We start from the raw sequence: 70,620 nt of genomic DNA, 5'->3' as shown, positions 1-70,620 counted from the left end.
GTTTGAGTTGCAATAAAATTGAATGGATTTGCAGGCAAGATTGATACACTTCTTCCAAGCCTTTGTGACTTAGAAAATTCTCCTTAAAGCAACATAAATATCAATCCTCTTGTTTTTGTGGGTCCCTTCCAGGCAAGGACCAGCAAGCTGGAGACCTGTAGGAAATAGGAGAGTGCTCACATGTGGGAGCGTGAACCCCAGCGTGCTTGGTACGCTGCTCAGCTTTGGGCAGATAACAGCCTGTGAGGCTTCGAGTCACTTACAGGCCTGCCTACAATTCATTAAACTGTCTTGCATTAAATCAGCAGTGATTCTGTTCTGTCTTCAGACAGGGGAAGATGTTTCAGACTTTTTCCTTGGGTAGCAAAGTTTGAGATCTACCCTAGAACAAGCAGCTTTTACTTTGGGGAGTCTGCCTGCACCCTGCTTTTCCTCTGAGAAAACGGCATACTCCCCTTCTCAGCTTGCCACCTAGGTAGCAGTAAATAAATACTTGGTTAAAGCTAGCAGTCCCTCTGATTCTGACAATGATCCAGCAGATGAATAAGTACATCCTGAGCTGGATTCAGCATTGGAGTTTGAGGAAGTTACATTTAAAGAGACAGCAATTGAGATGCTTGGAAGAGTGAAACTATTTTCATCTGCTTTTAGAGAGCCGCGGGGCTGGAGTTTTTAGAGAGCTGGGGGAAAGGAGTTTATGAAAGTGCCCTTTGTGCTATCAGGAGTGTGACAAATGGACTCTTGGGATCTGTGGATAGCTTTGGGATGTTTGTTCTTGCTGGAATAGATTCTCTGAGTAAATCAGACTTTTAACTTGAAGCTAGTTTGCGCAGATATCTTCTTTATTCTGCACTGAACATACATTATATTGTAATTTAAGCGTATGTCTGCCAGAACAAACATACATGGCATGTGTTTCACGGTGATGGGAATCATTGTGATGCTTCTAGTTAGAACTCCATTCCCTCACTTTCAGGCTAACGCTTTGTTTTGTGTATTTCTAAAGAGAAATCAGAGGAAAAAATCTTGAAAATTTGCCAGGTGCAGTATCTGTCCAGCTTTGCACTTTTAAGACAGAAACTGAAATTATTTTTCTGATTTTGATAAGAAATGGAAAAGTTTGCCCACTGCAAAACTAAAATCAAATTGCTATGTATTCTAAGACCGCAAGTATAACTGGCAGTTGATAGTCTACTGACAGGGCACAGAAACAGACTCTCGAGTCTGCTCCCTTTGTGCAACCATGTTGATCCTGCTTCCCAGATCTCACTCTGCTTTCCAATAATACAATACATTTTTTGTCTCCTACAGCAGCAATTGCTCTACATAGAATTCTGTAGTGCAAGACGCTAAGCACTCTTATTCTGCTTGCTTGTTTGGGTGCCTGAGTTTAAGTCACGGTGCCTGGCATCTTGATCCTAAGTTCATTATAAAACTAAGTGTATATAAGAATGTACCCATAACTGATCTGTTTAAAAAAAGTCTAAAATACTGTAGACTACTTAGTTAACTATTTGAAGCATCATTACAAGCTTTAAAGAATGATAACGATGCATGTGAAAATTGATGGGTTTATATTTTAGAAGCAACATATAGTAAAAGTGGAATTTCCTAATATAAAATGCATACAAAATTTGGGTTTAAATGCAAAGCATAATGCTGCTGTACCTTGTTGATGATTTTGAATAAAAGGTAGAATTCCTACTGAGCTTTAGAAAAAATGTGCCCTCTATTTTCAGTCACTTCTCTTCTGTTTTATCCTTTTCTCTCCTCCTTCCAGTGAGGGGGGTACGGGTCCCTTACCTCATAGACTGGATTTGTTTGAAAAGATGTCAAGCTAAAAGATTAAATAAAAAAGGTTGCTGATTATTTTTTTTTCTTCCTTGCAGCAAGAGTAGAAAATCTGCATGGCAAGCAGAGGCTGCTTGACTAACAAGGAGTTTTGTGATGGCTCTTAACCCCCAAGCTTCCAGTCTGCCTGCTTTTACACAAATGCTGCTTTAACTGGACTCGTGCTCCCGCAGACTCTTGCAGACCCCTGGAAGTCCTCCTCCCTCCCCCTCCATTGGAGTTTCTGTCCCTCTTTGAGGAGGCCCTGGCTTTCTGGTCTCCTTCAGGTTGACTACAAATGTCTACGGAATTGCGTGAGAATTCATGGCTTTTAGCTCTGTTCAAGCTATTAAATAAGTAGCCAGCCTGCTTTTGGTTCTTGCATGTTCCCTTTGTGTGAAATTAAAACTACAAGTGGATTCCTCAGTGATGTCTTTGACCTTAATAAGAATTTCTCCCTGAAAACAGGATACCGGATGCAATCTAGAATCTTAAATTGTAATTTTCCTTGTGTTCTTCCCTTGCCATTTCATCAGGCAAAGGTGCTGTTCAGCAAGCAATGATTAAAAAAAACCCAGTGCAACTAACTTCTACCAAGCTAATAATATGATAAATCGTCTCCGAGTTGTTTAAACTGATCTCATTTCCATAACCTTATGCACAGATCTACATTGCTGCGTCGGCAGTAATCTGGTGATGAAAAGCCCTCTCCTAGCACGTACCTGCAGAGGACTGCTGGTAGGGTTATTGTGGCAATCCTAGCTAAGCCCGTTGGGGTGGAGTTTGTGCCTAATGTGTGTTATGTGTATTTTCTAAATGCCTGCTGTTTCATAAGAAGTTTTGTGAGCTCCTTCCTGTAGATAGAGGATTGTGACGCTGCAGGCATTTCCATTTTCTCTGAATCTTCCCCAGAGTGAGAATGTCCTTGTGCCCTGAGGGAGTACTAGCTGAGAAAGCTGTCAAGCACAGCCCTGAAGGGTATCTGTGTCAGTCCCTCTTCCTCAGGGAGGAAGAAGAAACCTCACGCTGGTTTCTGTTGGGACGTTGGCCTCTTTAGGGGTGAGTAAGCACTGATGATCCTTTTCAGGAGTTTGTTCTCCCACCGTTGCTGGTGGGATAGTTTATTTGATACCAGTTTGGCGCTCTGTGACATGCGAGATGGGAAGATTTGCTTGGAGCATCTAAACAATGAGTGTCATGTTATTGAAGAGCTTATGACTCTTTGCTGAATGAGAGCAGAGACTTGCTGATACTGAAATTGATTTTATGAGATTCTCCTCTTCTTGTGAAGACACGGTAAGGTAATTTTAAACAGTGTTTATGGTTACTAGGAGTAATTAGCTAATCGATAAATATGAGAAGGCTACCTTAAATGAATAGGTGCTCTATGCATTTGCCATGTCTCTTTTCCTCTGTAACGTCTGTTTCTTCTTTGTGATTTGTTGGTCTAGAGGTATGATTATCGGCACAGACCTGAGAGATCCTGAGTTTAGATCCAGGCAGGCTTCTAGACTGAGTCCTTCTTTTCTGAAGAACAACAAATGTGCAAATAAAATGGTGAATCCCTTAGGCCACCTTAAATAAAATTGAACTGGATAATAGGAAGAAACAGGGAAATTCAGGATCTTGCTATTACAGTTTCATTGCAGTAAGTACAACAGAAATGGTGAGGCTGGTATAGGGGGGGGAAAAAACTCCAGTGCATTTCTACCCAGAAGGGTTTCCATTCAGATCTGTTAATGCTGCTCCATGTCTGTTAGAAGTTGGAATTTACGCTGCTCTGCATCTTTTAGAACAAAGAATGAAATTTAATATTATGTCATGGCTTGTCTTTTCGGCACAGATCTGTGTAACGTGCTTGCTGGTGTTTACAGCCATAGATACAGCCTTGATGTATTTTTGGAATATAGATTCCAGCTCAAAAGTCTGAGCTTCTGGAGGCTTGTCTTTTCCCCATGTGATCTGCCAAATGATCTTGAAAAATTGTGCTGTTTTCTCTCATGGGAAATTAACTATTTCACCTCCCATAAAATCAGAGCAAGTCAGATGTTTCTTGTGAGTTTGCAGCATCTCAGCCAGCCTGTGACTGTCCGGAATAAAGTGAATCCTACCTTTTGTTGTCTTGCATACTATATTTCTTGGTCATATCGGGACCCCTTTAAAAGTGCTCTTCATCAAAATTCAACCTAGTGCTACCTAATAACTTCTCATTATGCTTGGCTTGTCTTTGTTAGCGTCTAAAAAGTGTGTTCTTTCCTTTTTGAAACACAACTCGGATTTTGGTGTTTGAAAATTCAGATGTGAGAAGTAGTAAATGAAGTGAACTCAGTGGAACTCTCCATCGCTAAATGGCTCTGGAACAGTAAGTGGACCACTTTGTTGCTTGTCTGCTGTTGAACTCAAAACAAGACCTCTTTTAAGAAGTGCACCAGCCAGTCTTCAAGAACTTCAGCCTCAGACCCTCTGGAAATGGCAGAGTTTTTCTAGCCCGGTGGTCTGTCTCTTGTTCCAGGATATCTCTGCGAAGACAACGTGTCCGTCCATTTCAACAGTCCTGTGTGACTGCTTCACCTCTCAGCCAGATTTAACCTTTTAAACTACAGTACCCTTTTTGTGACTGTTCTGTCCCATTCGGTTGTTTGTCACCATCTCCATGGTATCCAAGCATCCGCTTCACTAAATGAGAGTATTCAGATATGAACCTCTGTACTTTTGCTTGGAGGGGAAACATGTGCCCTGATCCCCTGTCAGAGGAAGTAAAAAAAAAAAAGTTCTCATTTGCTCTGCTGAATGGTGGATAAGATATGTCCTTAAAAGAAAATGAAGAAGCAGTAATTTGCGACTTCTCTCAAGTTCCTGTTGTAGTGGATGCCCTTTCTTCCCTGAATAAATGGAGAATAATGACAGATTTCTTTGATTGTCTCTCTGTGTGCTGTGGGATTGCTCTTCCCCTCACCTTTGTCATTTTCACTTATTTTCTAGCAGAGAAAAGGGCTGCTCTTTCTTTTCAAGTCTTCCTTCCGAGGTTAATATGGGGCTAAAACTATTTGGCACATGAATAATGAAGTGCATTGGAAGCGAGAGATGCCTTTCCCGAGATGTTACGTGCATGTTCTAAAATTGGATAGAGTAGAGCTTTCCTCGAACTTCAGTGACATGAGAGGAGCGCAGGGCAAAATGCCTTTGCATAATTGTGGTGTTAAAACTTCATTCTGCAGGAAGCCGTAGGCTTCTTTCTCCAGAAGCCCTTTCCCCTCTAAACTTCATGCCTGTTCCTGGTTCAATACTTTGCTTTTGGAAAACAGTCTTTTATCCTCATTGATTTTTTTTTTTAACACAAAAAGGAACACACTTTCTTCCAGAGCTGAGAGCAAACCCTTTTGAATACCTTGGGGGCCATAACTGAATTTAACTCAATAGGAAATGGGGACATCCACAAATGCAGCGTTGTCCTCAGCGCTTCCAAATGTTACTGGCCTGGAAGAGTCTCAGATAAAGATCTTTGCTGGTTGCATGTAACTAGTTAGTTTACCTTGCTTTATAGGACCCCAGCTCTGCTGGTGGGGAAGAGAATTTATCGATTCTCTGAGGCTTTGTCTTTCTCATGGATGAGGGTGGAGGAATTAGTACGGGCGGTTTTGGAGGTGGGAACCACGTAGGATGCTGCAGAAAATGCTCGTTCTTCTGTGAACGGGTGGCTGAGTAAGTGTGGTGCATGCATCTGAAGTGCCTCATGGGAACCTGCCGGTAATATTTACCGAGTTTGTGAATTTGAAGTATGCGGTGTATGGGCTTGCACGCAAGCCCAGGAAGTGTCAAGTATGTTTAATTTGCCCCAGTGAAGTGTGTGTATAAGCTTGTTCAGGGAGGGGTGGGCAGAAAGCCTGAAAATCCACTGTGAGGTGGGTAGCAGGTATCTGGGGAGAAAAGACATTAATATGCATACTTTGGCAGTTTCTCTATAATCTAGTGTGCAAGTTTGCAGGACATGTTGTTTGTGTACATGGAGGCCTACATGCTTGAGTGGTTAGACACACGTTGGGGAGAGGAACAACTCTACCCATGCCCTTCATAGTGTAAGGAACCTATGTTTTTGGTGTCCCTGGTTCTACTGGCTCCTCATCTGTTCATTCCCTGGTGGAGCAGCTTGAAAGCCTCTGGTTAGGAACTCTGAAGTATATTGCATCTAACCTTTATTTTTTGGGACACGCAATGCTTATTTTGTGATGAGTTACCCTGACCGGGTCCCCAAGGGGATGATATCACCGCAGAAATAGTGATTTTTTTTTTTCCTTTCTTCTACTGGGAGTGATAAAGAGCAGAGGAATTCAGCCCGCTGCTGTGTGTTGTTCTTTGTCCGACAGATTGTCACATCCTTGTTCTCCTGCGCTGTTGTGTGCGTCTGGGCCTGCTGATGGAGGAGCTGGGGGTGGCCGGGCGAGGTTAAATGGATGTTTCAAGACAGTAGGCATTAGCAGAGAAATAAATTGATGACGGAAGTGTCCGGTATCGGAGGACAAGAAATGGAAATGAACCTTTGTGGAACTTGAACTTTTTGGCACAATGTGAACTGAAAGCCCGATAAGGACTTGCTGCTGTTCTGCATTTGGAGGTTACGCTGTAGAAGCTGGGGAGGTGAAGTAGCAGATCTGCTCTGAGGCTGCTTTTAACGACTCTGAACTCTCAAAAATATTTCTTGAGTCAAGAGAGTGGAAGGAAATGTACTGTGTTTATTCTCTGAAATGAGTATGCATGCTAATAAGAAGTGTTAGATTACTTTTTTAAGTTACGTGACAGCTGCTACTGGATGTACAGGGTGCTTTTGTTAGCTCCTCTGAGGTAAGTTGCCTGGGTAGGCTGAGGAAGAGGATGGAGTTTCCCAAGGGAACATGGAAGTCTCTCCACCACTGAGTATCCTGGACTGTCCTTCTCTGAGGTACCTGAGATAATTATTCTCTTAAAACATTGACTTGTCCATTGCGCAACATTGCAATGTCCTTTATGTCCCCAGCTGTTGTTGTATTTATCCAATGAAAAAATGGTTTTCCAGCTGCTCTGCTCATCTTTCTTTTCTGGTTAACTCTTTTAACTTGTTATAAACACAAAAAGACTTGAAAGCACTATAATGGATGGGGTTTTAATTGAACAGAGGACAGCAAGAGACAGAAAGCTCTAGTCTTGCTTCCCACTTAAATGCGTTCGTAAGGAATAAAGTATGATTGCAGCACTAGACAAGGAGCCATGCTTTTTGGGAAGTAACAGAGTTAAACTGAAAGGGAAGAAACCGCGTTGGTTCCTGGTGCTGTAGCTGCAGGTCTTCTGCATTTTGTGTCACTGCTCTGTATATTGTGGCTGTGCAATGAAATCCTTTTGAGTGCAAAAGCACGAAAGGGTGCGGTTAAAGCAATCGGGACTCTCTTCACTTTAAATTACCTGATTTATGACATGAAAATCTCAATGTTAACATAGATTTGTTTTGCAAACCATTCGACTGTAAGTTACCTGGTGTTAGGCCAAAACACTCCCTCTTGACTAGCATGTGAAAATACAGCTCTTGAGCCTCTGGTCTAGACCACAAGGGCTAAACGCTCCCGAAGAAAGAGTAAGTTGAAGTTTCGGTTCTTTCAGCAGGCACCATTTCAGTAATTTGCTTCATTTATGTTGATATTTGAGGAAGTCTTTTGGGTGAGGAGTGTGAGTGAACCCCCTTTCCTCTTCCTGTTTTGTTCTGGACTAATTTCATAATTCCAGTATGTCTGGGCTCGCAGCTTTTGTGTTGACAGTATGAACTGCAGATTGGTCTTCTGCCTTCGCATCTGGAGGTGCAAGCCTCTCACTGCGGAGAACGTGCGGTGCCGGAGGGTGGGGTACTGGAACTGCTGGTTCTCCAAGCCTGGAGAAGCAGGAGATCCTGTTTCCAGAAAATGTGTCCACTTGTTTCCTTGTACTTTAGATGAATATGCTGGTGGCTGCTCAACTGCCTTGCACCTGACTGCCTCTGCGCAGGAGTCTTCGAGGAGTTTGCATTTCGTAATGGAGTTTTTGTTTAAACTCTAGATTTTTGAAGAGAAAAAGTGACGAATGCCAGTTAGGAGAGAGGAAGGGGGAGGAAGATATGATTACCCAAGACTCGGTGGCCCTCAGGGCTGTGTGGCTGCTGCTCCCTTTTTGTAGGGAGCAGGAGTAGAAGAGATGAGAAAAGTGTTATCTTTATCTTTTCTTCAAATATGCATAGTGTTCCTGCTGCAGAGGAGCAAGGCTACCAAGACTTCATTAGATATTTCTGCTATTGGGAAAGGAGATGAGGTTGGAAGCAGTTGTGGCTCTTACGTTCCTATGGGAACAGATAGGAGATGCAAGGGCTTGAATTCTCAACTATAAGGGGATTTGTCAAGAAATGTGGGAAAAGGATTTAATTTCTGATTTGAGTGGGAAACTAATATTCATTCTCTGCCTGATTGGCTCCTGACTGCAAGTTTCTCCCTGCTGAAGAGGAGACAGGATTTTGTGCAGTGTCTTCAAGGCTGCTTCACTGCTCCATGGCCACAGAGTTAATTACAAGTTGGACAATGAGATGCCCGAGTCCACCCTGCTGCTCTTTTACCGACTCAGCAGTTTGGTGCTCTTTTTGTATGGAGAGGGGTGGCAAAAAGACAGCATGTCTGCTGGATGAGAATGCAAACACAGCTCTGTTCCACATAGCAGTGGTGCTTGTGGAGCAGGGTTAGTAACCCGGTCTGAATGAATGCTCCAGACTAAACTATTTCTGAATCCACTTTTACCACCCCATTTAAAGTAGATAAGATGTTCAGGGCAGAGACATTTGGGTTTGTTTCCACTGCGCTGAGCTGCAGCCTGTTGTTAAAGCCGTTCCTAGCAAATGCAGGACTTTGCCCAGTCCTGTCTAGTACGTCTCTCTTCCTGGGGAGATCAGCCGACATGCCGTAAGTAGGTCCTCCCTGTTCAGAAAGGTTGGGTGGTGTAAGGTTCATAGTCTGTCAAGGAAAACAGCTGCATTGTGTGACCTAAGAGGAATTGCAGTCCTAAAATTAGGTTGCTCTGTCTGAAAATTGAAAAGGAAACGGCAGAAAAGAAAGGAGCTTGATTAATGAAGAGGTTTAGGTTTCTAACAGTAAGTGTCTTGTTTCCAGCTAAATTCAATGGAAAGCAGGCACCTGCCTAGGGGTGGTGCCTTGCTGGCTCCTGGATGGGAGCACTTCCTGGTCACCAGCAACAGCATTTTTTTTTCAAGAGAAGGAATCTGGTGGCTTTGGCAGTTTGTCAGGGTAGCTAAAGGCTCAGGGAAAGAAGGGGTGTTGGTCTTAAAATGGGCCTTGTCAGGTGAGTAAAACCCATCATTTTGCACTTACCTCTTTGAAGAAGTTCTCTTTGTTCTTATATAAACATAGTTGTTCTAGCTGCACATCCTGGTTCTTTGTGTTGACTTTAACAGTCAAATATGGCCAGTGAGCAAAACTAGGACTGTGGCTCGCACCTGCCGATCATATGAGCAGTCGGTGTGGCGTTTGAGACTGCCCAGGGATGCTTTGTCAGTGCCGTGGTGAGTACTGTTCGCTGGTGCAGTGATAAAAAGAGGTGTTGGGGCCATGACTGAAGCAGTTGTGCTCGGTGGAGCTTTTCCCTTTGGGAGCTTCCAGGGCCCCTTCTGCCACTGAAGCTGCGCTGTGGCTGGGTTGCGATCAGCACATCTGGGGACTCCTGCCTGTAGGTTACTGTCTCTCATTTTATTATAAGGTGTCAAGTCTTCCCTACCCCCAAAACTATGGGTTTTCAATTAGTTGGAGGCTGGCCATTAAATATGATACCTGCTCGGTACTTAAACTTCACTCCACTGTGCTTAGTGCAAATAATACTGTTTCTTCATAGTCCTTACATTTTCTGTGTTAGAAATGTTGTAAAATGCAATTTGAATTAAGATCACTTAGGTGTGCAGACAAGTTTAAGTGCTTCAGTTAAAGAATAGCCCTGCCTTCTTTGTAGCCTTTATACTGAGGGTGCTTACTGAATACTTGGAACTATTTAGGGAACGTGATTTCAGCTTCCTTGTGGAGGGGAGAAAGCCCACCCTATAAATGTGGGGTTTTTGAGCTTCTGTTCTTGACTGTGAAAATCACAAAATTTTTATCTCGGATTTCCCTAAAACTGGTGTGTCAAAGTTGTAGGCACTTGAAGAAAAACTAAATATTAATTGTGTGCTTCTGGTGCGTGGCTCTTGTGTTCTGCAGAGATGGATAGCGCAAAGGTCACCCTGCAGCCCTTGCTGGCAGCCTGGAGCAGGAACGTGATGCCTGGTTGCTGGCAGCTGAGGGAGGGGTGTTAAAGTGGCAGGTTCTTGCTGTACTCACTCCCCCCCCCCCCCCAGTCTCCTATTTGATGTTTTACATCTGGATTCTTTGACTCCCATCCTGATAATGCTTTTGTTTCTAAATCATTTTCCAACTGACTGGGTCAGAAAGTAAGTTGTTACTGTACATTTTGTTAGGGGTTGCCAGTTGTGGTAGCCAAACGGGGGCGAGGCCGCTGCAGAGCTGTGGCCCAGATCCAGCCAAAAGTGAAGCTGAGCGTGTAAGTCCTAGTAGGCCCACACATACATATGTGAATGTACGTATATATACATACACACTGCTGTGACAGCCTGGAGAGGAGCCAGGGCAGGGGCTCTGCTTCTCTGTCTAGGTTAATGGGGTTCCCCTGCCTGCCGTAGTGCCTCTGTGCTCCTCTGCGCTTGTGGTGGGGCCTTTGCTGGGGTGACGGCTCCTGTGATGGGCCTGGGAGGAGCTGGGTGAGGGTGTTATTTGGGTTCCCCCACTTGCCATTGTGCCTCTGTGCTCCTGTGTGTGTAGATGAGCTCTTTATTCCATAACCTAGCACATTTCAGAGACCAGATTGTCTCTCTGCCCCTCCCCTGCTGCTTTCATCTACAGCCTATCACTGGTGGAAATGCATAATTTTTCTATTTTGCTGTGTTTGTCTCCTCCCTGGCTTATTAGGGTAAAGCATAGGGAGAGGAGGAGGGAGAGAGGGAAGAAGGCGTGTGTAGGCTGCACACAATTGGTGTTGCAATTTAAAACCTACTTGTGGAAAGGGAGCGGGGTCATTCTTGTGTCCTTCGTATACTTTTTTCCTTTTCCAGGTTAACTTTAGCCTGGCAGCTGGAACACCTTTAAAGTTTCTGTGGTGCCAGGAGAGATCACTGAACTGGTGGTGAATTATTCATGGTGTCATTCTGCCAGTATTCTTATTTCCTTACTCCAGAGTGATCGCTTTGGCCTATTGGTATCATTAGTTCAATTGAAGTAGGGTACTGTATGCTAGCGCGTGCTCTGCTGCTGGACACTGATCCTAGCTGTGACTGAGGAGTACAGTACAGACAGAGGAGGAAGGAAGAAGCCTGTGGATGTTCTTTTTTTTTTTTTTTTAGTTTAAAGAATGCTTGAATTCATCATGTGTTGGGCAGGTCATTGCTCAAAACTGGATGCTGTAGCAGACTACGCTTTCTGGGTCTTTCTGCTCTGCTGTTTTCCTCTTTGCAATGAAAATAAAATAATTATCTGTGCAGCTTTCTGCCACATGATATATGGGATGCTGTGCATCTTAAGATATACAAAAAGGTTAGTTGTTCAAGTGAACAGTAGCGACACAAATATATATAAATAAGGGTTCTTCATTATCTTGCTTCCAACAGTAACCTAATCGCTAACTGGTTCTGATAATGAATTCCTCACGCTGTGAAAATACTGCAGTATTTTCATCGGGCACCCTTTTGTAATGCACCTCTTGACACGTACCCCCAGTGCTACAAGTTTCAAGGAAGGAATGCAGAAAACTGAACTGATGATGGGCAGCTGCATAGGGGAAAGGCTGGAGAGAGGTGAGTGCTTGACCAAGCATGGATTCTTTTGAGGTTACCAGCATTGGAATGTCAGATGTTAGAGGCGCAGATTTTTTTTTTCACTGGAGAAAGTGTGTTGCCTGTGCAACCTGGGAAAGACTGTCAGCAAGAATGCCATGAAGGTATGTGAGAAGCTACCTGGCATCTAAATGCAATTGTCATGTGATCTGTTACTGAGTACTCCAGAGATCCCCTTCTCAAAGAGATTGTGATTAGAGTCATGTTTTGGAAACAAATTGGAGCCATCTGACAGACTCTTCTGTAGCTTTTGTCCTCGCATGCTGTTGTACACACAGATTATCTCAGATTGTGTTTTGAAGATAACATAGTTTGCTAGCCCTGCGGGCTATGCTTGGTGGTTTGTGAGGTCTGTGCGGAGTTTAAGTCGAACAAAACCTTTCTGCAAGAATGCAGGCATAATTCCTGTCATTCCTTTTCAAAAGGGCTGGGAACGTTTTCCCGCATTGCCCAGAAAAGAACTGTAGGAAATCTCAGCTTGAATGTTTGTGCCTGTGTTCAGAATTTAAGTGACTGAGTGAAGAAATTGAGGAAAAGTAGCAGCACAGGATTACGATGCAGAAGAGCTCAGACCTGGACTAGGTGTGATACTTAGGTGCTTGATTATGCCTTAATCAGCTGGGTTAATTGCAATATAATATTGCTCTGAGGCCTTTGAGCTCTAATCAAGGATGAGGATCTGAATCAAGTACTATAACTGAAAAAGATAAAAAGATTTTTTTTTTTGCAGGCTTTGAACATCCACTGGCAACAATAATAAATGAATTAGTTACCAAACCCCAGATCCTGTGCTTGTGATCTCTTCCAAGATTATTACAGCATTCTCACCAAGGACTGTTTCAGGCATTTACTTCTGAAGCCCAACTGAAAAACTTTAAATGAATGGACACTTCATGGTTAATTGTAATATAATTAAAGGAAGGGGAAAAAAGTCCTAGATAAATCCTGCAGAAGGCATTGCCACAAAGGCACTAAATTTAATTACAGGGATAATGATGCATTGCCTGCAGCATAAGAGGAAAAAGTACTTTCTCTTCTAATAGCCTAAAACTCTGTCGGCTCAGAGCCAGTCACTTGTCCTGGAGTACATCTGAATAAACAGCTTTTTTGTTTGTTTTCTTATAATCCTGTTTGGATTATAAATTCGTGTGAAGACTCATTTAGCATTTGAAATTCTTATCTGCTAGACTAGAGGAAAGGTGCTTTTCCAAACAGCTGTTGGAGTAGTGATCCTTTCCATTTTCTGAGTACGAGCCTGCCTCTGTTAGTAAGTTCTCTGGACGAGGTTTGGGGTCAACTTCTGTTCCTTATCTTTCTCATTGATGGAAAAGTGAAATTGCTTTCCTTTGTTTTACAAATGCTGCTAAGTTATTGATGTCTTAATTTTCCAATAGAAGTTAGTTCAATGGAGAGAGATTTGAACTGGGATCACCTGACTTTTATCCAGGACGTACAGCAGCCAGGTCCCAGAGCTTTCATCCTCACAGCTCTTGTATTTGTACCTGGGAGCAGATAACAAGGCTGCGTACAGCTCTGAGGATGACCCTGCTGATTTTCTTCAGGAGGGATGACATTTTGCTTGTTCAATTCAGACAGGCATGGACTTCAGTGGTAGTTTAAGGAGGTACACATTATGCCAGTCCACCCTTTTTTGAAAAGAGAATAGCACAACTGAGTCAACTTTGAAAATAGGATGCTTTTTTTTTGTCCTAGAGGGTCTGTAGCTGAGTGCCAGGCGAGCTGTGTGGCTGGGTTGTTTTGTCTGGCAGATCTTTGTTACTTGCTCACAGGTAAGATGACTAGTCTTGTTTCTTTCTCCTGGCACTGTCACTGGCACCAAACTGATGTCATTTAGATGGAGCTTGCACGTAAATTTTGTCCACTTCTCTTTGGCACAGAGTAGATACCTAGCTCCTTTCCCAATCCCTCTTTTGTGATCTCTGATCCCTTTCATCTTATTTTCATGATTCTCCTCTCTATATTTTAGTAACCATGGTTTTGATTTATGTTCTGAATAGTCTCCTGCTGCTTTTTTTTGTACCTCCTACCATAGTCCTAGCAGTCCGCAACACTGGAGTTGGTGGACTCCTGTGTGTGGCTAGTTCATGTTTCCTGCACTCCATTAGCTTCAGGAAGAATTGTTCCTGCTTTTCTTTTGGTAGAACCAGTCGTTAGCCACAGAAACGGACAGTTGCAATCTGTGCTTTTCAGTTCACGTCTGTACAGCTGCTTGAAGTCAAGGAGTGCTTTTTCAGGGTATTTCTGCTGCTGCAGCTCTCCTCTTGTCATGCGGGATGTCTGCTTCTGCCTCGCCTCCTTTCACCTCACTTTTGTCCATCTTTGCTAAACTCATCCAGAGCTGGATGGCCAAGAGGGTAGCGATGCTGTCCCTGCAGTGACAGGCTTTTCTAGCTCCTACCAACGTGTGCTTAGTGACTTCTCCAGCAGCTGCTAACGAGACAAAGCGAGGAGTATATGGAAACAAGGAGGATGATGGCAACAAGGAGAAAAATGTCTTCATGAAAATATCAAGGCAATCCTTAGGACAAGCTAGAAACACTTTGCTTACATTGAGATCTTGGACAATTAGCTAGAAGCTGTGCCATGCATGCATTTGTATGAAGGCATATACAGTAACCCCCGCAGTCTGCTTCGTATAGCCCCTTCATGTAACCTTCTTCTGGAGCCAGAGTAATGAAATGAGCAGTAAATAGCTTGTCATGTGATGTTCCTGTTAGAGGCCCAAGGAAAGTCAGCTGGAAAAGTATCCTGCAACTGGGATTTTGGAAGAGCTGTGAGGTAGAGTAGAAAGGTATAGATGGTCAGTATATCAAGGAGACACCTGAAGAAAACGGGGGAGTGCTAATTTGGGAAGTAAGTGTGAAAACTTGGGCATGCTATGAGAAAGATGTGTGGTACCCTGGCTGAAGACAGAAACGTGTGGCTGTGCTACCTGTAGCACTGGGTTTGTCAGACTTTGGGGAGCAGAGGATGAGATGGTAATTAGCTGTTCCGACTCCAGGGTCTATAGTGATGAACCCACAGAGGAAAAATAGGCAGAAGTCGTCTATGTAAGCTCTGTGACAGAACGGGGAAAAAAGTTTGAGTAAATATGTATAAGAGTATTTGCAGGACTTGTAGCTGGAAAACTAGAGGACTAGAGAACTTAAGTAGGAGATCTTCTAAAATTGAGTGGTCTAATTAAATAACTACTGAGCTAGAAACTGAATTCTCTACTTGTCTACTGGCTCTCCCCGGGGAGCAGCGGGAAGGGATACTTGCTAGCGAGGGGTGGGTTGAGGGTGCCTGTGCTGTGCAACTGCCAGGCAAGGCGCAGCCCCCAAGGGCCTGGAGGGTTTGTAGATGAGCTACGCATGCAGATTACATGCTGTATGTGTGTGCAGAAGGTGCTGTGCGTGGGTGTTGCGGAGGAGGGATGTGTGTGCTGGTGTTTAGAAGCGTAGCTGATGGAGGCTCTGTCTGAAGAGAAGGGCTTTTTAGCTCTGGGTTATGGACAGATATATATAAGGCTTAAATATGACACAAGATCAGAGAAACCTGGGCTTGATTCATCCTTGCTTACATAAGCAAAATGAAAATAGGATTCCTGCCTTCTATCACACACATCCAAATCTGAGATTCACGAAGGGTCTAGCTACTTCAGCTTGGCAGGATTCAGCCCAGGATTTCAGATTTATCTTGCTGTGTTATTAGGGAAGCACTGGACGGGCAAGAATTTCTAGGAAGAGGAAGAAGCATTTGATCTGCTTGTCCCAGTGAGTAGTGGTATGTAGAGGTACGGGACCTGTGCTGCTGTTTGCTTTCTTGTACCTCTTGCAGCAGTGCTGCACATGTGTGGTTACAGCATCTTCATCTGAAGCACCAGCTGGAGAAAGTGGCTAGAGGGAAAGCAAACTGCTAAGTCGCAGGGGAACTGCCTGGATTTGATTTCCACTGGGTCTGAATTTGGGACTTAATTTCCTAAACCAGGAGGGAGTTGGAGCTGCATGCACTGAACAGTTGGTGATTTTACTTCTTGCAGGCACGCTGCACTCTTCCTCAGTGATCTCCTCTGGGTTCCTAATGGACGAGCCTTTTGGGCTAGAGAACAGCTGTCAGCAGCTGGAAGGAGGAGCTCTGCTTGTCTCACGATACTCCAGGGCATCTTAGCAGCACAAATGTGGAGAAATAGATGGAGGGCTACAAAGCAATGTAATCAAGGGAAGCCACAGAAAATGTGGAGACCGAAAAAGAAAAGGGAGTGAGGGAATGACAGAATAATGGGGGAGTGGGTTGCCAGAGGAGAGAAAAGTTGCATAAAATCTAAAGGATTGGGTGAAGAGACAAGGGAGGCTTTCAGAAGGTGGTGTGCATATGTGTGTGTGAGAACAGGACTGCTCCGAACACAGGAAGGTGCTGTAACTAGCAGGTCTGGGACTATGGATGAGAAGAGCTGTGTGTGTAGGAGAAGCACGTTGGTGTGTGCATAACTGTGGAAGGAGGCTGCTCTTAAAGCTCATGTGTGTACAGAGCAGTGCAGACTTCAGAGGGTCTCTGTGAGGTGGCTGGGATTTGGGTTCCTGCAGCCCTGAGCCCTGGAGGCTGTTATTTATAGCAGCAACCACTGAGGCAGGAAAAGTTTGCTCAAGCTGTCATTTGTGTGAGCCAGAGAGCTGGAGTAGCTCTCCCTCCCTCCTGCTCTTGCTTTCTTCAGATTTTCACTGTAATTAGCAAGCTTTACATGAGCCGGGTCAGAGCTGCAGCTTTCTTTAGAAGACCGTGTTCTCCAGGCAGGAATAAGGAAAAAAAATTTTTTTTTTCTTCTGGGAGTACTTAGCCTAATCATTTGTTTTATTTCAAGGGCTGTTCTCGTGCACTGAGGTGGAAGCCACGGGATGGGAGGGGCAGAACCACATTTCTTCTGAAGTTGCAGCAGCAGGAGCCAGCATCTGAAAACTCCAGGCTTTAAATGTTCACTTTGAGCTTAGGAACAAGAGAAAAATCTTTTTAAGATTCTAATTTGGGCTGGTCTAGGATGAGAAAAGCATGTTAGTCAATACAAAGCTGTTCTACTGTCATTTACCTTGAAAGCCTGTTTCCTTTAAAATCTGAAAAGCTTCCTTTTGAGTACCCAAAGTGATGGATTGAGAACAGTGGAGGGTCAGTGTACAGATACAGATGGTTAATATCTGTGTCTCTGACAGACGGTGGCAATGCTCTGTTGTCACATGCTGTAAGGCCTCTTACAGTGTATATATGTAAGTGATATTATCCAAGTCAAGGAAAATGCCAAGCTGAAATTCATAATTCTCTGCTATAGGATTTTAGCAAATGTGATGTGGTGTTTACGCTATGTGGGGTGAATGTTCAAGGTAGTTGCTGCTGTGCTGACACTTGTGTTGGTAAAAATACCTACCTGTGCCTGAGCAACATGCATATGCCCTTCACCAGACAGAGCTCATTACTTTGGTGTTTGATCTTTGCTTCATTAATGCCCCAGGGTAAACATTCAAGTGAAAGTAGATATGCTCCGTGACATGGGCATGTGGCCTGGATTCGTGCCGAGAGAAGCCCTCCTCTGGAAAGCAGCAGTCCTCTGGATGTTAGGAGATCATTAGACTTCACAAGATCTCATTGGAAAAAAATGGATTCAGGGTTTTTTTTGAGGTTACTTCTGTGAAGTCAGTTATACTGAGGACGGGGAATGATGGCAACGTAGAGTTAGGTTTTGAAATAGGATGCCATAAATATTGCTTTAGGCTCTGTTTTATTAAATGTGTTTGCAAGAATACTGATACTTCTGCTTGCAGTATATCCTGATGTTAGATTAGTTTTCAGTGAAGGCTCCAAGAAATGCAGAGCTGTGGGCAAGAAATAGAAGAGATTCTGCTTAAGGTGCAAGGCTGATGCTCTCAGGAGAGCATTACATAACTTTCCTTAAGGTGCAAGGCTGATGCTCTCAGGAGGAACAAGCTATTGGAAAGTGGGAACCTGGGAAGGTTTGGGGAGTAACGGGAGAAGGCAGACGTGCATTTGCAGTGAAATACAGACGTGGTATTTTTCAGGGAAATCGCAGCACTTGAGAATACTCCCTCTTTGAAGTACTGCTGCAGAATGAGGTGGGCCCCTTGAATAGTGTGTTTGTCTGTCTACTGGGAGTTTCATTTGAAATTGGAAGAAAACGGGTCAGGGATTGTGGGGGACCGGTAGGAGAGGTGGACTTCTAGGACTTCATGGTTTTGGAGTGACCTTGTTAAAAGATAGTTGTGGAATAGGTTAACTGCATTCGTGGGGCTGTTTGTGGGAGTAGAGATGTAATGGGAGAACATTTAGCAAAGGGCAATTTGTTGTGAGTTATAAGAAGCAATCCTTAGTGGTGAATGACATGGAAAAACAGTGACAGCTTAATTGTTTGAGTCATTTACAATAACCTAGGGAGAGCTCTTAAATTCGGCTCTCATCCTGGGTGATTTAAGGACATGACAGAACATGCATGGCCTTTAGGGTGTATGACCTCGATGACCTGACCTTTTCAGTCTGATTTCTAGGAATGTAAGATGCAGGCGTGTCCTTGCCCAAAGTAAAGAATATGAAGCAGAAGTGACAATCTGAACCCAAGTGGAGGCACAAGCTGTCCGACAAGATCAGCAGATGCATTTTAGTGCAAATGTAAAAGTCAGAGACCAGAGAAACAATGTAGGGGCCAGATGTTTGATTAGAAACAGAGCTGTCAGCCCAGGGTCCCATGATCAGGGACGTGATTGAGGGAAATCGCCAAAATAAACAGGCAGCCCCAGTAGAATGAGAATAGATTGTATCCAAGTAAGGTTTAGACTGTTTGAAGCCCATTTCCAATGTAGTTGAGCCTGGCAGTTTCGCATAGTTAGCGTCCACATTTAACTGATTACAAATTGTATTAAGAAAAGGTGCATTAGGGTTTAGTCTACCAAAGAGCTTGCCACATAGCAGTGATTCTCAGCATTTTTGACTTGCAACTGGGCATATACCTGCCTAACCACTTAGTAATGGGATGTGGGAAAAGGAAAAAATCACGGGCTAAGTTGTAGTGGGTTGTGAAGCAGAAAAAGCAGCGCAGTGTGTGAACCCTGGTGAACAGGGGGGTTGCAATGTGGAGTGAGAAGCTAGAGGCCCTGAAACTTTGCATGTGCCCCTATTATTCCTGCTAATATCCCCTTCAGTGCTAGGGGGGAGGGAGAAGAGGCGCTGTTTTTAATTCCTTAGCATCTTTCCCTTCCAGAGACACCTTCCCTTCCTGTATCAAGCAGTCCTGGGATGTGAGCAGGGCCAGCATTTCCTCCGTCTGTCCTGGCAGTTGCACGTGGAGGAAAACCGCTCCACGGTGATTCTCTTCGCTCGGGAGCCTGGTGCTGCCTCTCTGCTGCTTGAACGGGTGTGCTCCTGCTCGCCGGCACGCTTTTTGGGGAGGGGAGCAGGGAAGGACTGCCAAGGAGTGCTGTTGACCGCACAGTCTTCCCGAGTTTGGCACTGATCTTCTGTTCTCCCACTTCTTTCACTCTTCTCGTATTGGCAGCGGTGGTCCGTTTAGCTCCCGTAGAATGACTGGTGGCTTTCCCTGTATGTGACTCATCCTCTAGGGAATTCCTGAAGCAATGAGTCAAGTTATTGGGAAAACTGTTTGCCCACTAACGTAAACTAGGAAGCCAGGGAGCCTGCCTGTGGTATCGTAGAGAGGTAATTACTTTTTGGTGTGGCTGGGGTTGTCCTCTCTCTTCCTAAAGGCAGGTCACTTCAAGATTAGCTGTAGCAGGGGTACATGGCTGAATATATTTTTTTTAACCTTGAAATATGCTCCTCCTGATTTTTTTCCCTCCTGTTTTTTTTAAGGTGGCTGATTTGATAAGCATTCCAGGGTGGAGTAAAACTGACAGATTTGAATTTGCCAGTATTGTAGTGAAAAATAGCTTGCCTAAAGAAATGAGGCTGTCAGATTGGCACCAGTCAGCTACATCTGAAATACTCCTTTCGTAAGTACCATTTACCACTTCATTTCTGCCCTGGCTGACTTAATCCAGCTCTTGTTATTGTTACTATAGACAAATTAATGGTTGTGTGGTTTACAACCATGAATTAACAAATTTTGAATATAGCCATGGGATATTACAATAAAAACAAAGAACTTTGATCCCAAATAATTGTGTCCGGGAAAAATTAACTATTGTACCACATATGTGAGCGGGGGGTTGACCAGGGTTGTTTGCATTGCCTGCTGATGCCAGTCAGATTTTGGGGTGCCCAGCTGCTCAGCATTTTTGAAAGTGAGGCACTTGCTGTATCTACAGACTTAGGTCAACTCATCCGAATGTTACCTTTCCACATCCTTTTCCTGCCCCATTCATGCCAAGCTTTTCTTGTCGCTGGTTGCTGACTATTAAACATTAGCAGATTTTATTACCCGGTAGAACAGTAAGTTCTATTTAAAATACAAAATCAGTTTCACTTTTTAATACACTTTTTCCCCCTAGCAACTTGGACATTATTTTTGCTCAAGCTTGGAATTGTCAGAAAGCTCAGATTGTGGGCTTCGCTAGCACAAAATGTAGGTGGTTGCAGATATGTCGGCATTGATACAACGATTGGGTGTTGTTTTTAACTAAACTAGTGTCAGCAGACTTGGAATTGTGCTGCTTCTCCACTCCTAGGTTTTCAATGAAGTGGCTCATTTTAAGGTAAGCTTATCTGTCAACTTCTGTTGTTTCTTGACCAGGTATTCATGAAGACTTTCAATTCTCTATAGTCTGACAAGTATGAAGCTTGGGGTTAAATTGTGCTCCTACTGAGGTCAAGGAGAAAAGTACTACAATCTTGGGAGCTGTAGGGTGAGGCTCTTTTCATCTCTCTCAGAACATTATTCTTCCTTTAATTTGGGCAGTTGAAATGTCTCACAGTGATTGCTGTCTTTATGCACTAAAATGAAAGTGCTTTTAAGAGGAGGACTGTGCTTATCCCTACAAAATTCTTCCTTTTTGCCCATGGACAAATCCTGGCCTGTGGGGTATCCCAGCTGGAAAAAGAAAAAAGGGAGGGGAGACTTCAGATCCTGCTAGTTTGGGTTCTTTTTCCTGTTCAGACGCACAACTTACCGCAGCTAAGGTAGGCGGCACCCTTGGCAAATCCCCCTGTTGAGTGCACTTGCTGGAAATGTGTACTCTGCTCATGAGAAGGGTGCTGAGAGTGCTGCCAGGATAGCGGTGTTCAGCTTGTGTATCATGAAACGGAGGGTGGTGCAGAGATGGTGGGGGGGGGGTGTCGGGGGATATCCTCCTGGAGGGAACCGTTGTGATCTGCAGTGTCATAGGTTTGTAGGCTCTGAACCTGATGCCAGTTGATTAGAGGAGGCATATTCTAAAGTAGAGAATGTCTTTGTCTTCTCTTTAATTCACTGGATACCTTATCTTGCTTTTAACTGGTGATTGTAAGGTTGCGAACAAGTTGCTGTGAATAGTAGTGTTTTGGTATCACTTAACTCCACTTAGGACCTTTCCATACTCTTGCACTAAAAACAATGAGATTTGCAAGATAATGCTTTTTTCCTGAAAACAACAACATTGTGGACAAGTACATGCCAAGCAGATACATTGGTCATTCCGGTGTCTCTATAATAAAAAATAATCATTCAGAAAATGTATTCAACTTTGCAAAGAATAGTTTTATTCCTGAAGGCAGCAGTGGTATGGCTAGCCAGCCCTCCACAAGCAAATGAGCCACTGTCACAGGCTAAAGGCGAGAATTTTACCTGGTTTCCCCTTGTGTATTGTATCTTTGTGTGTGACTCTGAATGGAGGCAAATGGATGTTGCCAACTTGCAGTGTATTTGTTTTTTTTCTTAAATGATCACTTTCTCTCATGCTGTTGTTAGGGGGAAAGTACTAATCCTTGCAGTTGCAGAAAAATGCTTGAAAACTTGAACCCTTTGTGTGCAGAGCCCAGAAATCTAACTGAAATATTTTAATGGCAACACCTCTTTTTAAAAATACTGGTGAATTTTGACGTCTCAATTAATGGCTTAGACTACCTGGGATTTATCAATACTACTGCTCAAGAGCAGGTGATGTGTCAGCGTTGGACCTTTGTGGCGTGTTTTGCACACAAAGAACATTGTTCCTGAACAATGGTTCTACAGGAAAATAACCAGTTTGGAGTGAATAGCAAATGTGATACTAAATCTTCTGCGTTAGTAGTAAGGTTTTGAGAGCTGATTTTTTTTTTTTCCTCATGAGAGAAGAGGGACTGTTTAAGAAACTCTGATAAGAGGCTTTTGAAATTCAAGGGTATAGATTATAAGGCTGTGAGGTTCAGGAAGGTAACGGGTAGGAGATGTTGTCTGTGTTTGAAGATAGTGTGGGACTCATGAGAGCTATTTCTACCCAAGGCAAGAGGTGGTTGGAGTAAGGGACAAAGGGGATGGATTTAAGCAAGGGGCACATGCACTTACAAAACATCTTGATGTGTTTATGCTGCCTGAGGCAAAAGGGGCTTTGTGAAGGAATATTAGGGAGAAATAAGCTGAGGTGTAGATGGGCCAGTGTTGGGCCAACTGGCCAGTCTGTTCCTGTTCCTACCAATATATTCTTGTGACCATCACCATTGCACTTCCAAGGGTGTATTCATGCCAGCACTTTTAATTTAAGCTGGTGGGACATACAGGTAAGATCTTGTCCCCTGGGTTTTGAAGGTCAGTTTATACTCCAAGATGTATTTTGGGTATTTGTGTCAGTGGGCAGTATTGTAATTCCAGATCTAACCTAATCATATTAGTTCTGTAATGACGGTATTGTAGTGAGATGATTGTGGTGCGGTGGCGTTATCCTGGGGGAGCTGCATCTGAAATATGCCAAGCCACAAGAGGCTTTTTGAACCTTTCCTTTCTCAAACCCGATGGCTTAGTCCCATGGCTCTGGCACTGACTCATTTTATTTCCTTCTCCTTGGAAAATGGGAGAATCTTAAAAGTAGGTGTGAAATTGATATTCCAAAATTAAAGACCCCATTGATTTTTGCCAGTGTTCCCTGCCCGTGCTGAGCAGTCTGTAGCTTGGTTGTAAGTATGGCTCTTAGATGTTACAGTAATACATACAATATTCTTTTAAAGTACAGATCTGTTCCCTTAATCATACTCAGTCATGCTAGAACTATCCTCACAACCTTCTGGCAGCTGCTGTACCATCTCCCCTCAGGGAAGGAGCTTTCCCTGCAGTTCCTGCAGGCATCGCTCGTGATAGATATCTTCTGCCACTTGTAAAAGGCAGCCCTGGCTTGGAAGGACTTGTCTTCCTTTGGTGCTGCGTAATTTGTTCCTACGTTATATTATGAGCCTCTGTTCCACATTGTGTGTGTCGAGTAGGTATTTCTCCCTCTTATAAAATGCTCTAGATATTCCCACCCTGGAAGAGCACTTTTTGAAGGTTTGGGTATTTTTTTCATCTGTCCTACCACTTATTTCTGCTGTTTCTTGCTAATGGCTGTTATGGGTAAATTGTACAGGGGAGATAGCAACAGACCTTGTCATCTAGTTCGCACTGCGTGCTGGGTCCTGCAAGAGGTGCTGGAGGAGAGGTGGGCTTGTATGTGTGCAGACATAGGCAAGCAAATGCCTCCTGGGGTTGAAAGCTCATGTCCCATGTGGGACGTCCTTTGAGGAAAGGAAGAATGTGGGGTTCAGGTAGGGGTGACTTGATGGGGCTGGAATCCTGTCCGTTAGTGAAGTGCTGTTTCAGGGGAAGGGTTTGTATTTTATGAACCAGCAGATGTTTAAGGGTCAGGAGCTGTATGGTTAAGCATGCTGAATGTAATTTTTGGTCACCTGAATTTGACAGACGTGGTTATTTTATGACACTCTTGCTTTTTTAGTTCACTTCAGTATAAAACCACTTTGGCATCTGCAAGAAGTAGAGAGCTTCAATAGCTCTAATAAATAAATAACTTCAGAAAGAGGAAATGCAGATATACTGGCAAGGGACAGAACATGGTGCTGTTGATAGAAGGAGATAGGGAAGGTTGTGCAGTGCTGTGGAGGAGTACTTGCAGTTGCCATCCTGTGTGGTAGGAGGCAGAAGGCAGTTCTAGAGGACCTAACTGGATGGAGTTAATCTGGGGATGCTCAGACACTGTCCTGTGCCTGCCTGGGCTACTCTCGTGGCTTACCGTGGAGGTGCTCCTATTCTCCTCTCGGGGCTCCTGAGCCAAGGCTGCAGCACCCATGCTGCGCCCTCAGGACAAGCGTCTCTGGATACCTGGGCAAGGCGACCTGGCTGTGCTGTCAGGGGGAAGGGAAGGCACCTCTGCTGTGGTCGCACAGGCAAGTGGAGGAGCAGAAAATAACCCCCAAGGAAATGCTGCTGTTTGAGCTGCCATGACACAAAGCTTGTTTTGTTTCAGTTTTCCAGATGGATTTTCCTAAGCAGCTCTAGCTGATGATCGGTGAGAGCTGGCAGTCCTGGGCTATGACTTCTCAGCGGGACAGCAGGTTGGGACTGGGACATTCCCTGGGAACATGATGGCATTTCATCCAGAACTGCAGGAGCGTGCCGCTGGGAGGATCAGCGTGCCAGTACATGTTGCTGGGTTTTTGCGGAACAGCAAAGGGCTTTATCCTGCAGTGACTCCTGCAACCATCTACAGAACTAAGATCTAGAAATCCCCTTTCTTCTGGGCTTCCTGTAGCCCTAAGCGGTGAAGATGAAGGTCTGGTTGCTGGGCTTTGAACAGTTACTATTTTGAGGGAGTTTGGGTGACTAATACTGTAGGACTCTAGAGTTGAGGCAGAATTTGGGGAGACCACCTGAAGGAAGGTGCTGACAGATATGAAACACAGATGAGATGGGATTGCTTTGTCGTACCTGGGTCACGTCAAGTTGCAAGCAGGTCACTGTCTCGGCCTGAGGGGAAAGGTATGTGATGAATGTATTGGGCTAGCAGGGCTTCCCCCTGGTAATGCCTCTGTGTAGATGTCGCCAACGGTCTGTCAAAGTGAGAAGAAACTATTGGCACCGGAGGATCCGATTTCAGTGTGGTGTTGGCCTCCCATCTTCTGCCTGACAGCAATAGCAAGTGATGGTCTGAACTGCAGGAGGTTGAGTTGGGGACCAGGAGGAGGTTTTTGGGTGATCGAGGTGGGGATGCTGAGTAAGTCTGCAAGCCCTTGTGGATCCAAGGATGAGGAGTTTCTGGGGAGGGTTTGCAGGGGGTTAGCGTGTTGCGCTATGTGGGTGCAAATGTGCCTCGGGTGTCTGCCTGATGCTGTGAGCTTAAAGCAAATCCTGCTTGTGGATTTGGGTAGTGGGGAGTAGCTGATTCTCTCCTGGGGTGTTGGCGTGGTGTGGGTGGTCTCCCGTGGTGCAAGATCTACGCACAGCCCTTTTCCTTCAGCTATGGCTGTGTTCAGCTTGTATTTACTTGTATACCTTCTTCTGAGGCTAATGTCAGATGTGATGGGATGTTGGATTAGACTAAATCTCCTAGGTTTAGCTGGAATGTTGTCTCGCTGTAGCTTTTTTCTCCTTTGCTCTTTTCTCTAAGCCTTCCCCTACAGACAGCTAATTCTCCCCTTCCCCCACATCCTGTCATACCCCAGAGCATGTCACAAGGAATTAACGGCTGAAAAGGCCCGGGAGAGGCTGCTGCTCTGGAACAGTCTCTCCTTTCTGTGACCGGGGTGGCCCCCTCTCAGTGCCCCTTTTGTGTCCCGTCCAATTCCCCTCCCCCTGGCCATTCAGTACATGCCAGAGGAGAGGCCAGCGGCCCTGAGCCTTTCCCGGCCCTGAGCTTTTCCCAGCCCTGCTCCGGCAGCGCTGCCTGATGCCATCCGCTGCGGCCGAGGGGCTTCCCGCGCACAGCCGGAGCTCCGGGATGAGCCCCAACCACTGCCGCAAGCGCTCCCGGTCCTGCCGGCATCTCGGCGGTCGGAGGGAGGTGGTTTGTGCTGCTGCGCTTGCTGCTGGAGGGCTTTGCTTCGCTCCCGTCGCTGTGCATCTCTGACAGCATCGCCCGCTCTCGCTCCCAGTCCTCCTTCCCACAATTCACATACAGTCTCCTCAGAACAGGGATGATGTCACTTCCTTCCAGAGGGTGCCGGGGGTGTGGAAGGGGGGAGTCACGACCCCTGGCTCGGTGGCTCTCAGCAGCCCCGATGAATAAATGAGGTTGCCGTCTTGGAGGGGAGGGAGTTGCTCTGAAGATGATGCCCGGCTCTGTCGGCAGGCAGTCACCACACCGTCCTTCCCTGTGCCGAGTGGGATTTTCAATGGCTGCAAGAAGAGTTTGCTGTTCCCTCCTTCACTTGTGATGCCTGTCTCCGTGGATATGCACTCTTCCTGAAATACCCTTATGGGAGAGAACAATGTGCAGCGGCTGGACCACATGCCATGTAAGATTTCTGCTTCCATAGATCTTTCTCTGATCTGAGGGTCAAGGGCTCTGGACTCCTTGCACACAAAGCTTGTGCCTGCATGTGCTTCCCCCTAATTTCAGTGTTGGGAGCTTGGGGCTTCTCGTACTGGGGTTCAGGTTTCAAGGTCCTGGGAATTTTTCACTCTTTGCAGCAATTTTAGGGGCAGTGCAAGGGGTTCTTGCTGTTGCAAAACTAGGGTCGGTGGTCTCAGGGCTGTTTGCACTCTGACCTTCCACTTTCCTCCCAATTCCTCCGCTAGATTGTATCTTCATCTTAAAATGTAACTCCTGGGATCTGCTACCCTGGGATGAAGCCAAAGGGTCCTCACACTGAGAGCTTTACTCTTGGGTTTTTTTTTTTGGGTCCTCACACCGAGAGCTTTACTTTTTTTTTTTTTTTTTTTTGGTGGGCTTTATGGTCTCAGGCCTTCTGTCATCTCCCTTCTTCCCAAACCAGGGGCGACGCCCCAGACCTCATGGGTTAGATTTTAAATAGACAGTCTTTGAAAATTAATTGGGACTCTTTCTGCGGTGCACCGGGAGGCTGGTAAGCATGCAGCTAGGAGTGACAGTCCCACAGTGAGTATTCTCGTGTATGACAGTGAGTGACAGGCTGCTCTGCTCCGTCCCCATCTGTTGCTGTGGATAAGGAATTCACATTAGATGTTTGCTGCTCTTGCCGATACCCTGCTTCTTAAACTGGCAGAGGGTGGTGAAAGCAGGCAGAGCACAGCTGCTTGCGTCTGGAGAGGTGGAAGAGTTGTGGAAAGTGCGTTGGCGGGGATGCAGCCGTAAGCCGAGGGATGACGGGAACTGAGGTCGGAGCTTGGCCGGGAGGTGCTGCGGTGGCCAGAGGCAGAGTGAACGAGCATGCTGGAAAGTGTGTCCGCATATAGTGAGCAGGGTTAGCAATAGTCAAGAGACAAGTGCTTCGTATGGGCGGCGCATGACAGGCAGGCGGGTTATTCACAGCGAGGCTAGAAGGAGTTGCCAGATGGCCAGAGGAGTGAGCAGTTTGAAGGTAGAGCTGCGATGTACTGAGTGCTCTGATTATTATGTGTTAAGGAAGTGTGAATCCAAACGGTGGTGTAATTTCACATTTGCTTTGTTTGTGGAATAGAGCGTTTCCTTCACCCAAGTGAGTAACTGGAAGTGTGTCAGCCCGTTAACGATGGAATCTCCTGGAAAGCGTGAAAGATTTGTGTTGGTTTTCAATACCTGGTAGGAAGGTGTAGTCCACCGGCCGTGGGTGTCCGTACAGGAGGGGAGACTCCTCTGTTTTGGGATGGTCTGCACAGTAGGTAAGTGATGGGGTAACCACACCTGACTGGTGAATAGGTTTTGGTAGGACGAGGCAGCTTCTGTTACTGCAGCAATCGGTGCTGTGATACAGTCTGTGGTCTGTCACAAAACCAACACTTGTGTTACTTTGAAGGTTCAAATTAGTTTAAATGTGATCATGTCACTCCTTCTTTTTTTTACCCAGAGCGCTAAACTAGAGACATCATATAAGTGTGGTTTTTCGCTAAACTAGAGACATCATATAAGTGTGGGGGGTTTTTTTGCCTGGTGCATGTGGTGTGGCAGAAGATATTCCCTCTGAAATGCTGTTGGAAATCTTGATTACGCCATAAGTAACAAATGTGGACACATACATTTTTGCCTCTGTGAGCCTAACAGCAAATTGCCAGATCAGTACAAAGAGCAGTTATTTCTTCGGCAATGCAGCTTTGGAGCGGCGTGGTCGCTGCAGGTCACGGGTAGAATGCTCTGGCAGCAGTGCGTGAACATGAAGACTGGGAGGTTAGTGGGGTTAGAATAGGAGAAGTGCTAGGACTTGAGACTGAGATGCATCAGTTGGGAGAACTTGGCACTCCTGAGATGGTGGCTCGGAGCGGAGAGGCACAGGCCACTGTGTGGTGTCCCCTGGTCTGTGGTAGTGCAGGAGGGTACAGGTAAGAAGTGTGACAGGGTTTAGGGCACGGAAGAGAGGAACAGGAATGACTGCTGCAGTCAGGAGATCACTGGTGGCTGTGGGCACACCGCATAGACGCGATCTCAGAAACCAAAGGTTGGCAAAACCAAACAGAAGTCATGGTTGTGGGTTGCGGTTGAAGTGTGTTGTACAAGAAATGCAGAAGGGAGATAGGGTGTGCTGCAGGAAAGGACTGAGCTGCTCTGATGTGGTGGACTTGGACTGGAGCAGGCTGGAGTATGTACAGCAGAACTGAAATGGTGTGGGAGAGCTGTGTTGGGAGGAGGTGTCTGGATAGCCCTGTGGAGTCTCGTGACTTATACCACTGCTGTTTCTTTTTTTAAAGGGCTTGTGAAGCTTTAAAAATAGGAGAACAAACAAAATGTGGGGAGGAACAGCCAGCTCCTCAATCTTCGACCTTTTAATTGTTAGTGCCTGTCAGGGCCAGTGTGAACACAAAGGAGATGTGGAGCTGGCAGGGTGCTTCTGTGCAACTGATGGTTGAGTGAGAGATCTCCTAAGAGCTTGCTCCCTCAGCTGTAAGTGCTTGCTGTTGGGAGCCAGTCAATAGCTTTCCCAGATGCTACCACTAACTGCTAATGGGTATTTTGGCTTGTGGAGCCAAGTGAGGGAGGGAACTGTTGGACAACAAGAGGCAGGCAGCAGGTGAGCCTGTGGAAGAACATGGTAATAGGGCCTTCTCTAGAGTTGAGGCCAGTATAACCTGTCCAGAGCACCCCACAGTGGCTCCTTGCCAACATGCAGCCCTAACAGGATTCCAAGTAATCTTGTGAAGTGGAGCTGGGTGAGTGGTGATTATGTTCAGTGAGTTACACACCTGCTTCACATAATACTTCCTACTCTTTAAACTGTACATTCCTCCCTTGTGCTCTCCTTCTCGAGCATGCCATGCCCCCTGGTGCTGGAAGGAAGAAGCTCTGCCATCTTTGGTGTAACAGGATAGCTCTCAGGTGCAGTCCCTCTGCTAGTGTGGGGTTGTGGGGCTCTCCTTGAGGGGGTTGAAGAGGGTCAGCACCATCTTTGATTCTGTTCTTTTCCAGGAGGTGAGTGTTGTGCCTGCTGAACTTCCTCAGACCCGCTAGCCATGCCAGGGATTGTCGTGTTCCGCCGTCGCTGGTCTGTAGGCAGCGATGACCTGGTTTTGCCAGCCGTCTTCCTCTTCCTCCTGCATACCACCTGGTAAGTGAGAAAGGCAGAATGATGGTTTGAATTCTCCCATGAGTTCTTTTTGCTGTTCCTGTTTCTTGCAGCTGTAATTCTTCCTGCGCTTATACATGCGGCTGGAAGGCTTGTTTGGGGCATTTCTGACACACCAACATATTTCCAGCTTCTGGTTCTTTGGATAAGTCCTATTCTAAGTTCTAGTTCCAAAGAGGGAGCCTGACCAGAGCTACCTGCATCCTCCAGTGCTACCCAAGGTTGTCCACTGGAGTTTGGGGCTGTGTTTCTGTACAGGGGCTCAGGAAAAACAATTGGAGTGGCAGATCCCATGGGATAATGTGACTTGACATGGATCATCACATTCTTCTGACTGGGGTAGCAGGGCCTCTGGATGGCTTGTGGGGAGGAGATTTCCAGAACAAATTAATATTAATTGTAAATAGCTATGGGACACTGAGGATCCTCAGTAGTTTTGTGAGGAGAGCAGGTGTGGGATATTACATGCAGCTTTCTTTGGCTTACTGCTGGTAACAAGCTGGTTTGTGACTGGCAGGTTTGTGATCCTCTCTGTGGTGCTCTTTGGGCTGGTGTACAACCCCAACGAGACCTGCTCGCTTAACCTGGTGGACCACGGCAGAGGCTACCTGGGCATCCTGCTCAGTTGTATGATCGCAGAGGTGGCAATCATCTGGCTCAGCATGCGAGGCAGTATCCTGTACACAGAGCCCCGGGACTCGATGCAGTATGTGCTCTATGTCAGACTGGGTAAGAGGCAGCGGCCTGAGGCCTCCCAATGACTCAGCCTCCACACTGCCATCTGCTATCGCAGAAGACTTCTCCCCACACCCTGACAAACACACAGCTTCTGAAAGACATCCAGATGGCCACTTGTATGTGATATGCATCTGAATACATCACACGTACTGCACCCTGTCATTGCTGTAAGACTCTCATGCAATGCCCCAAATATCTTTCTAGCAAACCTTTAACTTGTCATCCTCATTGTGATGCAGGTACCTCCTTTTCCTCTAACAAAATGTGCTCCCCTTCTGTCTTGCAACACAGATCTGCCACAGTGAGATGCATCTACACCTCTCCCCCACCTTTTTTCCACACGTTTTCCTATGATGTAGGCATATGTCTGTAAGTCATGGTGGTTCTCACCCTGAGGCACATGCATGTCCTTGCCTGTCATACGGACACTTAAGTCTACACCCGCCTACCTTGAGACCTATACTTGACCTCTTGACTCACTTGTGATGCATCTCTCCATCCAGCAACCTGCGCTTTGATACTCCACCTCCAGCTACTGTGAGTTAAATAGGTTTACCACCTGCTCACTGGTTGCATCCTCTTAGAGTGCATATTTGCCTTGTCTTCCTAAAAACACTTCCTGTCTCACTCCCCCACCAAGAACTGTATCAGAAAAGAGATTGTTTCTTGATCTCTCATTGAGGGCTTCCTTTTTAGCTTGTCTTCCCTCCTCTATTCCGTTGTCTTCCAGGTACAGAAAACTGATCAGATTTTTCTGTCCTGAGTGAAGATTTTAAGAGAGAAATCTTCTGGAGATGCAGAGTCAAGCTCGTTCCAAACAAAGCACCTCATGTTTTTGCATCTCTGTTTTTGCTGGATTGTTTTCATGCAGAATTTGCTAAAATACGGGTAACCTTGCTTGAAAGCTCTGTCTGGGAGACATTTCCGCCTTTGAGTGCTAAGTGCAAATCATTAACATGAATAGCAAACATATCTTTCCAGTTTCCCAGACACACTGCAGCCTCCCTAGGGAAGCACATAGAGCCTGACAGTTTGAGTAACACTGTGTTAAAACCAGACTAAATGGGGCAAGGGAGGTAGAGAGAATCCAAATGGCCATTTTCCTACCCAAGAATCATCCACTTTTCTTCCTTGTCTGCCTTAAACTATACACGTGTTCAGGATCTGTATTTATACTATATCTTGGGTCTTGCATATGCTTGTTTCATGGGGCTTTTTACTCTTAATGGCCTCTTCAGTTCTGATGATAGAAATAGGAGTGTGACCGTTGTGTGGGCAAGGTCCATGTGACTGTCCCGTTTTAAGCATGTGCTGTTTAGTGCATGTGAATCTAGGGAAAGTGTTCCAATGTGAACCCAGGAAAGTCTCATCCGTGCTACTGCTGCTCCTGTCCTGCAGCAGGTAGACTCAGAGGGGAGATAAGCCAAGGAAGGCAAAGCCTAGCTCAGTTTAAGAACATAGATTGTGCTGATCAGGAGCCAGGTCCAGCCCTGGTTCCTTGCCCACTGCTGTTGAACACTATTTGCCGTGTGGCTCTCTGAACTGGTCTTTCCAGGACGGTGAGAGTCTGTAGTAAGCTACTTATGGAAAGATACTGTGCCAATGTGTAGATAAGGAGGGTGGATGGTTAGTCGACTAGGCTGGAATGTGGGGTTTAGTCTCGGCTCCACCAAAGGCTTGCTAGACATTACTAAGCAAGCTATTTACCCTCTCCATACCCGATTGCCCACCTGTACTTTGGGGTCATAATGTGTAGAGAAAGTGTGAGGATGGGCACTTCAGAGCAGTGTTTCCCAACTTTTTTGTTTCAGGGAGCCACTGTCAACCTGCAGTTTCTTGTTCATTACCATGGTAACATGCAAAACTGAGGAGCCAGTAAATGACTCAAGGACTGTGTCCTGGGAACTATTACTGGAGGGACTGCAAAGGGCAGAGGTGCTGGGAACATTTGCTAAGTGTAGTAAGCAGGATTAATCCTGGATACATGCTACTATTTATTTCATATCTTTGAGTCAGGCCAGCTGTCTGAGGTGGTTAAGACCTAAGTACTGTTACATGGTGATTCTTGTCACCTAAGGGAGTCTTTCCACTGTCGTGGGTGGAATGTAGGGCTATCTGATTCACACCTCTGATACAGCCAAGGGCACTGACAGCTCTGTGCACATGTGGTCCTTGTGTCATTTAGGAGTAGTTAGTGTTAAGGACACATTACATTTTTGGTTCATTTTCTTGACTATCACCTTCCAAAGCATTGGGTGCCAGTGCTGCAGTCACTTATTCTGTGCAACTGTCCTGCTAAAGAACCTGCCTTTGGGTTTCCTCTCCAGAAGATGGGGAGAGGCAGTCGTCGATCCTTAGGGAGATGCTGCTACTATGCATTGTGTTCCTTTTGTTTCAGCTATCTTGGTGATTGAGTTTGTGTATGCTATTGTGGGCATCGTTTGGCTAACGCAGTACTACGCTTCCTGCAATGATATCACAGCAAAGAGTGTCACTTTGGGTATGTATTCGGAATGTGGTTTGTGTGCATTCCTGTGTATGCGCAGACATCCTCTTGCCTTGGAGAGCTAATTCATTTGTGCATGTGGGGATTGACTGTTGGAAGTGGATTGTAGCTGTAAATGTGGTGCTTGTTTTCCCGAGACGTTACTGCTCAGAACAGTTGTTCTATTCATTTGTACTGACTGCACTGAGGCAAGAATTCACGTTCCCATGGAAGGGTCTGGCTGGGGAGTCTGTAAGACCTGGTTCCCCTTCTTCAGTTCAAAAAGGCTTTACTGTTTTCCTGGAAATCCTTTTCGATCTTGGCCAGTCTCCTGCTGGGGTGATGCTAATGTTGCAGTCCCCCTAGATACTCAGTGAGTATTTAATGGCTTTCTGCATGGGCAATCTCCTAAAACAGCTGGAAAACCTAGCTGTGGTTTAGAAGCCTTTCCAGAGGATCTATGTTTGCTGCAGCTGGCTGCAAGAGTATTTGGGGTAGCTTTCTCTGTCTGCCCTGCAGCAATGGAGAGGTGGGTCTGATGTGTGTGGCGAAAAGCAGGAAGCAATGCTGCCAAGACTTACGGGCAGAGCACCTGACTTCTATTCTTTCTTTGCAGGAATGGTGGTGTGCAACTGGGTTGTCATCCTGAGCGTCTGCATCACTGTCCTGTGCGTCTTCGACCCGACAGGCCGGACCTTTGTCAAACTGCGTGCCACGAAGCGGAGACAGCGCAACCTGAGGACATACAACCTGCGGTAAAGCAGCATTTCTGGAAGGGTGCCCTGCTTTTTTTGATTCTTGACATTCTCCTTGCCTTGCTTCAGGGAGCATTCAGCTTCGGGCGTTGCTTACCTTTGCTGGTGAGGGTGATTTTGGAAGAATTTTGGAAGTGCTGACCACAACGGCTTGTCTGTCCATCCTGTAGCAGTGTTTTGCCTGGTAACAGTGAGGCAGTGCTTAGATTTTTGCTTAGGTTGACGCAGCATCTTCTTCCAAAGCCCCTTTCTTCCTTTATATTTAACTTCAAAATACGACCTTTTGGCCTGAGGTTTCTTGTATTTGGTCTTGGCCAAGAAGCAATTTCTTCTGTGTTGGCAGTCAGATCTTTTAATTAAGAATTGATTGCATCTTTGAGCTACTCAGATGGGGATATGAAAGCTTTTTTTCACCAAGCAAGGCATTTTTCAGAAGTTTTTTTCCAGTAGCAGGACAACACAAACAGGCTTTGTTTTCTTATGCAGTCTTGACATACATAACTGTCAGCAAGGAATGTGGCTTTGTAGGACTTGAGGGCATTAGGTTTTGAAAGCTAAAAAATGAGGCTTTTAAAAAAAAAAAATACTCTGCAAATTTTGCATTTCTCGTTGGGAATGTATACTCAAGGGTGTCTTTAATACATGCTCTTCCAACATCTTGAAATGGGATCCTTCAGGTTGTCTTTTTGAGGAGAAAACAGACTTTTCTAAGGACGATGCAGTAAGTTTTGTTTAAGGAGCCTGTTTTTTTTTTTATTACAGAATGTGTAAGACAGTCTTCCTAACCTTTCCAATATGTTACTAACACTAGACTTGAATATTTGGAGTTAGTGCCCTGTTAGCCTAAAGTGTGCGATTTGCTGCATTGTGATCAGGACACTCCCAGGGAGATCGGGATGAGAAGCTATGACAGTACTGTGGATCTAGTACCCCACACCACATCAAAGCGGTTTGGCTCAGCGCGTTATTTTTCCGAAGGGAAACCGAGTGCCACAGGCTGCCAAGTTTTTTTTGCCGGAGAACTTAAATCAAAACAAACCCCAAAATGATCTCTCCTGGGGAGGCGTTTTGAGATCCCAAACAACTGAGTGAAGGTCTCTGTCCCTTGGGCCACGGCCAGGTTTTTCCCCCCAGGCCTGTAACATTTTCGGGGAGCTTGTGCCTGCTGTTTGCAGATTCCCACTCTAGAAAAGGAGTGTTAACAGATGTTAACAAGCAAAATGCTGTGGGCTATAATGTGAAAGGGAAACATAAAATGTTACTATGTGTTCACTACTAAAGCAATTGTTTTCAAAGAATATATTTTTAAATTCTCCACTTGCTTAAAGCAATCCTTTCCAAAGAATATATTACGAAATTCTCTGCCTGTTTCTGGGTTGTGGTCCTGTAAGATGCTGAGGGCCAGCCATTCCTACTGAAATCCCTCTGTCTGCAGTGATATGTGCCTTCTGATGTACAGCAGTAATTTGACCTTTGTATTATACTTAACCTGAGCCATATTTCCTCTGTCTTAACTCATGAAAAAACTTGATTTGTTTGTCACATTAAGGAGATGTAACTTTGGCTTCCTTTTTGTGGTACTCTGCTGTAGCTATTGGACTGTTACGCAGCGGTTTTCCTTTAGCAGTGGCATGGTGATGTGCGTGGGCTTTTATGTTCTTGCAGAGCTAAGAAAATAAAACAACAAAACAAAAGGCTCAGCTAGTTGTGCTGAGGCTTTTCTAAGAAACTTGCTTTAGAGTTCATACTAAACATGTGGAAGTTCAGTGTTAGGAAGAAAGAATTTGGGAAAAGTTGGAGTGAAAATAGCTCAGAGCACACTTGCTTGTTCAACCCCCACGGTGAAGTTGTGAAGTTCTTTGCATTGCTGCCCAAGTTCTTTGGCATTTGGTGGAGTAAACTGAGTACTGCCAGCTCTGTCTTAGGACACTTGTATTCCTATTCCTCTTTTGGAGTCTTCCTTGGAGGTTAGGGATAGTTGTTTTAAAATGCTCAGGCATGAGTTGATGGATTGCTGTTGTGGTTTAACCCCAGCCAGCAGCTAAGCCCCACCCAGCCGCTCGCTCGCTCCCCCCCAGTGCAATGGGGGAGAGAATCGGAAGGGTAAAAGCGAGAAAACTCATGGGCTGAGATAAAGACAGTTTAACAGGTAAAGCAAAAGCCGCGTGCGCAAGCAAAGCAAAACAAAACAAGGAATTCACTCACTCCTTCCCATGGGCAGGCAGGTGTTCAGCCATCCCCAGGGAAGCAGGGCTCCATCACATGTAATGGTGACTTGGGAAGACAAATGCCATCACTCCAAACATCCCCCCCCCCCTTCCTTCTTCCCCCAGCTTTATACGCTGAGCATGACGCCATATGGTGTGGGATATCCCTTCAGTCAGTTGGGGTCAGCTGTCCTGGCTGTGTCCCCTCCCAACTTCTTGTGCCCCCCCAGCCTGCTCGCTGGAGGGGTGGGGTGAGAGGCAGAAAAGGCCTTGACTCTGTGTCAGCACTGCTCAGCAGTAACGAAAACATCCCTGTTATCAACGCTGTTTCCAGCACAAATCCCAAACATGGCCCCGCACTAGCTACTGGGAAGAAAATTAACTCTACCCCGGCCAAAACCAGCACAATTGCCCTGCGGGATCTGCTCCTTCTGTTGCAGATGAATACTCCTTTACTAGCATCTTTTTCTTCCAGGTGCAACCCACTTTCTGTGCTTGGGCTTTTCCTGATGTGATCACCTGCCAGAAAATAGAAGTGGTCTTTTTTGATTGTCTGACCTGTGTTGAGTTAGTCTGTGTTCGCATTTAAAAAAAGACCCCGCATTAGAGGAGCTGTGGACTTTATGTAGGTAGCATGGCGCTCTGGCACAGAATCACAGTCACCCGCTTCAACGCCACTAAGCCTGACTTGATACAAGGATTGTTTGTAGGTATGCCAGTCAAAAATAAGGGACTGTCACCCTGCAAAATGTAGTAACTAGGACAAGCTCACAACAGTGGAGTGAACTCAGCTATAGTTCATTTTAAATAGGGTTGTCCAATTAGCTAATTTTGAAGCTGAAATTGAAATGTCATATAAACCAAATGTGGGTTGAGCTACACCTTCTGTATTCAGCCTTTTTTAACCTTTTCTAAATTGAAAGAGAACCTTTAGCTTGCTTTCCTGTTTTTGATTAAAGTTATGCACCATACTTGAATAAAGAGTGCAGATTGTTTCAGTTCTGAGACTGTATTATGTTTAATAAATATATTTTTCCAAATAAGCTCTTTATTGGAAAAAATTGCACAGCTCCTCTCATGCTAAGCGCTCGGGGTCTTTTGTACCATTCCCGCCCCCTCGCCCCGAGGTAGAATTTTCCTACTGAGCGGTAGTACACCCTAGCACGTGATGCAGCTGCCAAGTTACCAGTAGACCCTCCTTCCATCCGGAGCGCCAGGTGCTCTTGGACATCCTGCTTCCAGCGGATGCCATAGAACAACAGCAGCTTCATTGTGGCCACCCCATTCAGGCAGGACACCATGTATATAAATACAGAGGCTTGGTCCTGGCTGGAACAGCTAGATTATGAATGACCTTCCCATCCTAGAAAATGAGCCGAGTTGTTAATCTATATGTGGTTTCCTTGTCTCTGCTAGACCGGGATAAATATAAGAATATGGTTTAGCATGCATTGTACCAGTGATAGCGTAGGCTGTGTGACTTTGTATTGGATCCTACTGTTTGCTTGCAGTCATGTTCTCCTGCCTGTCCTCATGTGCATACTCTACCCTTTGTTTATAGACACCGCCTGGAAGAAGGGCAAGCCAGCAGCTGGACACGCAGACTCAAAGTTTTTCTTTGCTGCACACGGACAAAAGACTCTCAGTCGGTAGGTACCAAACATCTCCTGTCAGAGAGCAAGCTATGCGTATGGCTGTCCATACACGGGACTCAGCAGAGCATAGCGGTGTGGGGTTCCTGCTGTCAAGCTTGGACAACGTGTCTTATTTCACTGTGAGTGTTCTTTGAGATCGGGAGGCACAAGGAGTCCAGGGAGCCATGACGGTAGGGCATGCAATGGCTGGAAATGCCTTCCAAGAAGCAGCGAGCTGAGCTACCCTCAGAATGACCAGGCTTGAAATTTTGCTGCGTGACGGTTCCTTTTCCTTCCTTTCAGCCCAAGAAGCCTGAACGAGCATTTGCATTTCTGTGGTAGGGTTCCTGGGTATTCCATCCAGAAGCAGAGGCTGATGTTTCCCTCTAGAGGCAGGTTTAACACTGCTGAGTAGGGCAGTTGTCTTTTCAAAATGGCTAGCCTTAACCCTCTGGTCTTGAGTATTACAGGACTCTCTGAAGGTAAAGTTAGCTCTGAAAAGCAGCGTTGTCAGTGTTAAACTCTTCTCCTGAACTTGTTGTTTACCTCACTGTTGTGGTGAACTGGGATAATAATTTTAAGTGAAGATATCAGTGGAAGAAATACATATTTTCACTATGTTTAGGTTCAACATTTGACAGCACTTTGTGGTTAGCTTCAGTTTCCCTTTATTAGCCAGTTTGCTTAGGCAGTTTCTCCTATTGTTTGCATCAGTCTCAGACACTTAAGGAGGAGAGAAATCTCTCTGAAAATGGGAAAATATAAACCTGTCAGAATCAGCAAAAGAATACTTCCGGATTACTAACAGTCAAAAACTACTACTTAATCCATAGATTCACATGAAGATCATTGGTTTAAAGTTTTCACGGGCTACAGTTGGGATTTTCCCTTGCTGTTATACCTATCCAGCAGGGAAGGGTCAGGGGCTTGATACTGCTTCCCCAAAAGTTACTGTCCATTCTTATCGGAAGGAGTGGGAGCAGGTTTGTGCCTTAGGGTGATACTCAACAGGACTCCTGAGGACCTGCTGGAGAGGTGAGTGCTAAGGTGGAAAATTTTGCTGATGACTTGTAATATTTAAGTTGGTCAGAATTACGAGTTTCTGAGAACTCTTGAAAGACCAAGCAGAACCAGGGAATTGTTATCAAAGATAGAAGAGAGTAATAAAGAAAGATGAGGTGAGGCGTGCACATCTGAAGAAACAATTTAAATTACTTACGTACACTGGGCTCTGAATTAGTTACAGCCTCTTAGGAAGAAAGCTAGGAGTTATCAAGGACACTTCAACAAAGACGTCAGTGTACAGCAGTGGCCAAAAAATCAAAAACATTTAGCTTCGGTAGAAGGGCATAGAAAATGACAGGGAAAACACCAAGGGACTGACCACATCAGTGATGTCCTCACTAAATATAGCCTGGTGTTTGGTCTCCTAAAAGATGCGGCAGAAAAAGGAGCATATCGGAGGGGATATGAACTTGTATAGGAAGAGAAGCGAGACTGGGATTTTAACCTCAAAAGGGAAAGGTGTAATAAGCTGAAGAGCTGTGTAAGAATAATGGAGAGTCAGGTGAAGGCTACCTGAACATTTGTTCATCACAGATGGCGACCAGTATGAATTAGATTAAAAGGGTTTGTTGGTAAGTGCTGTGTAGTTATCCGCAGGGTGCAGTTTCCAAAGTGTGGATGGCTGCAGGAATTGTCATAGCCCTTTTGCAGAAACCCAGCAACGTGTACTGGCACGCTGATCCTCCCAGCGGCACGCTCCTGCAGTTCTGGATGAAATGCCATCATGTTCCCAGGGAATGTCCCAGTCCCAACCTGCTGTCCCGCTGAGAAGTCATAGCCCAGGACTGCCAGCTCTCACCGATCATCAGCTAGAGCTGCTTAGGAAAATCCATCTGGAAAACTGAAACAAAACAAGCTTTGTGTCATGGCAGCTCAAACAGCAGCATTTCCTTGGGGGTTATTTTCTGCTCCTCCACTTGCCTGTGCGACCACAGCAGAGGTGCCTTCCCTTCCCCCTGACAGCACAGCCAGGTCGCCTTGCCCAGGTATCCAGAGACGCTTGTCCTGAGGGCGTAGCATGGGTGCTGCAGCCTGGCTCGAGAGCCCTGACAGGCATCCAAATGGCCTGGTTTCTGAACAACTCTATTTTATTCAGGAATGCAAAATATTACTTCATGTCATGCCATCATGTTCCCAGGGAATGTCCCAGTCCCAACCTGCTGTCCCGCTGAGAAGTCATAGCCCAGGACTGCCAGCTCTCACCGATCATCAGCTAGAGCTGCTTAGGAAAATCCATCTGGAAAACTGAAACAAAACAAGCTTTGTGTCATGGCAGCTCAAACAGCAGCATTTCCTTGGGGGTTATTTTCTGCTCCTCCACTTGCCTGTGCGACCACAGCAGAGGTGCCTTCCCTTCCCCCTGACAGCACAACCAGGTCGCCTTGCCCAGGTATCCAGAGACGCTTGTCCTGAGGGCGTAGCATGGGTGCTGCAGCCTGGCTCGAGAGCCCTGACAGGCATCCAAATGGCCTGGTTTCTGAACAACTCTATTTTATTCAGGAATGCAAAATATTTCACTTCATGTCAAGCTTTTTTTTTTAACAAACTTTTCATTCTGCAGTGACTCTGTTTCTACTTTTTTTTTATTGTTCAGGATAAAAGCAGATACCAGAATCTCCAAATTCCTTGTGCTATTGAATTTCCATTTTGCATTCAGCCTGAGCAATTTCCAGGCTCTTTTCTTTGCGGAAACAAGCTCTGACTTTGTGTGTCCTGGCATGACAGTGTGTGGAATGAATGTGTATGTAATGGATCAGAAATTAATCCATTGCTGTCTCTCCCAGTCTTCATAGAAAAAAAATGTTCTAGCAGAGGATCGTCGTCCTCTGGGCTGGAAAATAGTTCTGCAGAGTGGACATGGCGTTGGGGCAAGAATCTATTCTTATGGGTCTGGAGTGAAGTCTGAAGTGCTAAGTCTTCCCCGGCCCTGCCAGCCCCAGAGCCTGCAGGGTTTGTAGCAGAACACTACAGGCAATCCTACAATATAGTATCAGGTGCTCCAGCAAAAACTCTTCCTTCGGGACAGAACGTACATGTTGAACTTCCATTACGGCCTTTTATTTTGGTCAGAGTATTAAGGGGTGTTGCTGTCACTTTGGGTTAATGGGCGTTTGTCATATTTTACTTCGAGGCTGTTTGTATTTCTTGTGTGCTTATAGGAACTGTGCTAAGATTTATGGGGTCAGTACTTCAAGGATACTGCAGTTGTAATGTTGGAGAGGTTAATGCTAGCCCACTTGCTCTTCAAAGACACAGCTGGCATGGAAACCTGCACAGTTGGCACCTGAAGCCCCATTCTTAATGGTGATTTAACTTGCTTTTGTAGGCAAGTGAAAAATGATAGAAAGTAATCTCGCGCTCCAGGAGTCTGTCAGAGATAAAAGAATGTAGGTCATTTCCTGCAAGACTGCTAGGGAGAGAAGGGATTTACTTTCTTGCCTGTCAAAGAGATGGAGAGATCCTGTCCTGAAGACCAGCCTTTCTTCAAGTGCATGGCTCAGGCTTTCTACAGACAAGACTGCAGTCGCATGGCTTTAGGTGCTGAGTAAAGGATGCTATGAAAAAGTTCAGGATAAGGCTGTGACAGACCTTGGTAGGAAAGGTTTGGTGATGGTAGGAGTCAAAATACTGACCATTGGTGTACTACAGCACTTGCTCAGTCCCACTTTTTGTTGATGCAACCTCTGGGTCACCCTTGTCTTTAAGCTTGCTGGTCAGAGCAATGCCTAGATCAGCACTGTCTCACAGTCCAGCCCATATCCAACCTCCCAAACCATTCTCACTTAAGGTCTTGGGTTTTTTTGTAGTACAGAGCCAAAGGGAAAATAACATTTCTCCTCAAAATATCTTTGTCACTGCTTCAGAGCTTTTGCTTGATCCTCTCAGGTCACTTCCACTTCTGTCCCTCCTGTGCTGTCTTCCTTTTTTGGGTTTGGTCACCTTCTCTTCTGGGAACTCTGCATTTAATGACTCGGATCTTTTTCCAGGTTTTTCTTTTCAGGCCCTTTTGCTCGAGCGTAGTCCAAGATAAACCTGGAAAAGCCTGGTAACTTGGCCAGCTCCTTCAGTACCAAGAGCTGCCATGTGTAACCCATGCTTGTTGTGACTTAACTCTCTGAAATCACGTAGCAAAGAGCGCGATGGTGAACAATGAGCAGCTACAACGACTGTTCAATGGCAGGATTCAAAAGCTGTCACTTTCTCTGTGATGTTGCTGGGATGGTGAGATCTGGGTTAAGTACGGGCAAAATGATCCCAGGACAGAGTTACAGAACTGAAGAGGCTGTTAAATAGGACAAAATCAGGGCTTTTTTTCCTGAATAGCTTTTGTTCAAATGAAATTGCTTTGAGGAGGAAAGGATGACTCTGAGATGACACTGGATTGGGATTTGCTTGGTTCTCATCTTACTTCCTCTCTCTTATTTACAATGTAGAGATGAAAACATTTCCTTTCTCTCCCTTAGTGTCTGCCTTGTCTGTTTTGATGTTGAAGTGGTCTGCTTGCCCACGCATAAGCACCCAACATAGTACAAATTCAGTCTCAGCTGAGGCCTCTGAGTGTGACTATGTAAAATAAATGAGATATTAATATGACTAGATCAGATATGGTGTTCCCTGAAGGAATCTCATGGATGTTTTGGAGAGAGCGCTACAGAAATGAGGCCATTGCTGCCGCATTGGTTCTCATTCTGTGTCCTGTTTTGAGGCTCCCCCACACCCAAAACTCCTCCTCCTAAACTCTTCTCTCCCTGGATTTTGCAGGACGCCTACTCTGAAATCGCCTACCTTTTTGCTGAGTTTTTCCGAGACCTTGACATCGTCCCATCTGACATCATTGCAGGCCTGGTTCTTCTGCGCCAACGGCAGCGGGCAAAACGCAATGCTGTGCTGGATGAGGTGGGTGGAGGGGGCTCATCGCTGTGCACGGAGGCAGTGGGCATCTCACTTGGCCTCTGACTTACCTGCTGCTCTTGTGACTCATTGTGTGAGAAGTGCATGACTCTGCCCACCTTGTTTCTGTTGTGTGATGGGCTATTGCCAGTCGCTGAGCTGTAAAAATAAAAATACTAACGTCTTTAGCAGCTTTTTCCGAGACTTCCAAAGGGCCCAACTGACACTGAGTCAAACTTGTGAAACCTGTTGTCTTTTCCAGGCAGGTGATACATACAGATTTAGTTCTTGACCCAAAGTGGGCAACTGCCTTGAAGGAGGTGGTAGGTACTTGAAGGCGAATGGGAAGATTACTCCTCCTATACAGTGATGTGGAGAAGACTCCAGCATCTGTGTAAAGCTGCAGGAGGAACTTTAGGGAAAAATTCCTAAATTACCAAGCCATTACTGGCATTGAGATTTGCGGATTGTCAACCCGGTAGAAAATTGTTTAGGGTGTTTTTTTTTTTCCCCCCAGAGGTGGGGTTCACACAGCAGTGATCAGGTCAGGCAGAAGTAAGAACAGCAGAATTGGAACCAGTTGAGGAGACTGGTTGGGATACTTGGAAGTATCTGTCCCAGGTTACATAGTGCTTTCTGTTTCTCAGGTATAGACTTTTGTCTTGGTGTCACAGAGAAGAATTCTTATGTATGTTTGTGACTTACAGGCAAACAATGACATTTTAGCTTTTCTGTCTGGGATGCCAGTGACCAGGAACACAAAGTATCTGGATCTGAAAAATGCGGTAAGTCACTGGACCGTGATCTTGTAAACTCACCATGCTTCCCCTGTAGCCTGTTTTCTTTTTCTCAGTGGCTTCTCTTATTCCTTTCTGCCCCTCTCTGGAATAATCAAAGAAATTAAAGATTAGGACAACAGAATATAATAATGATACCTGCTCTCTGGAGGCTTTTTGTCTTCAGATCACTTTTAAAGCATTATCTGTCTCTGTCCTCCACTTTGTGGGAAGTGGTAGTATTGCCACTCAGATGGGGGAAGGCAATCTGAGGTTTCTCCAAAGCCAGAGGTACGAGTTTGAGCACTGCATCCAGGAGTGTCGTGCAGAGCTCCATATGGAAGTACCACCGGCAGAGCTCATGGAGCCCAGCAGGCAGGGCTCCATCTTGATAAGGGCAGGGAGCTGCCTGGAGCGAGATGGAGCCTTCCTCCCTGGGGCTGATTGTCAGCAGTTCTCAGGATGGAGATGGCTGCAGTCCGTTCTGTTCTGTGTGAATTAAGCTTGGCTTTTCTTCTGGCATGCTGCTATTGCAAGCCCTTCATTGGGCAAACTGTATTCACTCCCCTTGATTAGATGATATTGCCGCAAGAGAGGCAAGACTGACCCAATCCCAGCATCTCTGATCAAGTGATTCTGTGATTAACCTGCTTGCGGCTGTGCTGTACTGCGTTGTGTTTAATACATCCTGCTCGTGTTCAGCCTGTCTCTCCTGAATAGGTGTGTGGGGAGAGATGTCGTCAGCAGAGCTTATAGAAGACAGCACTGCGGCATGTGGCCCCAGACTGGCTTTATGGTTCTCTCTGGGCATCTTCCTTACGGCCTGTGACTATGTGAAAGCAGTATATTTAGAGAGCTCATCTTCTTGGGACTTAAACTAGTTTATCTTCTCCTCAGCTAGGGCAGGGTGGGGCAAAACCCGCAGAGGATGACCTTCCTTTGCAGCAGGGTGTTTGATACACAGAGGAGAATTTCTCTAGAACTGACTTCTAGCTCTGTTAAGACAGCTAGCGGGGCCTCTCCACTCAGGAAAACCGGCATAGCTATACTGAGCTGTTCTTGGGAGGGGGAGGATCTTGCCCAGCATAAGCAGCTTGCTCTCCTGCAGTCACCTGGAAATGCTGACAGTGCTGTTCTGCTGGTGCTGAGAGAGAAGGCTGATGCTCGGAAGGAAGGGTGCATGTGTCTAACTATGATGGAAAAAGGGAAACAGTAGAAAAACTCGCTATCTAAAAGTGAATAAGACCTTTAGTGAGTCTCTTGTCTCTTTCAGCAAGAGATGCAGCGGTACAAAGAGGTGTGTTACTACATGCTGTTTGCCCTGGCTGCCTATGGCTGGCCCATATACCTGATGAGGAAGCCCACATGTGGACTCTGTCGCCTGGCCAGATCCTGCTCGTGAGTGGCCATCCTGTCTATCGCTCTGCCTTCTCTTCTTCCCTTTTCCCTTCTGTTTCTCCCAGATTTAGAATTCTCCTTTCTTTCATCAGGTTGCTCTCTTCATCACCCCTCTATTTATTCTTCCTCCTTTTCTCTTCTACTTTTTTCTTCTTTTCCCTTCTCATGCTTTTTCTTTCCGTCTCTCAGTAGCTCTGTGCCTTCATACTCCAATGTCTTTCTCCTCAGTCTCTTCCTTACAGTTGCTTATCTGCTTATCTTGTTAAATAAACCAGACTGTCCTATGCTCTATCCTCTCCGGTGCACTAAGGATCATGCCAGTCCTGTGCAGTTTGAACAGCTAGCAGAAAGAACTCATCTGGCACAAGACTGCTTTCACACTGAGTCAAAATAGCTGTCTTGGAGCTCAGAAATCGGATTTATCGGCAAGCCCAGATATGCAGGGAGCTGACATTTGGGTCTTTATTAAAGCATCGGCAAGACTTGGCCAGAGTTTGTGCTGTGTTTTCTCTGACTAATTGTTTTTCTGCCGTGCTGTATAGTGCTCACCTCATGGTAGCAATGCTGTAGTTCAGTTCAGGATTGCGTTGTTTTAAATGTTTGCTTTCAGCCGCTGTAATGCTGTCATCAGATTCTCTTTGGGGTTGAGCTTTTTGCACTTATACAGGCAACTTCTGTGCTGAACTTATTGGGAGGAATATACTTCCTTTTAAGTACTTCTATTTGTGAAGTGTCTCATAAGGGAAAGAAGGAAAAAAAAAAATATCTGTGCTTCAGTTTTTGTTCTGGAATGATTCTAGACCTGTTTTCTTTTTTGTTATAAATAGATCTAGATCTCAGTAAACGCTAGCTGCTTTGTGTGTCGAAGCAATGTAGGGCTGTGCCATGAAGCGTAGTATCCTTTGAGGAGAGATCCCAGCCCCGCCATGCATTGATTCCTCGGGGACTGGTTGCACTGTAGCTCTCTCTGGTGCTCAGAAGGAAAACTACATCTGATCCCAGTGCCCCCTTTTTGATGCTGAAACATGAGTTGTGTGCTGTTTTGTGCAAGAGCTCCTACAAGCAAAGGAAATCACTGCTGTTGAGATGAGGCCAGTGTGGCATGCAGGATCTGTCTTTCCCTTATCTCTTAGGCGTTCCACTCTAAAGCAGTCTCTTCCACGTTCCTCTCTTCCTCAAAGCTATTTTCTTCTTCTGCAGATGTTGCTGTCTCTGTCCTTCACGTCCCCGCTATGCACCTAGTGTCACCATTGAAGAGGATAATTGCTGTGGCTGCAATGCCATTGCCATCCGGCGCCACTTCTTGGATGAGAATATGACCTCAGTGGACATTGTTTACACATCTTGCCACGATGCAGTAAGGAGAATCTGCTACCCCCTTCATATCTGGGGCATGCTCCTAAGGCCCTTCCTAATGGGATTTATGTGTTTCGAGGTGTAGTGGTACAAAGAAGGGAACTTAAGCCTTTTTCTGACCCTAGAGCTTCCCATCCTCTCTCTCCATCAAGAAATCTGCCACTTGGACAGAAGTATTTGCTACTGCCAAAAATCACATCATTCAGAGGAGTGCTTACCCATAAGGCATAACCTGTCAGGCTGCTCTGCCTCCTTTCCCTGAGCAGGAGAATAATTAAACAGGAATGTCTCACCTGATTGTTACAGCAGTGGATCTTTTCCAGGTTTATGAAACGCCTTTCTATGTGGCTGTGGACCATGATAAGAAGAAGGTGGTCATTAGTATCCGAGGAACTCTGTCTCCAAAAGTAAGTGCACTATGCGGTGGCCTCACATACCCTTGGCCACCCTGGCAAACTTTCAGGAGAGTCTGAGATGTTCCTGACTTGCACACGGTGTTTGACTTACCTGAAGCATGGTGTCTGCTTTTCTTCCAGGATGCCCTGACTGACCTCACTGGGGATGCAGAGCGCCTTCCAGTTGAGGGTCACCATGGAACATGGCTGGGACACAAGGTGTGTAAAGGAAAACAAACCCAAACCAAAAAAAAACCCCCACTTCTTTTTCTAATGTTTTGACTTTTTAATTATAGGCCGAAGAAAAGTGGTCTTAATTGCTTGAGGTGCTTTTAAGAAGGACGTTACATAATTGCAGTGAAATGGCTTTGAGATGTTAAAATAAAATCCTTAGTTGTAACAGTTAAAATCACTATAATTAAAAAAACCATACAATTAGTAAAAACTAAACTGTAAAAGGCATCTGCGGAGACCTAGAACAAAATTATTGGAGTCATTCGAATTACTTTTTCTTCCAATGACCTTTTCAGAATTTGCTGTCAAACCCTGAGAATGCGTTTAAAATTCTGTTGCAACAGGACGGGCATTGAACCTCATAAAAGGATGCCGGCAGGACTTGCATCTGTGTAATTAGACTGATACCATGTGTCTGTGTTAGTGATCGGGACTGGGCTGACTAAATCAATTTACTATAGACCTGACCTTTGCCCCAGTCCAGCAAAGTAATGACACACATGCTGAGTTTTAAGATGATCAGGAATTTGGCAGCCTCTCAAGATGCAGTGCCAGATTGGGAAAGAAAAACACAAACTGGAGGTTGTGCGTGTTGGAAGGAAGGTAGCAGCTGCTGGAAACGCTGCTGCTCAGGGAGAGGAGATGCTGCTGATCCACCTGGTCAGGTCCCTTCAGGGAGGGACATTGAGCTCGTTACTCCTTGGGAGCCATGAGGTGGGAGCTCCTGCTTCGTTCGTGATGTCCTGCCTGAATGCCAAATGTCTCCTCTGTGCTTTGATGCTCTCCTTTAGGAAGGAGAGCATTAGTAGCTGATAAGATAACTGCGTACTCAAAGGCTTAGCTGGATATGGGTCTGATAAGGAAGCGGTTACCTAAGAAAGTGTCGTTTGGATGCTCTGTGGTCTCCAAGTCTCCCAGAGTGGGTCCTTTTGAAAACAATGTTGTGTACCTGCTATTTGGCTAATGGGTATTTCCTTTGTTTCCCCCAAAATGAAAAAGTTAATCAACCTGGCAATTACATAGGACATTTATGGAAGCATAGATAGATGAGGTAGTATTTTGTCACATAACTGATATTTAGCTATGTGAATCTTTACTATTTGTTTAACGCTTCTGAAGCGTTATGTCTACTGTCAATGAGAATGTCACTTGTTTTTGTACTAATTCATTTAGCTCAAAATGACTTTGCACAATCAGTGTGATCAACAGTTCATGCAAAGAAAGAAACGTAAAAGGAAACCAAAGGGAAGCAGAAAAGCTAGTAATAGATCCTTGCAGAAGTTGGCTTTTCTTTTGATCTTTATGTGAAAATATTCATATGCCAGTGGCTTATATGAAAGATCATTCATCAGATCATTCCCTTTGTTCTATATTGAGTTTTTATTTGGCCTTTGTTATCTCTTTTTTGATTGTTACTAGTACAGAAATACAGCTTTATCTTAAATTATTATCAATATTAATCTTCAGACAATAGCGTACTGTTGATTCCTGAGGGGAAACTAATGGAGATAATAGAATTTAAAAATGTCTGTCTTAATGCATTTTTAATGTCCAGAAGTCAACTTTAATACAAAAATAAATGAAGTGTCTTGCTAACACATTTAATTTGGAGAGAAGTACTTGGCTGTTTGGGAGCTTCCTGTAAGTTGTTTGATTTCTGTTGTTTTTCTTGCTGATTCTGTCCCACACACCCAGCAGTCTGGCGTGGCCTGTTATCTCCACCTGCGGAGCCCGCCTGTCACTGCTTCACGCAGTGTTGATCAGACATCCTACAAATTAAAACTCTTGATGTTTACATGAGCCTTCTCATCACTCCACCGGTACCACAGTTGAAAGTGTGTGATTGCTTGGGTTGCTGTGAATGCCACAGTTAAAATATATATTAGGTCTCTGAGCTATTTTGGGTCAAAAAACATAGCTGTAACTATGGCTCATAGGTTAGCCTGCCAAAAAAAAAAAAAAGGGATTGTCACAATTCGGAGAGGAAATTAACTGCCAAAAAACCCCCTAGCTTCACTATTTTTGAAATAAAATCCACTGTTTTTATAACAAAGGGCATGGATCCATACTGAATTCTGTTGAACCTGTATGGAACAAAACTACTAAAATGGTGATGGTTGTGGAGGTTTATTTCATGGGATGACAAGAAGTAGCTGCTAGGAGGAAGCCCTGAAAGCTCAACCATGATAACAGCTCTCACCAGTTTGATAGAACAGTCAGTAATAGCAATAACTTTTAAGCTCTTTTCTCTACCAAATAGACCCCCTTTGTGGGTTTTCACACACACAATGCAAATATCGCAGAGCAGTTTCGTGCCTTCAAACTGCAAAGCAATACAGAGTATTTCCATTTCACTTTCCCTAGGTCTCCAGTCTGTTTGGTTATTTACATGTGAGCTTTGAAAACTAAGCCCAGATAGTTTTATTCCTTTGAAACTTATGAAAGTGTCCACTTTAATGGAAAGTCTAAATGTAACTTGGTAGTGATAAAAGTCTCATTCCATAATATTAAAATCACTGTCTGTATTAGAATATACTGTAATTATCAAAAATATAGCTAAAAGGCTGACTAACAGGCCATTAGTAATATCACCATGGATTTAGGTCATGCTTTTCAAAAATAGAATCCTAAATTCATCTTAGAAATTTATGTAAGTAGTCTGCCGTTCACTTCTCATTAGAGTTGGAAATGGAGACTCTTCTGAATGCGGCGGAAGCTGGCTAGCTGCTGAGAGATCTGAACACGGGCATGAAATATCATGGCATCTGCTTTTTGATAATGACGGTAGCGTTACAGATGTCCCATTTCCAGGCTCCGCAGAATCACCTGTGTTCTGCTCTTTCTCTTCGGTAGTCAGATTGGTTTTGGTGGTGTGTTTGATATTGAGGACTTTGAAAATTCTACATTTCTTTTGCTTTTTGAGAGGGCTGTGAATTCTTTTACGTCTCTGAGATTAAACAGTGCTCAATAATGTTCACTTTGTACTTAAAGTGTTTTCAGGTAGGGGTGTAATGGAAAATAGCAGAGGAGATGATCTTCCCCGGTGTTTGGCCAGCCCAGGCCGTGTGAATTATTTGAGGTCTGTAGTCACCAAATTAGAAGTAGCTGATTTCTGTTTACCCATGTTCACCCTGGACTACATCACTGTTTTTCAGCCTTTGTACTTCAGGCTTGCTTACCACTGAATTTAACTGATGTAAAGGCATAACCAAGAATTTATGCAACAGACCGAATCCTAGTTGCTTGTTTATAACAGATCAACTGCATTTGTAATTATTACACAGAGGGAGAGACACTCTTCAGAGTGTTCAGAGAACCAGACTATCAGCTTGTTTCCCATCTTCCAGCAGTTCTTAGCTTCTAGTGAATAAAAACCTTCAATAATTTGTGACTTAATGTCCCTTGACAGCTGAATCCCCTTAATAGTTGCTGCCTTCTCCAGTCATCAATAACTCTTCCTATACAGATAGTGCTGCCTCTTTTTCCCTCCCGTAGTTCCTTGGTGTTTGTAGTATTTTCCCTGTGAACCTGTTAGGCTAGCTCATGCTTTTATTCAGATTTAAATGGAGGAGTACCGTTTTGCAGGTAAGGCACGGACGTGCAGAAAATCAAAGTTTGTTTCTCCATTCTACTGCGGGTCCCGGTGTCTGCTGAACTACCAGATACACAACCTTGTGTTTAAGAAGTGGATTGTTTTGTGTTGGTTGGGTTTTTTTTCCTAGACTTTGCACCGTGAGCCCAGGAATAGGGCCTTTGGGTATTATCTTAATTTAAGAACTGTCATTACTTCTAAACAGTTTGTGGCTCCTGGTAATCAGTGAGCCAAGACGTGTGCCTAATGAAGTCTATTCCTAAATGTGGAGTGGAGTCGGTGTTCTTCCTCGACCCTGACACATGCTGTGTGGCACTCTAGAGCTTACGCTGCATTCGGGGCAGTATGGTGGCTGCTAGATGTTTAGATCGGGGCTGATATGCAACCGTTTACATCCTGTTCCGTCTTCATCTTGCCCTCAGGGAATGGTGCTATCTGCTGAGTACATCAAGAAGAAATTGGAGCAAGAAATGGTGCTTTCTCAAGCTTTTGGACGAGACTTAGTGAGTATTAGTTTTCTTTTATCCTTGCAGGCTATATGGAAGATGACGTTTCCCTAAAACACTGGTTTTGGGGAAACTTCCATGTCCCTGAATCTCTTGTACTAATTTCCCAAATCTTCCTTCAATTCCCATCCCTCTGGATTGCCAGACAGGCAACTAGTTACTCATTCCCCCAAGGCTTTTTTTTATTTTGAAACCACCAATACTGCAGAGCTCCTGACTCCTTTTTTTCCTCAGGCACAGCTAAGGCAGGAAGTCCCATTTGGTGGCAATGCAGGACAGGGAACATTAAAAACAAATCAACAGGAACTAAAATCCCATCTCTATGGAGATTCTCTTTGGAGACGGCAATGGGATGCTGTGCTGACTGTCTCTGCGTGCACATTTCTTGTGATAGAGAGCTATCGGATAACCCAAGAGAGATGTTAGGAAGCAGCTTACCTTAGTTTATATGTCAGTAATAGCACAGTCTGTCCCCATTGGGGAGGGAACTTCTGAACTGCCTGATTCCCTGCTGTCAGACAGCTGTCCTTTTCTCATGCCTTGGCCTGAGCAGTGCCCGTGGGGAAATTAGCAGTAGCTCAAGGGAGAAAGAAAAGAGGGATAAAAGCCTCAATGGTTCCCTGAAACTTGAGTGTCATACCAGTCAACACTGACGCGTCTGCCTTGTGATGTTTGGTAGATGTAGGGAGAGATACATAGGCATCGGACTTCTTTATATGGTGCTTTTATTCCTCTCTGCCCAGAAAGTGAAAATTGGTCTCGTTAAGTGAGCCATGAGGAATTTTTTTCCTGATGTCCTATAGAGCTCAGTCGCTACCTGACTGGTAAGGATACGGTGACGTTCGAAGCTCTGTACTTTGGTTGTCTCCTCTGTGTGATAATAAGTATCATATTCTGTCCTGCTTGAAAGCTGGCTTTGTGTGTGGTGGGTCCAACTTCTAATGGATGAAAAATAGTGTAACTAGCTGGACCTGACCCACAAGGATGGAGAGAGGTTGATTAATATGAGATGGAGCAACTGGCTTGTGTGTAGAAAATTAAGTACTGTCTGAAGCTGAACTCTGAAGAATATCTGAAAAAGTGCTATGGCCAGAACATAAATGCCATCCCAGGTCCTACCAAAGGTTCATCTAGCCCAGTACATTGTTTCTGACAGTTGCCAGCAACAGATATTCAGGGAAAAAGTGTAACAAGTGAGGTGTATAAAGTCTTAAATCTCCCCCGGCATTCACCTCACTGACTGTAACAGGCATGATGGTGGCTTAGAGGTGGTCTTGAGAAGGAAAATGACACAGATCTTTCATTCTTGTGGCCCGATCTTATGTTCTATGTGTGTTTTCTCATCTTACGCAGAAGTCCAAGTGTAGCCACCACTGTGGTGACCTGGGGCTGTAGAGAGTCGGATGCTGGATTCTCTCTCCCTGTGTAAAGCCTACAGGGCACTGGCAGAGCTCTGCAGAAAAACAAGACTGAAACTTTTCAAACGTTGTCTTAGTGAACTTCTAGGTTCTAAGCCATGCCTAGCACTCTAGCCTCTGAATAACAAGAACAGTACAAAACGTTAGAGAATAGCTTTGTTTCTGAATTACTTGAGCCAGTGGCCAGCTGTTGAGAGCATCTGGACTTGGAAAACTAATGTTCAAACTGCTAGTTAGGATTTCTGTTTTTTCAGCCTGCACAAGTGGTGGAATTAATGAAACGAAGTAATTTCTAGAACCAAGGAGACCTCAGATGTGTGAGCCTGGACCCAGATATTATCAGAAGGCTGTCAGATTTGAGGAGGAGTAAAAGGCTCATATCAAATCCGAAAGAACTGAAACAGTTTGTGTACATTTCCTTTTTCTTCCTGCCTTTTTTCTTTTAGGGAAGACCCAGTAGGTCAAACACTGACTGATGGAGATGTAGGAGAGGATACCAGAAGAGAATGAATTCTAGCATCCCTTCAGAACAAGCAACATTGCAGGGCAGGAGTGTGCTGGGACTGCCACTGTGACTTAGACTAAACAGTGTAAACCAGAACTCTGCTTCCATTTCAAAATCTAACGTACCCTCACTAGTTCCCGTCGGTGGAGGAGCTGGTTAGCTGGAGTCTGGAGTGCTCATGTATAGGAAAGACTCTCACCTGGGGAAAGGGACAGATTTTGAGGGTTGTAGACTTACCTTTCAGTCTGACCTCAACTTCTTGTTTTTTTGTTTTCAGGGGAGAGGAACAAAACACTATGGCCTGATTGTGGTTGGTCATTCCCTAGGGGCTGGCACAGCCGCCATCCTGTCCTTCCTCTTGCGTCCGCAGTACCCATCACTGAAGTGCTTTGCCTATTCTCCCCCAGGTGGGCTGCTGAGGTAGGTGTTGGGGCAGGAGGACTGGTGAGAGAGAGGGGGGGTGTAGTTGTAGCTGGATCAGAGCCTGTTTGTGATGCTTTGAGGAGCAGTAAGACAAGGCTCTGCCCCGAGAAGCATGCAGAAAAATGGAGGGGCAGTTTATAGGAGCCGAGGGTTGTTGGCAGCCTTTGCTCTGTGTTATAGTTTGGAGTTTAGGTTATGATGGTAGGTGGCCGCTCTCCCAAATATTCTGGTTTATGACTTAGTTGTCTGTGGCTATAGCTCTAATTTCACCCTGACTAGTGGAAAATGCAAGTTGGGTGGACAGGGTGCAATTTCCTTATTCTCTGCACAGTGCCAGTGTGTCCTCTCCCCATCTGCTGTGAATAGATGTACGGTAAGGGAGATATTTGACTGAATGTAGATGCCTGCATCAGTTGATCTAGTTGTTTGAACTCCTTTTGCAGCTGACAAAGAAATTGGCACTTCTGGGGTGTGATTTCTGTCATTCTAAAGTGGCTGCCTAAAATAGGTCAGAGGGATTGTGCTTCTTGGGTGCCTTTTTCTCTCCCTCGGCTATAGGGGGAATCTAGGGTAGCTGCCTCAGAGATCTATGAAGAGAGGTATGGTGAATTCCTCCCACAGTAAATAGGAACAGAGCTGCTGGTCATGTTATTTACATGGCAGCCAAACAAAAACATCCCACTTGATTGCTATGAAGCGAGATAAGGTCTTTCTGGTTGTGACAGACATCATGGGGGCACTTGAAAGCCGCTATGTATTATCAGAAGCTTCTTGTGATAGTTACTGCATCATGCTCCAGGAGAGCAGCCAAGGGTTTTAAACCATCCTACTAATGAATCTGGATATTGGCATGCCTTGTTATGATAGTAATCCCTGGTCTTCTGCAGCTAGAGAGGAGTTGCTCTGTAGAATGTTTCATGAGAGTCCTAGCTTTCTGCTCAGAGCGTCCACTCCTGAGATCCCTTGATAGCTCGGGCCAAGCTGTGCTGTGTTACCTCAGCTGCTTCAGAGTTCAAGGAGGTGCCTCTGACTGCCACACTTTCGTTGCCCTGTGTGTCATGCCCAGGATCATCTCTAGGTCAATGATGCGGCCTCTGCCTGTGGTAGCTGGTTCAGAAGAAGGTCTCTAGGAAGATAGCTGATTGCAGAGCAAGTTCATAGAGTGGAAGCCTTGATTCCCTCTTATCTTGGTACTCAGGTTGCTGCAGGAAGTGGCCATCTTAGTTCTACAGTGTCTTTGTAAAGTCGTTTCAGGAGCATGGAATATCTTCTCCCTTTCTGCTGTCCTGGCTGTTCCCAAAATTATTGGAAAATGACTATGAGGCATTGAGTTAGAGTACTTCCTTTTCCAATTATGTTCAGAGCTGTATGCAGACTAATGTTGCTTGGGGTGTGGGATGTGAATATCGGGCTTTTCTTTATCAGGGTGCAAGTCCCAAAAGCCTTGAGCAGCTTGGGTTGTGGTTTTTATGACCCTGGTTCGCTGTTCGGTAACCTCTCTGACACCAGTGGCAAACTGGGAATGAAGTGCAGTTGGCTGCCAGTGAAACACTGTTTGCTTCTTCTTGGTCCTGTTTCTCTTCCAGTGAGGATGCCATGGAGTATTCAAAAGAGTTTGTGACTGCAGTCGTGCTTGGCAAAGATCTAGTGCCCAGGCAAGTTGAGAAGTGTCTGTATTTCTTTATGAGTATCTGCTGTTCTATACCAAAGTCACCTGTTTCCTATCAGAAACACCTAGATCATCTCTGTCTCCAGGTGCCTCATTTACCTGTCCTTGTATGCTTCTTACTTGTCTTCCTAGTTACCTGTATTGCTGCGTCTTTTACCTGGACACCTATATTGGTGTTTCGCACACCTTTTTATAGGCATATCCCTCCCCGTCTCTCAGCTGCCTGTATGAAAGAAAAGGGTGAATATCCTGTCTCTGTAATTATACTCGTTGTGGTATCTGACATGTCGATGCCATCTTCCTGGTTGCCTGTGTTATCTCAGACCTCTTTACACTCTGCCCTGAACTACATGTGCTGTCATCTCATTTTGTGCTGTTTGTCCCTGAATACCTATTCCATATCATCTCTCATCTCTGAACCAGCTCCCTCATTTCTTGTGTCTTGGCATTTCTCACCTCTCATCATCTCCTGGGACATGTTCTGCTGAACGGGGCATTGGACTAGGAGCCAGACAACCTGGGTCTTACTTTTGCTTCTGCCCTGTTGTGTGACCTCAGATAAATGGTGACACTTCTGTCTGTACAATGTAAGACGTGTAGAATTCAGTGGAGGGAAAGTACTACACGGTATTGAACGTGCCTTTTGGTAACCCGTATGACAAAATCTCGTCCATCCTGTAATCTGTTTAGTGGTGTCATATAGCTCTGTGCCACCTTTCTAATTTATCTGTTTGGTGTCATCCTATACTTATTTCTTGCTCACTTGTTTCTGTGCTTGCATCATCTCCCTCCTTATCTGTTCATTGACCTCTTTCATATCTGTCTTCACTGATCTGATTCTGCTATTACATTTCATACTTGTTTATTGTCACGATGGTTTCCTGTGGCCTCTTAACCCTGGTTACTGGTCCTGGGTGATGCCACAACCCACCCCTGAAATGATCTGCATTATGGCATTGTTGCATTCTTGTAGTATCTTTTGTAGCATAGTTTCTTGTTCTTCTGTGCTGTGTGTCCCTACCGTCCTTGTTACCTGCCTGCTGTTCCCCACCCAGCTGTTGTAAACACATCTTCTTTTCCAGAATCGGTCTCTCTCAGCTGGAGGGATTTCGCCGGCAGCTTCTGGATGTTCTTCAAAGAAGTAACAAACCAAAGGTAAGAGTAAAGATGAACAGACACCTGAAGGTGAGTCTCTGAGCAGTGATGGTAAACTTTGTGTCACATAGCAATACTGCAGACTTCTCCTGCCCTCCAGGTCTCCTCAGGTCTGCTGTGACTACTATTTAGGTAGCCAGAGGAGTGACAGCAAGAGCTGGAAGGCAGCTAGAGAGGTCGGGGCAAAGGGCTGCACTCTGTTTGCAGGCTGTGTGATTATTCTGGCTCACGTGCCGTAAGTTCACCATCACAGGTCTAAAATAACTGAGCAGGAAATTTTCTCATCTGAGCCTGTTTTGAAGCCTGTGTTCCAACTGCAGCTTTTCTTGGCCAGTAACAAATGGTAACAGGCTAGGAAGTACAACGGCTGTCTGCTTATAGACACTGCTGCGTGCTGTCTGGGTGGTGCTGTTCTAGGATAAGCGGTCTGTTAATGTTTTGGAGATAGGAAATGTGGAAAGTTGTTCCTCCCCAGGCTTCTTTACCATTACACTGAGATGGAAAAAACATAAGACGTTAAGATTTTTGAGTAAAATACTATAGAAGTGACCTGTAGAGGGAGAAAACTGAGCTTACATTTATTTTTCTTCTTAGCATTTTATGGGTTTTGTGGTTTGGCTTATGGTTGTTTTTGGTGAAATTTTTGGGTTTTTAGGATTTCTTTTATATAAATATAAAGAAAAGCCTAAACAGAATTCTTGTCTGTTTATGTTGTATAGCCTTTTGCTTATTTTTGTACATTTAAAAATTCAGATTCCATCTACCTTGTTTATCCTGGAAGATATTAAGTTATCAGTTGGTGGACAAGTTGGTGCTTGCTCTAGGTCCTTAACTCTACAAAAACCTCCAGCAAAAAAAAAAGGACGAGATGGTGCTATTTCTAAGGTTAAAATTGGGAAAGGAAGAAACAGCTTTTCTGGGCAGGGTTATCTCTGTCTCTTGGTCTGTTATTGAAGCAGTCAGGGCACAAGACCTGTTTTTTCTCTTTTCTGGTATTAGGTATTCAGTTTAAACCTACCAATAGTCACTTGTGAGATGACTCTGCTTTTCTTTGATGTTTTTCTCTTCTCAATATTCTCCCTCCTTTCTCTTGTGTTGGACAGTGGCGAATCATTGTGGGTGCTACAAAGTGCATACCCAAGTCAGAGCTCCCTGAAGAGACGGAAGAAAACTCAGTAACGAGTAATCGCCTCTGGACCCATCCCAGCGATCTGACTATTGCCCTGTCTGCAAGCACACCGCTCTACCCGCCTGGCCGCATCATCCACGTGGTGCACAATCATCCTGCAGAGCAGTGCTGGTGAGTATGCGCAGAGCTGCGGAGCCAGCCCATGGGTGGGGGTGAAAATTTTCTTTTGGAAAAGACTCCCGAAGACAGGAAACCCGTCTGTGAAGGAGGTGACTTTTTTTTTGCCTCGCTGTCTTATGGTGACAGTGACTGTGTCTGTGCTGTCAGAATAGAAGGATAGTCATGTCACTGTTGGCTAGCGCAGGGTTTTGGAGCAATGGCAGTAGCATGTGTACTTTAATATCTTCTCCCTCTGTTTTTCCTCCTGTTGCTTTTTCTGTCTCTGCATCCTGCTGTTTCTTCCTTTTGCATGCCAAAATACTGGCCTGCTCTTTCATCCCCTGCTCCCTGTTTCCCCCTCTGGATCCCAACTCCTCTTCCAGTTGCTGCGAGCAAGAGGATCCCACTTACTTTGCTATCTGGGGTGACAATAAGGCGTTTAATGAAGTGATCATCTCGCCGGCGATGTTGCATGAACACCTCCCATATGTGGTCATGGAAGGGCTCAACAAGGTAACACAGAGAATTAGGATCAAGGGGCAGTTGGGTGCCCTAATAAAATGAATGCCTTGTCATGGGCCTTTATGTACACAGGATAGGTAGTCCTTGCCCAGGAGCGCTGGCTGCTTAAATACACAAGACCATTTACTCTGGAGGGGAGGAGGAAATAAGATTGTGCCCTGGGCCAGTCACGCACAAGCTATTAGTTGTTGAATATAATGAGGTCTGGAAATGGAATGTAGATCTCCAACCCAATACCCAGAGTCCCAGACTAGGTGGTCTTTCCAAATTTAATGTCATAATAATGTGAACTTGGGTGTTGTTTGGTTCCTTCTCTCAGAAGCTGCCCGTTACAGAGCGCAGTTCAGGTGAAATCCAAACTGCAACAGAAGTCCTCCACGCTGCGGCTGCAGCCCCTCTGTTAGTCTGAAGGGCGACTGAGCTTATGTGTAATGGTTGTAGAATGGATCTCTGCCACTAAGCTACAGTTCCTAGCCATGCGGTTCTACCGTGGAGATTTAGCCAAGCCTCCCCTGCCCTGCTGGTCTGAAGGCTGCTCCGGGCAGCATCCTGCCAGTCACCTCCCCAGCACTGGATTCCCAGCAGGACATTCTGACAGGATAGAGCATGTCAGAATTCACTGATATAATCCTTTATCTCAAGACCTTGCCCTGTGCTTGCGGAAGGCGTTGGTAATAAACAGAGGCGAATCCAGCAGTTTGAAAGTCTTGAGAACAGCAAAGCTGCCATCCCCAGTAAAACACTACTGTTCCTCTGCTTGCCTTGAATAGGTCTTGGAGAATTATAACAAGGGGAAAACAGCTTTACTTTCTGCAGCCAAAGTGATGGTGAGTCCTACAGAAGTGGATCTCACCCCAGAGTTGATCTTCCAGAGTCAGCCCTTGCCTAGTGGACCCTCAGTGCAGATCGGAACTGGAGCCATAACAGTGGACAGAAGGAACAGCAGTACTAAGTAAGGATCTATCTTTGATTTCTTTGAAGGATTGCTGGCTCTAGGTGTGGGCCCTCTTGGGGCGTTGTGATCAATGTTTGTGGGAAGGATAGATCCAAGGGCTGTCTTTGTGGGACTCTAGCTTGAGTATGTCTCGTGTCATGTTGGGGGGGGGGAAATCCTTTGTGTTGCTCAAGAATCTGTGAGTGCAGCAAGGTCAGGGAACCTAGAAGTTGAGGGTATGGAAGAAACTTCCTTTTCTCCTTATCCAGACAAATGGGGTTTTCCCATTTGTTGTAAAGGCAGAGCTTGCAATCTTGCAGCCAAATTTCTGGTTTTCCTGTGTGATTTACGTGCCCAAAGATAACCTGTATGGTGATTCTCAAAAGCTGAGAAGCATTGAAAGCCATAAGCTTTCCAGAAGATGGGCGTTTAAAGCTACTTTGTGATGTGACTTGTGTAATCTTATAAACAAGACAATCTGGGAACATGGATACAGGTGAGGGGAGAGCAGTTGGTGTCCTGTTTCTGAAGGACAAGAGCAGGAGGCTCAGTCCAGTGGAAAGCAGGCGAGGGGAAAAGGCATGTTCTGAGTGCTGAAGGGGTTGTTTTCTGAAAGCTTGGACCATCACTGAGCGCTGTAGTCTGGCAAAGGCCAAAAGGTGGAGGAACACCAGGAAGGTATACAAAGGAGGGGGTTTGGAGAAGAGCTCGTTCTTTGTGGTGTATGTGAACAGCTTTCCTCCAGGAGCAAATGGCAGAGAGACTCCTTGCAGATTTTCAGATAACATTTGAGGCATTGCAGGACCACAGACTTGCAAGAAACAAAGAAAGTAAATATAAAAATGTGGGCAAAGACGTATTTCAAAGTTGGAACACGTGGCTTCCATCACAGAATTGCATTTTATAGGGCAAATTTGCAGACAAAACAGGGAAGATGAGAGAAGGAAGATGGTTTGTAGTCAGAGACAGCAAATGGGAGTTGTGAGTGGAAACAGAAGACGGCATTGTGGGTGGGAGAGGATTATTTCTTTGCAAGGGAAGCATGTCTATGGAGGTTTCAGGTAGAAAGACCCAACAAGAAGCTCTGTGTGCGTGGGAAGAGGCAGGGTGAGATGGTCTGTGCCGAGTGATGGACAGCTGAGTATCCTTGAGGTAACATGAGTGAGATTTAAATTTAGAAGAAAGATAAGACAGCAAATAATATGATAACGGTAAGGTTCTTGTCACAGAGAGAGTGAATGGTCAGAGACAGTGAAGGTAGAGCTTAGAAACAGAGCCACAGCTGTGATGAAACAGCAGGAACAGGGATCGGCCCACGTTTGTGAAGGCTGCAGTAAGACTGAGAAGATGAACTAGGTCAAGCAGCAGGGAGAGGAGCGGTGGCTTCTGTGCCATAGCCAGAGCAGACCCAAGGAGCTGCTTCCCTTTGAGGTGAGTGATCTGAGCGATGAAAGGGAAAAGAACGAGGGAGAGGGCAGAGAGGCTTAAGGGAGGTGCTAGAGTGGAAACAGTCGTAGGTTGGTTGTGTTTAATTCAAGGTTAGAGCCAGCTTACTGTTTCAGACTCCCTCTTTTGGGGGTTCTTGAAACCTGTTCTCAGATCACTATTACTCTGTTGAAGTTACAAAGGGATCAAATATTGGCCTAACTTATAAGCCTTTCCTTATACATAATGTCCTTCTGGCAGGTGCAGCAGTCCTCTCCCAAGCGCAGGCTCTTTTCCCAGATATTTCCTTAAGTTCTTGTCTTTAGGGCTGTTGCTTTGGCTGCGGCTAATCCCGGGCTGTGTGTGTGCCTGGTGTGGGGAGCTCCTTCCCTGTGCCTTTGACACAGTGTCTTTCTGGAGGAGCCTGCCTGATCCTTTAAAGCCTTAGTGTGACTGGGGTCTTTCTAAAGATCTTTACTTGTCTTAAGCTGAGTAAATTGCTTTTTTACCTATTTTAAAGTCTGCTACCTGAAATGGTAGCTTAATTGGTCATGGGCAATGCTCTAAGTCTCCTGGCATTTGTGGTAGTAAGGTAGGGATTGCCACTATGGAGAAGGAGGGGAAGGCATGACACTGGAGTGGTTCAGAGTGTAAGAAAGAGAAAGTAGGTTAACTGTAGGCTACTCCTTCAACCTCTCTTGCCGCAATCCTCTCTAATACAGAGGTGTTGGGTGAGAGAGGGGTTTGTCTGCACGCGTGGAGACTGCACCATGATTTTGGGCGCTTCAGTTAGAAGCGCTGCAAGTTTCACTGGGAGCAGAACTGTGGTCCTAAGTGAAAATGCTCGGGAGGGAAGACATTTAGCCAGGAGAAGAGGGAGAAGGGCAAGAAGCTGAGTTTGCAGAGGGAAGAAACTGTACCTAATATTTTCAGCTGGGAGGATGGAGAGATAAGAGTTTTCTGGCAGTTGTGGATGGCTTTGGTTAGAGCAACAACACGTGCCCTCAGTGTGTATGAGGAACTCTGTGCCCATGACTTGGTTCCGCTTGCAGTTCTGTGGAGTGATGCAGCCTCACGTTGTCTGTTTCTCATTGCAGGAGCAAGTCCCATTCTGAAATTAGCTTGGAGGGGTTTTATGAGACAAAGCCACTTTCTCCTGTGCAGAAAGACCCTGTGGAGCTGCTTCTCCTGGATACAAAGGAACGCCTGTCTGTGGAGCTGCAGGACCGTCGTGCCCCTCTCGCGACCATGGAGAGCCTCTCGGACAATGAATCCATCTACAGCTTTGATTCAAGGCGCTCCTCTGGTTTTCGGAGCATCCGGGGCTCCCCTAGCCTCCATGCTGTCATGGAGAAGGATGAGACGCACTGCTTTTATATAGACCCCGTTATCCCTGAGGAGAACCCTTCCCTCAGCTCGCGGACAGAGCTGCTGGCTGCTGATAGCCTCTCCAAGCACTCCCAGGAGACTCAGCCCCCCGACAATGTGCTCAACAGTGGTGGCACTACCCCCCAGCGACGCTGCAGTGAGGAGGGGGCCAGCAGTGAGGGGGACCGCGTTTCCTTAACCCCTCGTGAGGAGCTGTCCCTCCAGAATGGACGGCTCACTGATGTTCCCAGTCCCCAAGTGCTGGAGTTTGCTGAGTTCATAGACAGCCTCTTTAATTTGGATAGCAAAAGCAGCTCCTTCCAGGACATCTACTGCATGATGGTGTCGGACAGCTCCAGTGACTTTGCAGAGATGCCCAAGTCTGTCAGTGATCAGGAGATCCTGTTGAGGGCACAATATGAACCCAACCTAGTCCCAAAGCCCCCGAGGTTGTTTGCAGGCTCAACAGATCCTTCGTCGGGCATCTCTGTTTCACCCTCTTTCCCCCTTAGTTCATCCGGAGAACTCATGGACATCACTCCCACAGGCGTGAGCAGCCAGGAGTGCCTGGCCACTGATAAAATCCGGACTTCCACCCCCTCTGGGCATGTAACCAGCCCTGCCAAGCAGGACGACCTCATGATTTCAGCCCTCTAGTGCAGGGTAAAGGGGTGCGGCTCTGAGAGCTGATCCTGTAGGCTGAGTGCTGGGATAATACTTGGAGGAGGTGGTCATCGGGCAGTTCAGATCGGAGGAGACAGCTGGAAACATTCCTTCTGGGGTGACACAGTGGTCGCACACTGGTGTCTGGAGGATGGATTGTGCTCGAGTCCCATGCTTGCAGCTGGGAGAAGCAGCATTGCCTCATGAGGCCTGCTACACTAAGGGTCTGAGTCACTAAAGGTAGATGCAAGTTCCCTACCTCAGCCTGTCTCATTTCATTTAAGAGGCAGATTCCTTGCCCCAGGGCACCTGCTGAGTTTGGGAGTGAGATACCCTGCTTCAGGGAATCCTCTGGGGTGAAGGGGTGGATTCTCTGAAGCTCGAGGATTGGATAGACAGAAGCAAGGGGGCCAGGCCAGATCACCCCCTTGGTACCGTGTCAGTGGTTTTGGAAATGAGCGGATTGAGACTTTGGGCCCTATTGCACTACCATGTCGGATCTGGCCCAAGATCCAATTCGTCACACTTCCATGGGGATTGCTTTTGTAGGACACTCTCCTGTTTTAAAGCCATTGGGGCTGTATTCTCCCCAAATGCAGTCTCCCCTCCCCTGGCCAGGTGCAGCAAGAATGGGGCTGGCACTGTGTTTTCTTTCCCCTGGGTACTTCTGTGTTCAGTGACCACCAGGCTGCTTCTGAGAGGGAAGGACACTGTTCTGAAGAGCCAAAGCCTTCTGCCACATCCCTCCTTTGCCAGAAAGAGTTCTCCTGGATGTCACCATCACTTCTCAGTTCCCTGGACCACTCTGAGCTGGCGACATTCTTGCAGGACTGACAGGATTCTCATCTCAGAGCTGCATGGATGGATCAACTTAAAAATTTAACAGGCTTCTCAACACCCAGCGTTATTTGCCAGGCCCCTGCGGAGCCTGGGAGCCTCTCCTGGACTCCGCTGGGTCCTCACACCACCCATATGCAGTAATCACAGATCAGTGCCAGCCTCTGTCATTGGGAGTTCAGGGAAAAAGATGAACTTTTACTAAGTATTGAAATCTCTTGTATGTTTACAGAGCTGCTAAGCTTTTTGGAAGGTATTTATTAAGCAAACAGGGAGGCTTTTCCTAAGCAAAAAGCATGTTCATTCTCTCCTTCCTGTGCTGTTCCCTCCGGGGACTGAGGGGAGAGAGGACGGGCAGGTGTGATTGCAAGTCCCCTGCTTTTAAAGTGGATTGGAGTCTGGGGGAAGCTGTGTGCATCCCTTGCCTACCCTCCCTCGCCCACCTCCCCGTTGCACAACGCAGCATTGCAAAGCTTGACCAAGTTGCTAGTAAAACTACCTGAGCACTGCTGTGCAGAGCCTCGGTGCCCGGAGGAGCCTGCTATAGACCTATCTAGGCAGGGACTTTCCAATGATGGAAGCAGGAGAGAAACTACCTATCTAGAAAGCTAAACGTACTGTGACCTGTAGAAGGCCTTTAATTGACAAAACACCTTCATATCAAAGCTCAGCGGAGTTACCAATCAGTCTCGCTGGAGCTCTGTCCTCCCTCACTGGAAAAGAAATTCCTGTTTTAACTTCCTTATAATCACAGAGATGTTATTGCCCTGCTTTCCCCTCCTTTCCCTTCCTTAACTGTGGTATTTCCATTGTGGGAGGATGCTGTGCTTCCCAGGAGCTTAGCTCATGACAAATCCCTCAGCTCCTGTTATCCCTAGCCTCTAGCTGTGCTCATTGAGTGTTTTCTGGAAGCCCCAGGCATGGGTCAGGGCTGTGCTGTCCTGGATGCCGCACAAACAGAGCACGGCTGGTATCAAATGCCATCAAGTCAGAATGGGAGCACTTTATAGCCAGTGTGCATTGATGTAAATGACTTCAGGTCCACAGAAGTGAACTGGACTTCGTGTCTGAGTGCTGGTCTCCCACTCAACAATTCAGTGTGGGATACTGTGTCCCCTGCTCCTTACAGGGCCTTCAGAAGTGCAGGGGCTTTGTTAAATGGGCAGTAAAGTATTGTCCCTGTGGTTTAGGTTCCAAAGGTGACCTTTTCTATCCTGTCTTGAATTGGAGGGAAGAAGTCCCTCTGAATTCAAAGTAATGTGTAAAAGAATGCTTTCATTCTGAGCAACAAGAAGTTACTTTTTTCTTTGTGGGTCCTTCAGAAAAGAGCAGTGTTGTTCCCCTTGCTGAGAGCTTGTATGAGCTCCTGAACCATACAGAACAGCTGTCTAAGTGCCATCAGATCATCCGCTATTGCAGACCACAGGGTAAGGCTGAATTGCTGCACACACCCAAGAAACGCTAAAAAGGTGGTGTCCAGGAATACGCACAATAAACTGGGTAGTTTTGAGGGGGAAAGGGGAGTTGAAGTGTAGGGAGGCTGAGGCTAGCAGGCTAGCTCACCTCCTGATGCAGACTGCTGACACGTTGATAGAGTGGGGGAAAAGGAGTTCATTTCTGCCTTTAATCGTCGGCAGAAGATGGGTAGTAATAACACTTAGCACTTAGGCAGAGCTTTATATCTGCAAAGCACTTTACAAACGTTAACGAAAGAATCATCTCTGTCCCTGGCAGTGAGGTATTAGGAGAAGGCTGGCTCTGAGACTAGGTGGAACTACTGGTGCCCTACCCGAGGATGGTGGGGAGATGCCTCAAGGTGAGGAAGGTGGATTACCTCCCTCTTAACAAAAAATTGTTGTTTCGCTAGTGACCTGATGATGTTTAATGGGTCGCGATATTGCACTATAAAGTCACTTCTGACCTGGGCGTACCTCCGCTATGTCCTGGAACACACAGTCGTCGTGCGTGACTGTTTCCTTCTCTGTGCCATTGGAACTGTGTCCCGGGGGAATGGGGTTACCTTGCTCTGACCAGCTGTAGCAGGAAACAGCCTGGCATGCTGCATTTTTTTTTTCCTTTGTTTTGTGCTCTCTGATTATTAGGCTTCTTCTGAAAAGCCTTGGAAATACCTAATGCTTGTGACCTGGGCTTGTCATAGATCAAGGCAGCAAAGGTGCAAAAGAGCCCTTTTAATTAAGGTTCTTACTGCATCACATTATGGGTAATTCCTGTTTTCCGTTGCGCTCTCTTGACAAACAGATCTTTTCCCAGTCCTCGCGAAGTAAATCCACGGTCTTTGCATTATTTCTGCTTTAAATGTCTCTGTGTCTTGATTCTCATCACTCCTTTGCTATAAGAGCATTTGGACAGGCTGATCTCTTATTTCCTCCTGGAAGAGCATATCTGGAAAGCTAAAATAAATGCTAAGCCTGTAGCTACCTCCTTCATTTGTACTGCAGACTACTGCCTGCTTTCTCCGCCCTCGCTCCACCCTGATGCAGCTGTCTTTGGAAACATGAAGCGTCTTCAGATTTCTTAATCTCTTGGCTTCTGGTTCCTATTCTCGAGCTTTGTGCCTTCTAATCTTTATATGTTCCCTTGATATTTCAATGGGATGTTCCACCCCACGTTGAGGCAGTGCTGGAGGTGCAGTTCACAGTGCCTGACGCTCTAGACCCCGGCTAAGCTGCTAACAGTTCACCCAGTTCAATGGCACGTCCTTAAAAATCCCCTCTACGAGCTTTTTGGTGGAGGAGTGGAGCTGAGGCCACGAAGCTCCTGGAGAGTAGAGAGTGGGCTTTGTGCACCTTAAAATTAAAGCGCAGTCAGTGAAACCCTCTACACCAATGCAGCTTTGCCAAAGAGTCTGTCCGGGTTCTCTGCCCTTTCCACGATCCCCTGGTGTGGCAGACTTCAGCTGACGGTGTAATTGGCACTTGCTGTTGCACGCTCGTTCGTGATACTCTCAGCAGACTGTAGTGGAATGTAATCCTGAAGCCTTGAAGCGTTCGGGGGCAACGTGGGAGGCCCTTAACTAGGTGCGTGCTGAACTCCATCCAGCAGCTTAGGAACGGCCTCTGACCCCGCTGCGAATGCACTCGCGAGGTGTGAAGGGTTTGGTACTGCTGCCCATTTTTTGCACCTATAAACTGCACTCCGACCCTTTTGGGTGTGTCCAAGGTGGAATAAAATACTCCTATTGATAATATCGCAGTGAGTTTTGATTGTCAAGCCCTTAGCATGTAATGTTGGCTGGCTGTGGTTTTGGAGGCTCTTCTGCACCAATAATAGCTGCTTTTGTTGTTGCTTTAATTGCAGCAGGGCCAAGAACATAGAGAGGATCCTGCTGTGCTGAGTATGTACAAGTGCTGAAGAGAGAGAGCCCTTCTCCAATACTTACCATTTTCCCCCCCTCCTTCTCTGGGGAGCTGCTGTTTCCATCTGGAACATGCATTTTCTCCTAAAACTGCCACCCTCTAACCTTTCCTTTTTTCTTTGCTCCCTACTCCTGTCGCCTAATCAGGAGCTAACTTATCTCTCTCTTCTGGTTGCTGTGTCTCAGGATGATGGTGTCTTAGTTCACATCCTTGATAGCACCACTTAAGCGTGGGAAAGCTATTCCCCATGGTCTCATGATGACCCAGAACAGTTGAATGGGATTCCTGTCTTGATTCACTTGAGAGAGCTGCTGCCCTCTGTGGCAGATAAGGCTATCTGGAAAGGTCAAAGCACTGTCAACACCGAGAGGTTCTTTAGCTGTCTCTAGCTTTTGCTTACCTGGTCTGTGGTCAGTATTTTCACTGTTCATAATTTCTGCAACTTTTTAAGAACTTTATTCAAAGTAAACAGGAGTTGTAGGAGATATTTTGCCCTCTACAGAGGACTGAGATGGCAAAGCTGATTGTGAGTGTAGATAAACAAATCCAGTGACTCCTATTTCTATACTTTTAGGACGTAGTTGCTTAGATTGCAATAATAGCTGAAGGTCCCGAACAGGATTTAGGTGGGAAGTAGGTGTTGCTGTCAATGAACAAGGGCACGTAAGAAGAAGGAAAAGCATGGGGATCCGTAGTTGCGTAGTTGCTTAGATTGCAATAATAGCTGAAGGTCCCGAAAGGTGGGAAGTAGGTGTTGCTGTCAACGAACAAGGGCACGTAAGAAGAAGGAAAAGCACCAAGCATGGGGATACAGGGTCAGTGTGTGCTCCTTGGAGCTGCTTCTGCCGTGGGAGTCTGACTTGTTGCCGTGTCCTGTCTCTATCAAAAGAAACAGAACAGGGCTGATCTGTATCAAGTGCAGCAAACTGGATGAATATGGCATTACTTTTTCAAATATCATCTCCTAATAAGGTTCCCCTCTGCTTAGTTTCACTGGTTGTAATCTGGGCCTAATTAAGAGGGGTTTTTAAACCTTCCCTTAATATCTTAAGTGATTTTGTTTCTTTATCAAGTGTCTCTTGATTTTTTTTTTTCACTGCTCTAGATTCATGTGGGCCCCAGTCCTAATGCTCGCTCTCTAAAGCTTTTCCATGTTTCTGGTTACTACTGCTTCCCACTTTTAAATTCATTTTAATCCTTCCCGTATCCTGCTTTTAGACAGGGCGATGAGATCTGTACATGCTTGAGAGCATCCTGTTGATTTGTAAAATGGCCTCTTCTAATATATTCTTTATGCACTTAGATGTTTTCTCAGCTTTTTTATCTGCCCGTAGGCAAAGACCAATATTTTCATTGAATTGCCCACACGGATACCCAGTTTAATTTACAACTTGGGGCATATGAATAATCAGAATTATCCCTTGCAATGGTGATTAGCTGGGGTTAATAATCGCTGAAATGCATGCGTTGGCGTGTTTAGAGTTTGTCTTTTGTGGCTATATCCCTACAGGGAAGACTGGGAGAAGGAGCATCAGTTCTAGCTAGCCCAAAATATACATGCTTTGTCGTTTGCCATTGTATTGGCACCCTGATACTTGCCCCTTTCCTAGGATAGCTGTTAGATCTTTCTCATAGCAAACCAGGATCCATATTACCTCTGCAAGCTGTACTTGGGTTCCTTTACACGTTTTACAAGCTGAACGAATGGGTTTCTAGATGTAGTGAAATTTGGAGTGTCTTAAAGTTTTTAGCTGCTGAGCTACGAGCTCCTCGTTTCTGCTGGTGAGTGGATGCCACGTGCACACACAAGTACCGCATATACTCATCAACGCGGTCCGCATCTAAATCCCGACAGAACGATGGTGCTGGAGGACATTCTAGCCTACCCTGTTGCATTTCTGTGGTCAACAGAAGCCCTTCTGTGTTTGCCTTGGGAATCGGCTGGGCTGGAGCTCTGCTCGATGCTGGCTTCACTTGGTGCTTACGCGTACCCACCGCTGGGATATTGTCTTCCCTTGGCAGTAGGAGGACATTCTGGCTTTGCAGCCAGGGTAGCAGTAGCATTTGATTTCCATTTTTTTTTTTTTTAGGTATGGTGGTTGCAACTACTGCCTGCAGAGCACGTTAAGCCATGCAGGTCAGTAATTTGCTGATAAAGTGGTTTATAAGTCTTTAAATGTAATGCAGAAATACTGGCAGACATTTAAAATAACCTCTAGCCCTCAACAAACCTAGCAGCTTTGCTTTTTGCTTAAAAGCTCCTTCAGCTTTCCTCTGATCTGCAGCATTACACTTGTTCCTTTCTGCTCAGACAACTGAAGTCTCAGATGGCTTTTGCTGACAATCCTTCCATGCTGTCACTTGTTTGTCATCCCTTCTGTTTAAATTCACCCCGCTAAAGCTGGATTTTTGCTGAGAGCTGTCGTTTAATTATGCTGCTGCCAACAGACTCTCGCAGAGCTTCTCTGCACTTTAGGAAGTATATAGACAATCTCTGCGATCCTCTTTCTAGTTGGAAAAGCATAGGGTGAGTATATTTGTTGGCTAAGGGCTCCCTCGTTAGAGTTCTGTAGCAGCAACAGTAACGAGTTACAGAAGTACAGGGAAGTAAAAGGGAAATGGGTCAAATATCTAATGCACTGAACCTGAAAGCTCAGTGTAAAAACCAAGACAGATTTAATATAGATGGTTGTTTCTTAGCTGTGAAATGTCAGCTTCTTCCCTGCTTGAGCTGTACCTGGTGCTTCTTCAGCCTGCCGAAGGAAAGGGAGGGTTGGAAATGCAGCAGCGGTTTTGCATGGACTGCTCTGATGCTCTGAATGAAGGAATGTACCGCTCTGAAGCACTGGAAAGCACTGGCTGAACCAGGCTTGTTGCACATTCTTCTCGGAGCCTGTGCAGTACTGAACTGCGGCGCTGGGTTTAGGGAAGAACTGTATCTCCTGTGCCAAAGCTCCCTCGTGGTGCCCCTGCGTGGAGGAGGCGACGCTCCGTGTCGCAGGCAGAGTGCATCCTGCTGGAGGCAAACGTTGCCTGTCCTTGGCAGCTGCGGGAAGGATGAGAGAAAGATGGCAGCTGGGAGGTAGGACTTGGTCTGGGAGTTCCTTGCTCTCCGGTCAGATGGTCATACTGGTGTTACGGGTCAGGTCTGAGAGGTATGTGAAAGAGAGTGTATCAGCATTCATGGATGTCCTTCTCCCCCTTGCCAGCTCCTGAGCGGGCTGTGTGTCTGCTCTGTTCCCTTCAAGGGAGGAGCCCCTGCGCCTTGCTGTGAGATCTGGCAGGTTAGATGGCAGGGACAAGCCTGGGGACCTGTGGTTTGCTTCAGAGTTTTATATTCCAGCTCTGAGAGTCAGGGCTTTCACTGCTGAGATGGGTGGGTGTTAGATCTGTGACGGGCAGAGCCCAAAACCTGAACCCTATTAATTTATAAACTGCGTCATTAGAGCGGAGAAACGTTTTAGGGAGGAGATCCTTCACTATAACAACAGCCCGCTGTGCGGAGGGCAGCGTGTTCTGCAGAGCAGCGAGGCCCTTGGCTCCCTTGTGTGGCAGGAGTTCTGCAAACTGCCAAACTTCTGCTGCGCTTCTTTCTTGCCCATCTCCCTACTGTACCTGCGCCCAGCGCTCCCCGAGAGCTGTTACGCTCTGCGCAGGATGTCGCTAGCCTAAACTTAGGCTGCTTAAGGGCCTGCACCCTGGAAATTTGAAATGACCGAGGAGAGAGCAGTTCCTTGCTTTGTCGTAGGGACTTGAAGTCCTAAAAAGCATCAGCTGTCTCCAAGCCCTTTGCAGTCTCTGTTACTGTTGTTGTCGGGGTGTTTTTGCTTATTTTCTTGAGTTCATACCTGTTGTGCCTTTTGTTTTCCTTTGGCTTGAGGTCCAAGCCTCCTGCTTGGGACCAGACGTCTGCCAGCTTCCTTTCCCACTTCTACGCGTTATTTCTTCTCTGGGTGTATGAAAGGGAATGCAGCGTGGCCAAGGACTGGTTCAGAGTTGCCCTTGCTGCCGGGCCCTCCCTTTCTGCCTCAGCTAGGACTTGCCAGATTTCCCCCCTGTCCCCTGCTGCCTCAGGTCATATCCAAGTGCCAAAGCCTGACCTGAGGCAGGCTGTTTCCTCGAACGCACACCGCGGTTACCCTGCCGGCCCCCTCCGATCTAGGACCTCATCTTGTGCAAAGCGAGTGTTTTCACTTCTTCCCTTCGGGGTGTGTGTGTGACCTCAGTCAGTGTTTAACAGGTCTGTTCATGGGTAAAACTTCCTCTCAGGTCTATTCATGAGTAAAACTCTTTCTACTCTTCAAGATCTGACTCTGTTTTTGCAAGAACTTATGCTGAAAGGGACTTAACGTATTCTGAACTGTCCGCTGCAGTTTTGATTTACTGACATTTCTCTCACTGGCTCTGGAACAGCCATCTTCCAAAGGTAAGCTCTCTTTTTAGAGAGTTGGGCATTTTGCTGCTTTCATTGCTGTGTTTGAGACCTCTGACCTCACCGTGTCATCCTGTGCTCTCTTTTCCATTTACTGAAGTTTTCTACCTGCTCAGCATACCTGTACGATGAGGGGACCTCTGTCTGGCTACTTATTTATTTCTGCAAAATTATTAAACACAGAGCAGCGCA

General features: G+C 45.7%; 1 protein-coding gene across 1 annotated transcript; it reads left to right on the top strand.

Annotated features, from left to right (window-relative positions):
• The first annotated feature begins 26,093 nt into the window (after positions 1 to 26,093).
• DAGLA (diacylglycerol lipase alpha) lies at positions 26,094 to 61,776 on the top strand. The gene is made up of 20 exons (XM_009289525.2): positions 26,094 to 26,164; positions 29,224 to 29,362; positions 29,898 to 30,109; positions 32,517 to 32,618; positions 33,220 to 33,358; positions 37,127 to 37,214; positions 42,027 to 42,161; positions 42,863 to 42,940; positions 44,205 to 44,329; positions 45,530 to 45,686; positions 46,009 to 46,092; positions 46,222 to 46,299; positions 50,329 to 50,409; positions 52,613 to 52,755; positions 54,345 to 54,413; positions 55,510 to 55,582; positions 56,686 to 56,882; positions 57,254 to 57,383; positions 58,163 to 58,344; positions 60,849 to 61,776. Exons 2-20 carry the CDS (start codon positions 29,268 to 29,270, stop codon positions 61,774 to 61,776), a joined length of 3,096 nt encoding a protein of 1,031 aa, XP_009287800.1. The 5' UTR covers positions 26,094 to 26,164; positions 29,224 to 29,267.
• Positions 61,777 to 70,620: the final 8,844 nt, after the last annotated feature.

The sequence above is a fragment of the Aptenodytes forsteri genome, unplaced genomic scaffold, assembly GCF_000699145.1.
Source record: "Aptenodytes forsteri isolate BGI_AS27 unplaced genomic scaffold, ASM69914v1 Scaffold429, whole genome shotgun sequence".
In the NCBI taxonomy this organism is placed as follows: Eukaryota; Metazoa; Chordata; class Aves; order Sphenisciformes; family Spheniscidae; genus Aptenodytes; species Aptenodytes forsteri.
This window is presented reverse-complemented; position numbering and strand designations above follow the sequence as displayed.

Coding starts and splice junctions, on each gene's coding strand:
- DAGLA (XM_009289525.2), top strand. CDS start 29,268: ATGCCAGGGATTGTCGTGTTCCGCCGTCGCTGGTCTGTAGGCAGCGAT. Junction 33,359..37,126: donor CTGAGGACATACAACCTGCG/GTAAAGCAGCAT, acceptor CTTTGTTTATAG/ACACCGCCTGGAAGAAGGGC. Junction 37,215..42,026: donor GGACAAAAGACTCTCAGTCG/GTAGGTACCAAA, acceptor TGGATTTTGCAG/GACGCCTACTCTGAAATCGC.